The sequence below is a fragment of the Amia ocellicauda genome, unplaced genomic scaffold, assembly GCF_036373705.1.
Source record: "Amia ocellicauda isolate fAmiCal2 unplaced genomic scaffold, fAmiCal2.hap1 HAP1_SCAFFOLD_103, whole genome shotgun sequence".
NCBI lineage: Eukaryota > Metazoa > Chordata > Actinopteri > Amiiformes > Amiidae > Amia > Amia ocellicauda.
The window spans coordinates 177,722-244,730 of NW_027102668.1; the positions used below are offsets into that span (position 1 = coordinate 177,722).

A 67,009-nucleotide genomic window follows, 5' to 3' on the forward strand; every position below is an offset into this window, starting at 1 on the left:
TTTACATTATATGCCACAACTCCTCAATTTGGAACGCAAAAACAAGACATCTGATGTAAAAGTGTAAACTAATTACGAACAGCACTTTTGATTTTTATCTTCAATTCAGGGGCTACTTATTCGAACAGTAAACTGTATTCTCTCTTCAGAGTGACTGGAATGTTTTTGCCTACATTCAACTTAAATATGAAAGTTTCCAAAAACGGCATAGTTTTCTTTAAGGCTATTCAATGCCAAACACAAAATTCTCTCTGCTTTCAGTGCTTGTCCTTCAGCACAATTACACAGGTTCATGATGTTCTCATTTCAATACATTGTTTTCTTATTTAAACTATTTGACTTTGAGCTTACATTGAGAATAAAATCACTTTTGCAAGTAAAACCTGGCCAAGAAAGGAAGCAGCACTACAATAAAACAATACACAGAATACAAAGCAGTTCCTTCAAAAGTGAAAGTGATAAAGAGTGATGTCTGTCAGTAAATTATGTTGAGATACATATTGGTTATTTTGAATTAGGAGTCCAACTTCAATAACTTCTATTAACAAGCCAAAATACAGATCAGAATTACGGGTAATTGAAAATAATATGTAGCGCCTAGGTAAGCTTGGATGTGTTCAGAGAAACACTAAAAACGGACCTTCCTCAAACCCGTCTTGTTGAGGTGGACGTGGTCATACAGGTGATGTGGCTGGATGTCTCAGTGGTGTGCCAGGTGGACGTTGGGGAGGAGGGCACATCTTCGGGATACTTCTGCGTTGATGGCCTGGATGATGTGCAGGGGCACGTCTGTGCGGGGCAGCAGTGTGGAGATGGTGATTTTGGCAGTTTGGAATTCCTCTGTGGCTTTCTTTGCCACCTGTCTCAGGGCTGAGGCCACATCGCCCCTGCGGGCACTCAGGTCGTTAGTGCCGGTGTGGATGAGGATGTGTTTGACCTGGCACAGCCTCCTCTTGGAGAGCAGCTCCAGGGCTCTCTGTGCTGTCGGGCACCAAAGCTTTTTCACTTTTCGCCCAGGGAAGAGGCGCCTCTCATCCAGGAACTTCCCATTGGAGTCGCTCAGAATGACCACCTCTGTGTTGACCTGCCACTCCGGGTTTTGCGTCGGGAGTGGTGGGGGCAGCGGGTGTGTTTTAGGGGAGTGGCGTTTCAGGGGTTTGTGTATTAGTGGCAGGTCTGGTGATAGTGGGGGTGTCAGGAGTGGTGGGGAGTGTGGGTGGATCAGTGGGTGCGTCAGTGGGTGCGTCAGGGGTTGTAGGTGTTGTGGGGTCAGTGCAGTGCAGTCTCTGTGCTCCTCTCTTAGCTTCTCCAGCTGGCTCTGCAGGCTCCTCAGCTGGCTGTGCTGGGGTGTCCTGGTCAGCTCCTCCCTCGCTCTGTGCAGCTCCGTCCTCAGGGTTTGGCTCTGCTCCTCCTGGTCTCTCACTGCTGCTCTCAGCTTATGGATCTCAGCCTTGTGGTGCATCTTTAGTCCCTGAACTCCGCAAACTTCAGCTCCAGCACTGATAGGCATTCCTTTAGTGTTTTAATGTTGCTGGAGAGTTTGGGTAGACAGGGGGGCAGTCTGTGGGAGATGGGGCACTGTCTGGCTCCGTGTGGCTGGGGGCAGACTGCAGGGTGGCTGGCTCTGGCTTGTGTTTCTCTACCTCAGTCTGCTGCTTTGAGGTGTGGAAGCCGAGAGATAATTGGTCCAGGCTGCTCTCGCTGTCCTGCACCATGATGGTCCCGTTGTGGTATACATTAAAAGTGAGCATCACACTGTCTGTGTCTTTCTCTACCAGCACTGAGATCTGCCTGCCTCTGCTAATGCCCCTCTTGTTGTTATTGGGGTATGTCTGGCACAGGGTTTTGTGAAAGGCGGTGTAGAACAGTAGATTGTTCTTGACCCTGTTTTCTCCTTTACCGGTGTAGTCTAGGATGAGGGTCTCAGGAGATGCTCTCATCACAGCTTGTTTGTAGTCCTTCTTAGCCTGTGCAGAGCGAATGTCTTCAGGGTATCGGATTTCAAAAGGCAGCTCTGCAGTCAGACTGCTGTTCGATAGATTTCTATCAGTCTCAGTGGCAGTTGGGCTCTCTCCTACTGTCACTCTATTCAAATCGGAGCTCTGCATTTTCATTGGCTGAGTCAACTACTGAGAATGCTTATTTATTTTATTAATACATATTTTTTTGTTTAATTATTTGTCTCTATAGGTGAAAGGTCTTACCTCCAATTCTTGTCTTCAGCTTTTCTTTTCTGACTTTTCTTCCTGAACTGTCTCTCTGCTTTCTTCTTTTTGTGTTTCTCTTAAAATTATTATTTTTTGAATACTTTTTCTTCTGAATTTCTATTCCATGTCTTCTGTGTATGTTTATAGTGCTATATATTCATTTGTAAATGACAAATTAAATCCGCTTATGTATAAAAACAAATGTTTTTTAGGAGCTCATATTCCTCTCTCTCTCTCTCTCTCTCTCTCTCTTTCTCTCTCTCCCTCTCAATTCAATTCATTTGTATTGTCAAAGCAATTGGACATACATACATATACATACATACATACATACATACATACATCTACACGGAAAATAAATAATAGAATTATGAATCACAATAAGGTGTAATGAAGTACAGAAAATGAAAATGTAAAAAAATGTGATCTTTAATACATACAAATAAAGAAAATAGGTTTACTATTTCCAGATTCCTTTTTTGAAATACAATGACATGCATAACAAACAAGTATTTACATTATATTTACAGCCGGTGCTCGTGTGTCACTGTGTCCCTCAGGCTGTGGTAGGCGCTGACATATTGGGCAGCCAGGGTGGCTGTGTGTCCCTCCCCCAGGAGGACTGGCGTTTTTCTTTTTTCTCAGTTTTGTCACAGGTTGGGTGGGCATCCATTATGTTGTTACAGAATTTGTCCCTTATTTTGGGCTAAAGCTTTCCGTGGAGGGGAACGTGGATCAGTTTGTACCATTTTTGGGAGAATCTGCCTTGTTGGGGCGGAGCTGTGACCAGGTGAACAGCAGATCGGGCATAGGTGGGCATGTGGGCAGAGGAGTTGGAAGGCCGGTCAAGCAAATAAGCTTGCTAAGGTACGCAGCAGCAGCAAGCATCCCCCACATCCAGCCAGCCAGCCAGTCTGGCTGGCAGTGACTGAGTGGTTGTCAGACAGCAAGCAACGGAATGTACGTGCTCTGTGATGTCATAGCAGTCAGCTGAGAGAGGCTCGTGATGTCATCGCTGAGCTGGCTGGCTGGCTGGCTCTGTGTGTGTGTGTGTATGTCTGTGTGTGTGTGTGTGTGTCTGTTTGTCTGTTTTTCAGTCTGTCTGTCTCTCTCTCTCTCTCTCTCTCTCTCTCTCTCTCTCCCTCTCAATTCAATTCATTTGTATTGTCAAAGCAATTGGACATACATACATGCATACATGCTAGAAAGTCATTACTATGTTATCTTAAAGGCTAACTAAGCAGAACATATATCATTATAGAACAGAGTCCATAGGTCTACACATGGTTTTAGGGAACAGGCACGTAGGTCATACCGTTTGACATTGTTTCCAAGGTTCTCATCGTAAATAACAAACAGAAATCAAACTAGCTTCTGGCCTGACCTTCTAGCTTGACTCTATCTTTCCGCCTTATATACTTGGTGAATAATTGAGGAAGTAGCACCAAGTGACCACATTAGGCTGCCTGAGGCTTTCTGGGGAGTGTAGTTGTCTAGGGTCGGTTTTCTTCCCTAGAGTGCAGACCTTGCAGCAGACCTGGCCTGACATGTCTGCCATGTATGACCCTGCCCCTTGGTTTGTCCCACATCCTCCCCCCCAGCTGCGACCCCATAGGTCGAGCGACAGCCGCAAAAAAGCATGCACCCGGGACAGCCCATCAACATTCCCCATGGCCTTCCCTGGCCTGTGCTGCAGGGTGAAATGAAAATGTTGGAGACTCAAAAACCACCTCATCACACGGGCATTCCTGTCTTTCGAACGATGCATCCAAGTGAGGGGGGCATGGTCAGTGATCAGGGTGAAGTGCCTGCCCAACAAATAGTATCGAAGACTGTCCAAAGCCCACTTCACTGCCAAACATTCTTCTTCAACTACCAAATAATTTATTTCATTGGATTCCAACTTTCTGCTAAGGAACAACACCGGGTGTTCGTGATCACCCATTCTTTGGGACAAAACCACTCCGATCCCCACCTCAGAGGCGTCCGTCTGGACTATAAATTCTTTCTGAAAGTCAGGTACCATTAAAACGGGGTTGCGGCAGAGCGCCTCCTGTAGGCTCCGGAAAGCCCGGTTTGCTGTATCACCCCATCTAACCATATTGGGTTCTGTAGCCTTAGTCATATCAGTCAGAGGGGCCGCTAAGGTAGCATAGTTGGGAATAAACCTCCGGTAATACCCAGTTAACCCTAAAAATGCCCTAACCTGCTTTTTATTGACAGGCCTAGGCCAAGAGTTTATGGCTTCAACCTTGGATATTTGGGGTTTCACCATACCCCTCCCTACTGTATAGCCCAAGTATTTGGCCTCTTCCAACCCCAAATTGCATTTGGTTGGATTAGCCATCAGGCCTGCTGCATGTATTGAATCCAATACCGCTTGGAGCTGAGACAAATGTGATTCCCAATCTGGACTGTGAATGACCACATCATCTAAATATGCTGCCGCATACGTCCTGTGTGGTCTAAGTATGTGGTCCATCAACCTTTGAAAGGTGGCAGGAGCACCATGCAGGCCAAAGGGCATCACTGTGTAGTGAAACAGACCATCTGGGGTTGCAAAGGCTGTTTTTTCTTTGGCACCCGGGGTCAAGGGAATCTGCCAGTAGCCCTTGGCTAAGTCAATAGTTGAAATATAGCGAGCATTCCCAATATTCTCTAACAATTCATCTACTCGGGGCATTGGGTATGCATCAAACTTTGAAATTTCATTAACCTTTCTAAAATCATTACAGAATCTCCAGGAGCCATCAGGTTTGGAAACCATGACTATAGGGCTGGACCACTCACTGTGGGATTCTTCAATAACCCCTGCCTCCAGCATTTCCTTAACCTCATTTCTAATAGTGTTCCTGCGAGCTTCTGGTACCCTGTAAGGCCTCATATTTACCTTCTTTCCTGGGAGAGACACAATGTTGTGAGAGACTAAATGGGTACGCCCCGGTATGCCTGAGAAAACTTCCCTATTACGTATTATCAAGTCGTTCACCTCCTTCAACTGGTCAGGTGACAAGGCAGCTGCAATATTCACCTTCGGTGTCCCTAGTGGCTGAGGGGGGTAAGTCAACATCAACACTTCCCTGTCCTTCCAGGCTTTTATTAAGTTGACATGATATATTTGTTCTGGGGGTCGGCGGCCGGGTTGCTGAACCTTATAGTTCACTTCCCGTATTCGCTCTATAATCTCATAAGGTCCCATCCACGTAGCCAGAAATTTACATTCTACAGTGGGAACCAACACCAACACCCTATCACCAGGCTGGAACACCCTCAGTGTAGCCTGACGATTATAGGCGAATTGTTGGTGTTCCTGTGCCTGCCTTAGGTGCTCTCTCACAATGGGAGTGACTGTGGCTATTCTCTCTTGCATAGCATTGATGTGCTCGACTACACTCCGGAAAGGAGTGGACTCGTGTTCCCACGTTTCACGGGCTATGTCTAATATCCCCCTGGGGTGCCTCCCATATAACAGTTCAAAAGGCGAAAAGCCCAGGGAAGCCTGTGGGACTTCCCTAATGGCAGACATCAAGTAGGGCAGCATGAATTCCCAATTTTTCCCATCCTTATCGATTACCTTTCTTAGCATGGACTTCAGGGTCCTATTAAATCTCTCAACCAACCCATCTGTTTGTGGGTGGTAGACTGATGTTCTCAACTGCTTAACCTGCAACAATTTACACAGATCGGTCATAACCTTAGACATAAAGGGTGTGCCCTGATCTGTTAATATCTCCCTCGGTATCCCCACCCTACTACACATCAACATTAGCTCTTTTGCAATACCTTTTGAAGCCATGGTCCGCAGTGGAATGGCTTCTGGGTACCTGGTGGCATAATCCAAAATAACCAGTATATACTGATGCCCTCTGGCTGATTTCGGGAGAGGTCCCACCACATCCATAGCTATCCTAGCAAAGGGGGTCTCTATGATGGGCAAAGGGACCAGTGGGCTTCTGAAGGCTGGTTTAGGAGCATGTAGTTGACATTCAGGACATGAGCTACAATGTTCTGTCACGTCTGCATGTACGCCTGGCCAGTAAAACCTCCTCAGGAGTCTATCCTTGGTTTTGTCCATCCCCAGATGTCCCCCGAGGATATGCCCATGTGCCAGATTGAGAACTGTTCGTCTGAATGGGGTGGGAACTAGCAATTGCTCCACAATGTCCACCCCTATCTTATTTACACGGTACAATAGGTCATTTTTTACCATAAAATAAGGATAAGCTGTTGGCGGGTCTGCAGTAGTCATAGGGGTCCCATTTACTACCTTCACATTTTCTTTAGCATAGTGTAGAGTGAGATCTCGCACCTGTGCGCTGCCAAAATCAGTGGGGAGTCCCTCTAACACTGACACTTCTACATTGTCAGCTTCAGGGGTCTCTATGAATGGATTCTCACCCACCCTGCTAGTGCTGGGTTCCTCACCCTCCATAGGGTCATCTACGTCACTACATTCCACCCTTATGTTTTCAGTTTAATTTTCCCCAACCAAAACCTTCACTGTCGACTCAACTGGAACCAGGTCTACTTTTAGCTCTAGTTGTGGGATCGAGGCAACTTCTGGCTTACAGTTTTCAGTGTGCATTTCCAATTTACTATGTTTTCTATCTAGTTTTCCAAAATTAGGAAAATATCGTCCCAGTATCACATCATATGGCATGTTGGGTACCACACCGACTTCGTAATCTAGTTTCCCGGCCTCTGTCTGTATGTTTACAAGGGCTGTGGGATAGGGGCGTGTGTCACCATGTGTGCATGTGATACTGAGCTCCTGATGTCTATCCAGCTTGTTGGTCGCTACTAATTTTTCTGTGACCAGTGTAACCATACTGCCAGAGTCGAGTTAGAGCAGCCACTTCTTTCTCATCGACTATCACTGTACACATGTGTTTTGGATTAGGTACTCCGCCTATGAAAACATCCGTCCCAACAGGGCAGGCATAAAATACCGGTTTCTCTTTCCCCATATCACACACATTACATTGCATTGGTTCCTCTCTACCTGGGCAGTGGGCCGGAATATGTCCTACTTTGTCACAATTGTAGCAGACAATTGGTTGTGATGGTGACCCCCTATAACCCTTAGTCTCGGCTTTAGGCCCCACCTTTGCCCCCCCCAGTCTTGCTCTTTTCTTCCAATCCAGCGCGTCATGTTTCCCAGAGTACTTTGGAACCATCTTACCCGGTCCGCTGGTTCGTCATGGCCTGGGGAACGAGTTTTTAACCTCCGGTACATGCTCTGCTGCTCCGGCTGTATAGAACCGCTCTACAATGGCCACCAAGGTGTCAGCGGACAGCACCTCATTCTGGCCAACCCAGCGTCGAACGTCCTTGGGCAAACAGCGTTGGTAGTTGTCAAGGACTATGGCCTCCACCACCTCGGCTGATGAATGGACCTCTGGCTGTAGCCATTTCCTGGCCAGATGGATCAGATCAAACATCTGCGTTCGGATTGGTTGTCCTGGTTGGTAGGCCCACTGCTGAAACCGATGTGCCCTCACTGCGGTGGTCACGCCCAATCGGGTCATTATCTCCGCTTTCAATTTATCATAGTCCTGGGCGTCCTTCAGCTCCAGATCAAAGTACGCTTTCTGTGCATCCCCTGCCAGATAAGGTGCCACAAGCCCTGCCCAGGAATCTTTTGGCCATCCCTCTCTCTGCTGTCCTCTCAAAGGTCATAAGGAAGGCCTCAACATCGTGCTGTTTTGTCATTTTCTGCAGAAAGTGATTGGTGCGGGGAGTGGAATGGGTTGCAGCCCCCTGTGGCCCAATCCTGGTTGCAAGTGCTTCAACACTCTCTTTCAGCTCTTTAGTCACCTTTTCCTGCTCTTCTCTAAACATTTTATTTGTATCATGCTGGACCTGCAGTGCTTCCTGATGCATCCGCATAGCATCCTGGTGAGCCACCTGCTGCACCCTGGTCGCTTCCTGTTGGGCTATTACAGCCTGTAGTTTTTTTTTTTTTGGATAAAAAAATTCACTCAGCCAGTCTGGGTTTCATGAGGTGCTGCCCGCATTCTACACCAAATGTGACAAAACGCCTTGGCTGTACACATGTGCGGGTCTTCTCTGTGATCTTCTTAGGAGTAAAAACCAGTCATGACCCAGGGAGGAGGTTGCAAATACAGGGCTGTGCCTGTATGTTTACTTCAAACAAAACAAATCTGAAAACAAAACCTAACTCACACTGGAGTTGTAACTAATCTTACATAATCATTCTATTTTAAACAAAGTCTGGAATAAATAAGTCTTGGCTTTCTCCTTATGAGCTACCTCTGTTTTCCAGATAACTCACCCTATTGTCTCTCACTTCTCTCTCTCTCAGGCCCGCCTTATATACCTGGTGAATAATTGAGGAAGTAACACCAAGTGACCACATTAGGTGCTAGAATGGCTGCCTGAGGGTTTCTGGGGAGTGTAGTTGCCTAGGGTCGGTATTCTACCCTAGAGTACACACCTTGCAGCAGACCTGGCCTGACATATCTGCCATGTATGACCCTGCCCCTTGGTTTGTCACAATACATACATACATACATATACACGGAAAATAAATAATAGAATTATGAATCACAATAAGATGTAATGAAGTACAGAAAAAGAAAATGTAATAAAATGTGATCTTTAATACATACAAATAAAGAAAATAGGTATACCATTTCCAGATTCCTTTTTTGAAATACAATGACATGCATTACAAACGAGTATTTACATTATATTTACAGCCGGTGCTCGTGTGTCACTGTGTCCCTCAGGCTGTGGTTGGCGCTGACATATTGGGCAGAATGTGTCCCTTATTTTGGGCTAAAGCTTTCTGTGGAGGGGAACGTGGATCAGTTTGTACCATTTTTGGGAGGATCTGCCTTGTTGGGGCGGAGCTGTGATCCAGGTGAACAGCAGATCGGGCATAGGTGGGCATGTGGGCAGAGGAGTAGGAAGGCCGGTCAAGCAAATAAGCTTGCTAAGGTACGCAGCAGCAGCAAGCAGCCCCCCCATCCAGCCAGCCAGCCAGTCTGGCTAGCAGTGACTGAGTGGTTGACAGACGGCAAGCAACGGAATGTTCATGCTCTGTGATGTCATAGCAGTCAGCTGAGAGAGGCTTGTGATGTCATCGCTGAGCTGGCTGGCTGGCTGGCTGGCTGGCTGTGTGTGTGTCTGTGTGTGTGTGTGTGTGTGTGTGTGTGTGTGTGTGTGTGTGTGTCTGTTTGTGTTTGTCAGTCTGTCTGTCTGTCTGTCTCTCTCTCTCTCTCTCTCTCTCTCTCTCTCCCTCTCAATTCAATTCATTTGTATTGTCAAAGCAATTGGACATACATACATACATACATACATGCTAGAAAATCATTACTATGTTATCTTAAAGGCTAACTAAGCAGAACATATTTCATTATAGAACAGAGTTCATAGATCTACACATGGTTTTAAGGAACAGGCACGTAGGTCATACCGTTTGACATTGTCTCCAAGGTTCTCATCGTAAATAACAAACAGAAATCAAACTACCTTATGGCCTCCTGACCTTCTAGCTTGACCTTATCTTTCTTAAGTATACAAGAGAGAAAAACAGGTTTGTGAAAATCATTTCTAACTTTCCTTCCATACAATAATACATACATACATACATACGGAAAATAAATAATAGAATTATGAATCTCAATATAATGTAATGAAGTACAGAAAAAGAAAATGTAATAAAATGTGATCTTTAATACATTCAAATAAAGAAAATAGGTTTACTATTTCCAGATTCCTTTTTGAAATACAATGACATGCATTACAAACGAGGCTTAGGTGGGCATTTGGGCATAGGAGTAGGAAGGCCGGTCAGGCAAATTAGCTTGCTAAGATACGCAGCAGCAGCAAGCAGCCCCCCCATCCAGCCAGCCAGCCAGTCTGGCTGGCAGTGACTGAGTGGTTGACAGACGGCAAGCAACGGAATGTACGTGCTCTGTGATGTCATAGCAGTCAGCTGAGAGAGGCTCGTGATGTCATGGCTGAGCTGGCTGGCTGTCTGGCTGGCTGGCTCTGTGTGTGTGTGTGTGTGTGTGTGTGTGTGTGTGTGTGTGCGTGTGTCTGTCTGTCTGTCAATTCATTTCAATTCAATTCAAAGGTGCTTTATTGGCATGATCTATCACAATATTGCCAAAGCAGATACAAATGTTCTATCAATCAAGACAAAACATTGCAATACAAGATTCAGTGGAACAAATATAGTACACATTGAAATAAAATTAAGTAGGATATAAACCATATTTGTTGTTTGTATCAAAATTTGTGTCATGACATCAGAAAAATCACTGTTTTTATTTTGTTTTGCAAATGGAGTGCCACAGGCTGGTGTCTACACACTGTCTCGCAGGCTGTGGCAGGTGGATACATATTGCGCTGCTAAGAAGGCAGTGCGCTCCTCCTCTCCCAGCAGGACGGGGAGTTTGCAGCAATCGGGGATCATGCTGAACTCAGGGATATGCATTTTTAATATTTTAAAGTATGTCTCCCTGATTTTTGTGTATTTAGGGCAGGACAGCAGGAAATGCGCCTGTGTTTCGACCTCCCCTAGGTCACACTGGCTGCACAGCCGCTCTTCTCTGGCAACCCAGAATTTTCTGTAGCGGCCTTTTTCAATGGCGAGGCTGTGGTCACTGAGCCTGTATTTAGTTAGATTTTGTCTCTCTTTTATATTTTGGATTTTTAAGTATTCAGCCAATGTAATGTTTCTATTCAGGGCCCGGTAGCATTCCAATTTGTTTTGTGATTCTAATTCGTGTCTCTAATCTTTTGTGTATTTGCTTTTCAGGTACATGTCAATTTTCCCAATTGTTGTTGTTTTGGTCATTGTGTGTTCGGGCTCTGTGAGCCTCAGAGCCGTGGGGGCGTTTCTGTGTACGTGTAAGATGTTTTTATTAAATTCTAGGTGGAATATTTCCATGGGGCTTTTGTCCCAATTGCTGTTATTGAGGTTCATGAGGGGACCCCACACTTCGCTCCCATATAGCAGGATTGGTTGGATGATGGAGTTTAATATTTTAATCCAAATAGTTATTGGTATTGTTGTTTTCCCAAATTGTGTCTTTATGGCATAAAATGCCCGGCGTGCCTTGTCTTTTAATGCGTTTATAGCCAGGCTGAAGCTCCCTGACGCACTGATGGTCAGGCCAAGGTAGTTGTATCTGGTGCAGTGCTCTAATCCAGTGCTGCCCAGAGTGAAGCGGTACCTGTTTCCCTGAGATGGGGCTTTTTTCTGGAAAACCATAACTCTGGTCTTGTCCAGATTGACTGCCAGGGCCCATTTCTGACAGTACTGCTCTAGCAGCGCCAGGTTCTGCTGAAGCCCCTGCTCTGTGGGCGACAGCAGCACCAGGTCGTCTGCATAGAGCAGGAACTTGATCTCTGTGTCATGGAGAGTTAGGCTGCGGGCGTCAGACTGCTCCAACACTGTGGCCAACTCGATGATGTAGATGTTGAACAGTGTTGGACTCAGACTGCAGCCCTGTCTCACTCCCCGCCCCTGAGTGAAGAACTCTGTTCTTGAGTTGCCAATTTGAACTCCGCATTTGTTTTCAGAATACATTGATTTAATGATGTCATAAACTTTACCCCCTACACCACTCTGTAGAAGTTTATAAAATAATCCCTTGTGCCAGATTGAGTCAAATGCCTTTCTAAAGTCTACAAAACAGGCAAATATTTTTCCTTTATTGTTTTGGGTATATTTATTTATGAGGGTGTGTAGAGTGTAAATATGATCGGTTGTGCTGTGTTTTGGTAGGAAGCCAATCTGACTCTTATTCAGGACACTGTGCTTGGTAAGGAAGGCCAGTATCTGGGCGTTGATGATACTGCAGAACACCTTCCCCAGGTTACTGCTCACACAGCTGCCCCAGTAGTTATTGGGGTCTAATTTGTCTCCACTTTTAAAAATCGGGGTGATCAATCCTTGATTCCCGACCTCAGGGAAACACCCGGCTCTCAGCACCAGGTTAAAGAGTTTGAGCAGAGCCTCCTGCAGCTGCGGGCTGCTGTGCTTCAGCATCTCAGGGCTGATGCTGTCGGGGCCGCTGGCTTTCCTGGGTTTGAGGATTTTGAGTTGATGTTTTAGTTCCTGTATTGTAAATGGGTTATCTAAGGGATTTTGGTTATTCTTAATGATTTCTTCCAATTTATTTAGGTTTTTTAATATTTTAACCTGTTCTGGCTTTGGATTGTTTTCAACATTTTGGTAAAGTTTTTCAAAGTGTGTTTTCCAGATTTCTCCATTTTGAATTGGTATTTCATTTTTTGTTTTTGGGGTATTTATTCTGCCCATATAGTGGTCTTTTTTCTTACTGAGGAGTTGCTTGTAGTGCCGCAGGGCCTGGCAGTAGCTGAGGCGAGCCTCCTGGTTGTCGGGCTCTCTGTGTTTAGTGTTGGAGAGATGTCTCAGGTGTTTCCTAGAAGTTTCACACTCCTGGTCACACCACTGTTCTTTTTTTCTTTTAGACGATTTCATATTTTGGTTTTTAATTGTTTTAATGTTTGATTTTAAAGCCAGTCTCTCAAATATTTCATTCAGTGTTTTGGTGGCTGAGTTTATTCCGTTTTGGTTTATTTGATAGTGTGAGGATTGATATCTGTCTAACATGTTTTCAATCTCATCACTATTCAGGGCTCTTGTGTAGTTCTCTGTGCTGGGCTCTGACCATCTCTAACTGGGTGGCAGGGAGACCAGTTTTGTGGGAAGTTTGGCTCTGACTTGTGGCTGCGCTGATCTTTTTAGGTAAAGTGTTATTTGGCTGTGGTCTGATAGTGGAGATTGTTGTCTGACTATAAACGCATTGTTGGCTTGTGGGTCCAGGTCAGTTATGGCGTAGTCCACCACACTGCTGCCCAGAGCCGAGCAGTATGTGAATCTCCCCAGAGAGTACCCCCTGGTCCTGCCATTGATGATATATAGACCCAGGCTTTTACATAGGCGCACTACCTGCTTCCTGCTCTTGTTTACCACGCTGTCGTGGCTGTGTCAGTGTGGAGGTGTGTGTGTGGCACAGCGGGGAGTCTCCGAACAGGTGTGTGTTCCCCTCTGTATTGATGTAGTCCATCTCTCTGCCAGTCCTGGCATTGAGATCGCCACACAGCAGTACAGAGCCCAGGGTCTGGAAGTGGCAGATTTCGTTTTGAAGCTCATGAAAGCCTTCCTCATTATAGTAGGGGGAGTCTGCGGGTGGCATATAAATTGCACATAGGTATATATCTGTGTTATTTTGTAGGGTGTCTTTTCTGATTTTCATCCACAGGTGTGTGTCTCCTCTCTGTACTGGGCATAGGGCTGCTCGGAGCTCCTCCCTGTACCACACGATAATCCCCCACGAGGCCCTGCCACACCTGACTTTGGGTTTTTTATAGGAGGGCACAATCAGCTCCCTGTATCCATTGTATCCATCCAGTGTATAGACATATCTGCACAGCACCAAGTCTCTACAAGAATGAAAACATCTGAACTATTTACAGTGTTGATCAGTTCAGGGCCTGTGCTCTTCATTCCAAAAGTTGAGGAGCGTAAACCCTGCATATTCCAACTGCTTATTTTAAAGGACATGTTCATATATTTTATTATACTTGTCTCTTCTACATAAGAAAGTTTAATTTGTGGTCTACAACTGATATTATATTACTATTAATAATTATATATGGATATACATAATAATCACTCAAAGATTTTATCTTTGCATCAAAATATCAGAATAATTAAATCACATTTTTTCTTACTCTCCATCTCCACAACCATATATATGTGTGTTGAGGCTCAGTTAACTCAGCAGTGTGGTACAGATGACACTGAGGAGTTGCCTTATCTGGGCCAGCTGGGCAGCATCGGGCCTCCAGGCTCTGGAAGCCGCTGCTGCGTGGCTGTGTGGCTGTGCTGGTCCCCGGCTGTCCGCTCTGCTGTGCTGGACGGGCCCTCTGGGGATGGGGGGGTGGGGAATGGGGCCGCGGGGTCTCAGGGGCTGGGGCTGGGGTGGAGCCGGTGGCTGGGGATGTGGCCGGGGGCTGGGGGGTTTGCTCCTGGTCTCGAGGTGGGGGTGTGTGGGGTTTCGGCCCAGGGTTGTGTCCTTGAGGACCTTTGAGATGATCCTCACACCCGTCTTGTTGAGGTGGACGTGGTCATACAGGTGATGTGGCTGGATGTCTCAGTGGTGTGCCAGGTGGACGTTGGGGAGGAGGGCACATCTTCGGGACACTTCTGCGTTGATGGCCTGGATGATGTGCAGGGGCACGTCTGTGCGGGGCAGCAGTGTGGAGATGGAAATTTTGGCAGTTGGGAATTCCTCTGTGGCTTTCGTTGCTACCTGTCTCAGGGCTGAGGCCACATCGCCCCTGCGGGCACTCAGGTCGTTAGTGCCGGTGTGGATGAGGATGTGTTTGACTTGGCAAAGCCTCCTCTTGGAGAGCAGCTCCAGGGCTCTCTGTGCTGTGGAGCACCAAAGCTTTTTCACTTTTCGCCCAGGGAAGAGGCGCCTCTCAACCAGGAACTTCCCATTGGATTCGCTCAGAATGACCACCTCTGCGTTGACCTGCCACTCCGGGTTTGCGTCGGGAGTGGTGGGGGCAGCGGGTGTGTTTTGGGGGAGTGGCGTTTCAGGGGGTTGTGTATTAGTGGCAGGTCTGGTGATAGTGGGTGTGTCAGGAGTGGTGGGGAGTGTGGGTGGATCAGTGGGTGCGTCAGGGGTTGGAGGTGTTGTGGGGTCAGTGCAGTGCAGTCTCTGTGCTCCAGTGATGTGTAGCTCCTCTCTTAGCTCCTCCAGCTGGCTCTGCAGGCTCCTTAGCTGGCTGTGCTGGGGTGTCCTGGTCAGCTCCTCCCTCGCTCTGCGCAGCTCCGTCCTCAGGGTTTGGCTCTGCTCCTCCAGGTCTCTCACTGCTGCTCTCAGCTCATGGATCTCAGCCTTGTGCTGCATCTTTAGTCTGTGCATCTCATCCCGGAGCTGATCGCACAAGGAGGTCTGGGCCAGGGTGCTCAAGGTCTGCTCCCTGAACTCCGCAAACTCCAGCTCCAGCACTGATAGGCATTCCTTTAGTGTTTTAATGTTGCTGGAGAGTTTTGGGGAGACAGGGGGGCAGTCTGTGGGAGATGGGGCACTGTCTGGCTCCGTGTGGCTGGGGGCAGACTGCAGGGTGGCCGGCTCTGGCTCTTGTTTCTCTACCTCAGTCTGCTGCTTTGAGGTGTGGAAGCCGAGAGCTAATTGGTCCAGGCTGCTCTCGCTGCCCTGCACCATGATGGTCCCGTTGTGGTATACATTAAAAGTGAGCATCACACTGTCTGTGTCTTTCTCTACCAGCACTGAGATCTGCCTGCCTCTGCTAATGCCCCTCTTGTTGTTATTGGGGTATGTCTGGCACAGGGTTTTGTGAAAGGCGGTGTAGAACAGTAGATTGTTCTTGACCCTGTTTTCTCCTTTACCGGTGTAGTCTAGGATGAGGGTCTCAGGAGATGCTCTCATCACAGCTTGTTTGTAGTCCTTCTTAGCCTGTGCAGAGCGAATGTCTTCAGGGTATCGGATTTCAAAAGGCAGCTCTGCAGTCAGACTGCTGTTCGATAGATTTCTATCAGTCTCAGTGGCAGTTGGGCTCTCTCCTACTGTCACTCTATTCAAATCGGAGCTCTGCATTTTCATTGGCTGAGTCAACTACTGAGAATGCTTATTTATTTTATTAATACATATTTTTTTGTTTAATTATTTGTCTCTTACCTCCAATTCTTGTCTTCAGCTTTTCTTTTCTGACTTTTCTTCCTGAACTGTCTCTCTGCTTTCTTCTTTTTGTGTTTCTCTTAAAATTATTATTTTTTGAATACTTTTTCTTCTGAATTTCTATTCCATGTCTTCTGTGTATGTTTATAGTGCTATATATTCATTTGTAAATGACAAATTAAATCCGCTTATGTATAAAAACAAATGTTTTTTAGGAGCTCATATTCCTCTCTCTCTCTCTCTCTCTCTCTCTCAATTCATTTCATTTGTATTGTCAAAGCAATTGGACATACATAAACATACATACATATACACTCACCTAAAGGATTATTAGGAACACCTGTTCAATTTCTCATTAATGCAATTATCTAATCAACCAATCACATGGCAGTTGCTTCAATGCATTTAGGGGTGTGGTCCTGGTCAAGACAATCTCCTGAACTCCAAACTGAATGTCTGAATGGGAATGAAAGGTGATTTAAGCAATTTTGAGCGTGGCATGGTTGTTGGTGCCAGACGGGCCGGTCTGAGTATTTCACAATCTGCTCAGTTACTGGGATTTTCACGCACAACCATTTCTAGGGTTTACAAAGAATGGTGTGAAAAGGGAAAAACATCCAGTATGCGGCAGTCCTGTGGGCGAAAATGCCTTGTTGATGCTAGAGGTCAGAGGAGAATGGGCCGACTGATTCAAGCTGATAGAAGAGCAACTTTGACTGAAATAACCACTCGCTACAACCGAGGTATGCAGCAAAGCATTTGTGAAGCCACAACACGTACAACCTTGAGGCGGATGGGCTACAACAGCAGAAGACCCCACCGGGTACCACTCATCTCCACTACAAATAGGAAAAAGAGGTGAGACATTCAGATGGTAGAGTCAGAATTTGGCGTAAACAGAATGAGAACATGGATCCATCATGTCTTGTTACCACTGTGCAGGCTGGTGGTGGTGGTGTAATGGTGTGGGGGATGTCTTCTTGGCACACTTTAGGCCCCTTAGTGCCAATTGGGCATCGTTTAAATGCTACGGCCTACCTGAGCATTGTTTCTGACCATGTCCATCCCTTTTTGACCACCATGTACCCATCCTCTGATGGCTACTTCCAGCAGGATAATGCACCATGTCACAAAGGTCGAATCATTTCAAATTGGTTTCTTGAACATGACAATGAGTTCACTGTACTAAACTGGCCCCCACAGTCACCAGATCTCAACCCAATAGAGCATCTTTGGGATGTGGTGGAACGGGAGCTTCGTGCCCTGGATGTGCATCCCACAAATCTCCATCAACTGCAAGATGCTATCCTATCAATATGGGCCAACATTTCTAAAGAATGCTTTCAGCACCTTGTTGAATCAATGCCATGTAGAATTAAAGCAGTTCTGAAGGCGAAAGAGGGTCAAACACAGTATTAGTATGGTGTTCCTAATAATCCTTTAGGTGAGTTCATCGTAGCTCTTAATACTCTCTTTCTGTCTGGAGGAGATATAATTGAAGTATTGTACACGTACCCGGCTACTTTCAACACCCATTGCTGCACTGATATTTTTCCCTCCATTTTTCTTTATCCATTTTTTTTTTGCTGGAAGTTCCGTCAATAGCCGTCAGCCTTTAAGAGACATCATGCAGCCAGGCCTCTTGGCTTGCGGCCACACCGTCCTGAACGCGCCCAATCTCATCAGATCTCGGAAGCTAAACGGGGCAAGGGTTCGTCAGTACTTGGATGGGTGACCTCCTGGAGATATCAGGTGCTGCAAGTTATTTCGTCTCCTGGGTAACTTTATCGTAGCTCTAAATACTCTCTTTCTGTCTGGAGGAGATATAATTGAAGAATTGTACACATACCCGGCTACTTTCAACACCCTTTGCTGCACTGATATTTTTCCCTCCATTTTTCTTTTTTCTTTTTTATTTTGCTGGAAGTTCCGTCAATAACCTCCAGCCTTTAAGAGACATCATGCAGCCAGGCCTCTTGGCTTGAGGCCACACCGGCCTGAACGCGCCCGATCTCGTCAGATCTCGGAAGCTAAACGGGGCAGGGCCTGGTCAGTACTTTGATGGGAGACCTCCTGGAAATACCAGGTGCTGCTAGCTTTTTCGTCTCCTGGGTAACTTCATCGTAGCTCTTAATACTCTCTTTCAGTCTGCAGGAGATATAATTGAAGAATTGTACATGTACCCGGCTACTTTCAACACCCTTTGCTGCACTGATATTTTTCCATCCATTTTTCTTTTTTTTTTTTTTGCTGGAAGTTCCGTCAATACCCGCCAACCTTTAAGAGACATCATGCAGCCAGGCCTCTCGGCTTGCGGACACAAAGTCCTGAACACGCCCGATCTCGTCAGATCTCGGAAACTAAACGGGGCAGGGCCTGGTCAGTACTTCGATGGGAGATCTCCTGGAAATACCAGGTGCTGCCAGCTTTTTACGTCTCCTGGGGAACTTCATCGTAGCTCTTAATACTCTCTTTCTGTCTGGAGAAGACATAATTGAAGAATTGTACACGTACCCGGCTACTTTCAACACCCTTTCCTGCACTGATATTTTTCCCTCCATTTTTCTATTTTTTTTTTTTTTTTTTTGCTGGAAATTCCGTCAATACCCGCCAGCCTTTAAGAGACATCATGCAGCCAGGCATCTCGGCTTGCGGCCACACCATCCTGAACGCGCCCGATCTCGTCAGATCTCGGAAGCTAAACGGGGCAGGACCTGGTCAGTACTTGGATGGGAGACCTCCTAGAAATACCAGGTGCTGCAAGCTTTTTACGTCTCCTGGGTAACTTCATCGTAGCTCTTAATACTCTCTTTCTGTCTCCAGGAGATATAATTGAAGAATTGTACACGTACCCGGCTACTTTCAACACCCTTTGCTGCACTGGTATATTTCCCTCTATTGTTCCTTTTTTTTTTGGTGGCAGTTCCGTCAATACCCGCCAGCCTTTAAGAGACATCATGCAGCCAGGCATCTCGGCTTGCGGCCACACCATCCTGAACGCGCCCGATCTCGTCAGATCTCGGAAGCTAAACGGGGCAGGACCTGGTCAGTACATGAATGTGAGACCTCCTGGAAATACCTAGTGCTGCAAGCTTTTACATCTCCTGGGTAACTTTATCGTAGCTCTCAATACTCTCTCTCTGTCTGGAGGAGATATAATTGAAGTATTGTACACGTATCCAGCTACTGTCAACACCCTTTGCTGCACTGATATTTTTCCATCCATTTTTCTTTTTTTTTTTTTTTTTTTTTTTTTTTTGCTGGAAGTTCTGTCAATACCCGCCAACCTTTAAGAGACATCATGCAGCCAGGCCTTTCGGCTTGTGGCCACACCGTCCTGAATGTGCCCGATCTCGTCAGATCTTGGAAGCTAAACGGGGCAGGGCCTGGTCAGTACTTGGATGGGAGACCTCCTAGAAATACCAGGTGCTGCAAGCTTTTACGTCTCCTGGGTAACTTTATCGTAGCTCTCAATACTCTCTCTCTGTCTGGAGGAGATATAATTGAAGTATTGTACACGTACCCAGCTACTGTCAACACCCTTTGCTGCACTGATATTTTTCCATCCATTTTTCTTTTTTTTTTTTTTTTTTTTTTTTTTGCTGGAAGTTCCGTCAATACCCGCCAACCTTTAAGAGACATCATGCAGCCAGGCCTCTTGGCTTGCGGCCACACCGTCCTGAATGCGTCCGATCTCGTCAGATCTCGGAAGCTAAATGGGGCAGGGCCTGGTCAGTACTTGGATGGGAGACCTCCTAGAAATACCAGGTGCTGCAAGCTTTTTACGTCTCCTGGGTAACTTCATCGTAGCTCTTAATACTCTCTTTCTGTCTCCAGGAGATATAATTGAAGAATTGTACACGTACCCGGCTACTTTCAACACCCTTTGCTGCACTGGTATATTTCCCTCTATTGTTCCTTTTTTTTTTGGTGGCAGTTCCGTCAATACCCCCAGCCTTTAAGAGACATCATGCAGCCAGGCATCTCGGCTTGCGGCCACACCATCCTGAACGCGCCCGATCTCGTCAGATCTCGGAAGCTAAACAGGGCAGGACCTGGTCAGTACATGAAAGTGAGACCTCCTGGAAATACCTAGTGCTGCAAGCTTTTACGTCTCCTGGGTAACTTTATCGTAGCTCTCAATACTCTCTCTCTGTCTGGAGGAGATATAATTGAAGTATTGTACACGTATCCAGCTACTGTCAACACCCTTTGCTGCACTGATATTTTTCCATCCATTTTTCTTTTTTCTTTTTTTCTTTTTTTTTTTTGCTGGAAGTTCCGTCAATACCCGCCAACCTTTAAGAGACATCATGCAGCCAGGCCTTTCGGCTTGTGGCCACACCGTCCTGAATTCGCCCGATCTCGTAAGATCTCGGAAGCTAAACGGGGCAGGACCTGGTCAGTACTTGGATGGGAGACCTCCTGGAAATACCTGGTGCTGCAAGATTTTACGTCTCCTGGGTAACTTTATCGTAGCTCTTAGTTCTTTCTTTCTGTCTGGAGGAGATATAATTGAAGAATTGTACACGTACCCAGCTACTGTCAACACCCTTTGCTGCACTGATATTTTTCCATCCATTTTTCTTTTTTTTTTTTTTTTTTTGCTGGAAGTTCTGTCAATACCCGCCAACCTTTAAGAGACATCATGCAGCCAGGCCTTTCGGCTTGTGGCCACACCGTCCTGAATGCGCCCGATCTCGTCAGATCTCGGAAGCTAAACGGGGCAGGGCCTGGTCAGTACTTGGATGGGAGACCTCCTAGAAATACCAGGTGCTTAAAGCTTTTTACGTCTCCTGGGTAACTTCATCGTAGCTCTTAATACTCTCTTTCTGTCTCCAGGAGATATAATTGAAGAATTGTACACGTACCCGGCTACTTTCAACACCCTTTCCTGCACTGATATTTTTCCCTCCAGTTTTCTATTTTTTTTTTTTTTTTTTTGCTGGAAGTTCCGTCAATACCCGCCAGCCTTTAAGAGACATCATGCAGCCAGGCATCTCGGCTTGCGGCCACACCATCCTGAACTCGCCCGATCTCGTCAGATCTTGGAAGCTAAACGGGGCAGGACCTGGTCAGTACATGAATGTGAGACCTCCTGGAAATACCTGGTGCTGCAAGCTTTTACGTCTCCTGGGTAACTTTATCGTAGCTCTTAATACTCTCTATCTGTCTGGAGGAGATATATTTGAAGAATTGTACACGTACCCGGATACTTTCAACACCCTTTCCTGCACTGATATTTTTCCATCCATTTTTCTTTTTTTTTTTTTTTTTTGCTGGAAATTCCGTCTATACACGCCAGCCTTTAAGAGACATCATGCAGCCAGACATCTCGGCTTGCGGCCACACCGTCCTGAACTCGCCCGATCTCGTCAGATCTCGGAAGCTAAACGGGGCAGGACCTGGTCAGTACTTGAATGTGAGACCTCCTGGAAATACCTGGTGCTGCAAGCTTTTACGTCTCCTGGGTAACTTTATCGTAGCTCTTAATACTCTCTATCTGTCTGGAGGAGATATAATTGAAGAATTGTACACGTACCCGGCTACCTTCAACACGCTTTGCTGCACTGATATTTTTCCCTCCATTTTTCTTTTTTCTTTTGTTTCTTGCTGGAAGTTCCATCAATACCCTCCAGCCTTTAAGAGACATCATGCAGCCAGGCCTCTTGGCTTGAGGCCACACCGTCCTGAAGACGCAAGATCTCGTCAGATCTCGGAAGAAAAACTGGGCAGGGCCTGGTCAGTAATTGGATGGTTGACCTCCTGGAAATACCAGGTGCTGAAAGCTTTTTACATCTCCTGGGTAACTTCAGCGTAGCTCTTAATACTCTCATTCAGTCTGGAGGAGATATAATTGAAGAATTGTACATGTACCCGGCTACTTTCAACACCCTGTCCTGCACTAATATTTTTCCCTCCATTTTTCTATTTATTTATTTTTTATTTTTTGCTGGAAGTTCCGTCAATACCCGCCAGCCTTTAAGAGACATCATGCAGACAGGCCTCTTGGCTTGCGGCCACACCGTCCTGAACACGCCCGATCTCATCAGATCTCGGAAGCTAAGCGGGGCAGGGCCTGGTCAGTACTTGGATGGGTGACCTCCTGGAAATACCAGGTGCTGCAAGCTTTTTACGTCTCCTGGGTAACTTCATCATAGCTCTTAATACTCTCTTTCAGTCTGTAGGAGATATTATTGAAGAATTGTACACGTACCCGGCTACTTTCAAAACCCTTTGCTGCACTGATATTTTTCCCTCCATTTTTCTTTTTTCTTTTTTTTTTTGCTGGAAGTTCCGTCAATACCCGCCAGCCTTAAAGAGACATCATGCAGCCGGGCCTCTCGGCTTGTGGCCACACCGTCCTGAATGCGCATGATATCGTCAGATCTCGGAAGCTAAACGGGGCAGGACCTGGTCAGTACTTGAATGTGAGACCTCCTAGAAATACCAGGTGCTGCAAGCTTTTTACGTCTCCTGGGTAACTTTATCGTAGCTCTTAATACTCTCTCTCTGTCTGGTGGAGATATAATTGAAGTATTGTACACGTATCCAGCTACTGTCAACACCCTTTGCTGCACTGATATTTTTCCATCCATTTTTATTTTTTATTTTTTTATTTTTATTTTTTGCTGGAAGTTCCGTCAATACCCGCCAACCTTTAAGAGACATCATGCAGCCAGGCCTTTCGGCTTGTGGCCACACCGTCCTGAACGCGCCCGATCTCGTCAGATCTCGGAAGCTAAACGGGGCAGGGCCTGGTCAGTACTTGGATGGGAGACCTCCTAGAAATACCAGGTGCTGCAAGCTTTTTACGTCTCCTGGGTAACTTCATCGTAGCTCTTAATACTCTCTTTCTGTCTCCAGGAGATATAATTGAAGAATTGTACACGTACCCGGCTACTTTCAACACCCTTTCCTGCACTGATATTTTTCCCTCCATTTTTCTATTTTTTTTTTTTTTTTTTTTGCTGGAAGTTCCGTCAATACCCGCCAACCTTTAAGAGACATCATGCAGCCAGGCCTTTCGGCTTGTGGCCACACCGTCCTGAATGCGCCCGATCGCGTAAGATCTCGGAAGCTGAACGGGGCAGGGTCTGGTCAGTACTTGGATGGGAGACCTCCTAGAAATACCAGTGCTGCAAGCTTTTTACGTCTCCTGGGTAACTTCATCGTAGCTCTTAATACTCTCTTTCTGTCTCCAGGAGATATAATTGAAGAATTGTACACGTACCCGGCTACTTTCAACACCCTTTGCTGCACTGGTATATTTCCCTGTATTTTTCTTTTTTTTTTTGCTGGCAGTTCCGTCAATACCCGCCAGCCTTTAAGAGACATCATGTAGCCAGGCATCTCGGCTTGCGGCCACACCATCCTGAACGCGCCCGATCTCGTCAGATCTCGGAAGCTAAACGGGGCAGGACCTGGTCAGTACATGAATGTGAGACCTCCTGGAAATACCTAGTGCTGCAAGCTTTTACGTCTCCTGGGTAACTTTATCGTAGCTCTTAATACTCTCTCTCTGTCTGGTGGAGATATAATTGAAGTATTGTACACGTATCCAGCTACTGTCAACACCCTTTGCTGCACTGATATTTTTCCATCCATTTTTCTTTTTTCTTTTTTTATTTTTATTTTTTGCTGGAAGTTCCGTCAATACCCGCCAACCTTTAAGAGACATCATGCAGCCAGGCCTTTCGGCTTTTGGCCACACCGTCCTGAACGCGCCCGATCTCGTCAGATCTCGGAAGCTAAACGGGGCAGGGCCTGGTCAGTACTTGGATGGGAGACCTCCTAGAAATACCAGGTGCTGCAAGCTTTTTACGTCTCCTGGGTAACTTCATCGTAGCTCTTAATACTCTCTTTCTGTCTCCAGGAGATATAATTGAAGAATTGTACACGTACCCGGCTACTTTCAACACCCTTTCCTGCACTGATATTTTTCCCTCCATTTTTCTATTTTTTTTTTTTTTTTTTTTGCTGGAAGTTCCGTCAATACCCGCCAACCTTTAAGAGACATCATGCAGCCAGGCCTTTCGGCTTGTGGCCACACCGTCCTGAATGCGCCCGATCGCGTAAGATCTCGGAAGCTGAACGGGGCAGGGTCTGGTCAGTACTTGGATGGGAGACCTCCTAGAAATACCAGGTGCTGCAAGCTTTTTACGTCTCCTGGGTAACTTCATCATAGCTCTTAATACTCTCTTTCAGTCTGTAGGAGATATTATTGAAGAATTGTACACGTACCCGGCTACTTTCAAAACCCTTTGCTGCACTGATATTTTTCCCTCCATTTTTCTTTTTTCTTTTTTTTTTTGCTGGAAGTTCCGTCAATACCCGCCAGCCTTAAAGAGACATCATGCAGCCGGGCCTCTCGGCTTTCGGCCACACCGTCCTGAATGCGCATGATATCGTCAGATCTCGGAAGCTAAACGGGGCAGGACCTGGTCAGTCCTTGAATGTGAGACCTCCTGGAAATACCAGGTGCTGCAAGCTTTTACGTCTCCTGGGTAACTTTATCGTAGCTCTTAATACTCTCTCTCAGTCTGCAGGAGATATAATTGAAGAATTGTACACGTACCCGGCTACTTTCAACCCCCTTTCCTGCACTGATATTTTTCCCTCCAATTTTCTATTTTTTTTTTTTTTTTCTTTTGCTGGAAGTTCCGTCAATACCCGCCAACCTTTAAGAGACATCATGCAGCCAGGCCTTTCGGCTTGTGGCCACACCGTCCTGAATGCGCCCGATCTCGTCAGATCTCGGAAGCTGAACGGGGCAGGGTCTGGTCAGTACTTGGATGGGAGACCTCCTAGAAATACCAGTGCTGCAAGCTTTTTACGTCTCCTGGGTAACTTCTTCGTAGCTCTTAATACTCTCTTTCTGTCTCCAGGAGATATAATTGAAGAATTGTACACGTACCCGGCTACTTTCAACACCCTTTGCTGCACTGGTATATTTCCCTGTATTTTTCTTTTTTTTTTTGCTGGCAGTTCCGTCAATACCCGCCAGCCTTTAAGAGACATCATGTAGCCAGGCATCTCGGCTTGCGGCCACACCATCCTGAACGCGCCCGATCTCGTCAGATCTCGGAAGCTAAACGGGGCAGGACCTGGTCAGTACATGAATGTGAGACCTCCTGGAAATACCTAGTGCTGCAAGCTTTTACGTCTCCTGGGTAACTTTATCGTAGCTCTTAATACTCTCTCTCTGTCTGGTGGAGATATAATTGAAGTATTGTACACGTATCCAGCTACTGTCAACACCCTTTGCTGCACTGATATTTTTCCATCCATTATTCTTTTTTATTTTATTTTTTATTTTTTTTGCTGGAAGTTCCGTCAATACCCGCCAACCTTTAAGAGACATCATGCAGCCAGGCCTTTCGGCTTGTGGCCACACCGTCCTGAATGCGCCCGATCGCGTAAGATCTCGGAAGCTGAACGGGGCAGGGTCTGGTCAGTACTTGGATGGGAGACCTCCTAGAAATACCAGGTGCTGCAAGCTTTTTACGTCTCCTGGGTAACTTCATCGTAGCTCTTAATACTCTCTTTCTGTCTCCAGGAGATATAATTGAAGAATTGTACACGTACCCGGCTACTTTCAACACCCTTTGCTGCACTGGTATATTTCCCTCTATTTTTCTTTTTTTTTTTTGCTGGAAGTTCCGTCAATACCCGCCAGCCTTTAAGAGACATCATGCAGCCAGGCATCTCGGCTTGCGGCCACACCATCCTGAACGCTCCCGATCTCGTCAGATCTCGGAAGCTAAACGGGGCAGGACCTGGTCAGTACATGAATGTGAGACCTCCTGGAAATACCTAGTGCTGCAAGCTTTTACGTGTCCTGGGTAACTTTATCGTAGCTCTTAATACTCTCTCTCTGTCTGGAGGAGATATAATTGAAGTATTGTACACGTATCCAGCTACTGTCAACACCCTTTGCTGCACTGATATTTTTCCATCCATTTTTCTTTTTTCTTTTTTTCTTTTTCTTTTTTGCTGGAAGTTCCGTCAATACCCGCCAACCTTTAAGAGACATCATGCAGCCAGGCCTTTCGGCTTGTGGCCACACCGTCCTGAATGCGCCCGATCTCGTCAGATCTCGGAAGCTAAACGGGGCAGGGCCTGGTCAGTACTTGGATGGGAGACCTCCTAGAAATACCAGGTGCTGCAAGCTTTTTACGTCTCCTGGGTGACTTCATCGTAGCTCTTAATACTCTCTTTCTGTCTCCAGGAGATATAATTGAAGAATTGTACACGTACCCGGCTACTTTCAACACCCTTTGCTGCACTGGTATATTTCCCTCTATTTTTCTTTTTTTTTTTTCCTGGAAGTTCCGTCAATACCCGCCAGCCTTTAAGAGACATCATGCAGCCAGGCATCTCGGCTTGCGGCCACACCATCCTGAACGCGCCCGATCTCGTCAGATCTCGGAAGCTAAACGGGGCAGGACCTGGTCAGTACATGAATGTGAGACCTCCTGGAAATACCTAGTGCTGCAAGCTTTTACGTCTCCTGGGTAACTTTATCGTAGCTCTTAATACTCTCTCTCTGTCTGGAGGAGATATAATTGAAGTATTGTACACGTATCCAGCTACTGTCAACACCCTTTGCTGCACTGATATTTTTCCATCCATTTTTCTTTTTTCTTTTTTTATTTTTATTTTTTGCTGGAAGTTCCGTCAATACCCGCCAACCTTTAAGAGACATCATGCAGCCAGGCCTTTCGGCTTGTGGCCACACCGTCTTGAATGCGCCCGATCTCGTCAGATCTCGGAAACTAAACGGGGCAGGGCCTGGTCAGTACTTGGATGGTAGACCTCCTAGAAATACCAGGTGCTGCAAGCTTTTTACGTCTCCTGGGTAACTTCATCGTAGCTCTTAATACTCTCTTTCTGTCTCCAGGAGATATAATTGAAGAATTGTACACGTACCCGGCTACTTTCAACACCCTTTCCTGCACTGATATTTTTCCCTCCATTTTTCTATTTTTTTTTTTTTTTTTTTTGCTGGAAGTTCCGTCAATACCCGCCAACCTTTAAGAGACATCATGCAGCCAGGCCTTTCGGCTTGTGGCCACACCGTCCTGAATGCGCCCGATCTCGTCAGATCTCGGAAGCTAAACGGGGCAGGGCCTGGTCAGTACTTGGATGGGAGACCTCCTAGAAATACCAGGTGCTGCAAGCTTTTTACGTCTCCTGGGTAACTTCATTGTAGCTCTTAATACTCTCTTTCTGTCTCCAGGAGATATAATTGAAGAATTGTACACGTACCCGGCTACTTTCAACACCCTTTGCTGCACTGGTATATTTCCCTCTATTTTTCTTTTTTTTTTTTGCTGGCAGTTCCGTCAATACCCGCCAGCCTTTAAGAGACATCATGCAGCCAGGCATCTCGGCTTGCGGCCACACCATCCTGAACGCGCCCGATCTCGTCAGATCTCGGAAGCTATACGGGGCAGGACCTGGTCAGTACATGAATGTGAGACCTCCTGGAAGTACCTGGTGCTGCTAGCTTTTACGTCTCCTGGGTAACTTTATCGTAGCTCTTAATACTCTCTATCTGTCTGGAGGAGATATAATTGAAGTATTGTACACGTACCCAGCTACTGTCAACACCCTTTGCTGCACTGATATTTTTCCATCCATTTTTCTTTTTTCTTTTTTTTTTTTTTTTTTTTTTTTTGCTGGAAGTTCCGTCAATACCCGCCAACCTTTAAGAGACATCATGCAGCCAGGCCTCTCGGCTTGCGGCCACACCGTCCTGAACGCGCCCGATCGCGTAAGATCTCGGAAGCTAAACGGGGCAGGACCTGGTCAGTACTTGGATGGGAGACCTCCTGGAAATACCTGGTGCTGCAAGCTTTTACGTGTCCTGGGTAACTTTATCGTAGCTCTTAATTCTCTCTTTCTGTCTGCAGGAGATTTAATTGAAGAATTGTACACGTATCCAGCTACTGTCAACACCCTTTGCTGCACTGATATTTTTCCATCCATTTTTCTTTTTTTTTTTTTTTTTTTTTTTTGCTGGAAGTTCCGTCAATACCCGCCAACCTTTAAGAGACATCATTCAGCCAGGCCTCTCGGCTTGCGGCCACACCGTCCTGAATGCGCCCAATCTCGTCAGATCTCGGAAGCTAAACGGGGCAGGGCCTGGTCAGTACTTGGATGGGAGACCTCCTAGAAATACCAGGTGCTGCAAGCCTTTTACGTCTCCTGGGTAACTTCATCGTAGCTCTTAATACTCTCTTTCTGTCTCCAGGAGATATAATTGAAGAATTGTACACGTACTAGGCTACTTTCAACACCCTTTGCTGCACTGATATTTTTCCCTCCATTTTTCTTTTTATTTTATTTTTTTGCTGGAAGTTCCGTCAATATCCGCCAGCCTTTAAGAGACATCATGCAGCCAGGCCTCTTGGCTTGTAGTCACACCGTCCTGAATGCGCCCGATCATATCAGATTTCGGAAGCTAAACGGGGCAGGGCCTGGTCAGTACATGGATGTGTGACCTCCTGGAAATACCAGGTGCTGCAAGCTTTTTACGTCTCCTGGGTAACTTCATCGTAGCTCTTAATACTCTCTTTCTGTCTCCAGGAGATATAATTGAAGAATTGTACACGTACACGGCTACTTTCAACACCCTTTGCTGCACTGATATTTTTCCCTCCATTTTTCTATTTTTTTTTTTTTTTTTTTTTGCTGGACGTTCCGTCAATACCCGCCAGCCTTTAAGAGACATCATGCAGCCAGGCATCTCGGCTTGCGGCCACACCATCCTGAACGCGCCCGATCTCGTCAGATCTCGGAAGCTAAACGGGGCAGGACCTGGTCAGTACATGAATGTGAGACCTCCTGGAAATACCTAGTGCTGCAAGCTTTTACGTCTCCTGGGTAACTTTATTGTAGCTCTTAATACTCTCTCTCTGTCTGGAGGAGATATAATTGAAGTATTGTACACGTATCCAGCTACTGTCAACACCCTTTGCTGCACTGATATTTTTCCATCCATTTTTCTTTTTTATTTTTTTATTTTTATTTTTTGCTGGAAGTTCCGTCAATACCCGCCATCCTTTAAGAGACATCATGCAGCCAGGCCTTTCGGCTTGTGGCCACACCGTCCTGAATGCGCCCGATCTCGTCAGATCTCGGAAGCTAAACGGGGCAGGGCCTGGTCAGTACTTGGATGGGAGACCTCCTAGAAATACCAGGTGCTGCAAGCTTTTTACGTCTCCTGGGTAACTTCATCGTAGCTCTTAATACTCTCTTTCTGTCTCCAGGAGATATAATTGAAGAATTGTACACGTACTACGCTACTTTCAACACCCTTTGCTGCACTGATATTTTTCCCTCCATTTTTCTTTTTATTTTATTTTTTTGCTGGAAGTTCCGTCAATATCCGCCAGCCTTTAAGAGACATCATGCAGCCAGGCCTCTTGGCTTGTAGTCACACCGTCCTGAATGCGCCCGATCATATCAGATTTCGGAAGCTAAACGGGGCAGGGCCTGGTCAGTACATGGATGTGTGACCTCCTGGAAATACCAGGTGCTGCAAGCTTTTTACGTCTCCTGGGTAACTTCATCGTAGCTCTTAATACTCTCTTTCTGTCTCCAGGAGATATAATTGAAGAATTGTACACGTACCCGGCTACTTTCAACACCCTTTGCTGCACTGATATTTTTCCCTCCATTTTTCTATTTTTTTTTTTTTTTTTTTTTGCTGGAAGTTCCGTCAATACCCGCCAGCCTTTAAGAGACATCATGCAGCCAGGCATCTCGGCTTGCGGCCACACCATCCTGAACGCGCCCGATCTCGTCAGATCTCGGAAGCTAAACGGGGCAGGACCTGGTCAGTACATGAATGTGAGACCTCCTGGAAATACCTAGTGCTGCAAGCTTTTACGTCTCCTGGGTAACTTTATCGTAGCTCTTAATACTCTCTCTCTGTCTGGAGGAGATATAATTGAAGTATTGTACACGTATCCAGCTACTGTCAACACCCTTTGCTGCACTGATATTTTTCCATCCATTTTTCTTTTTTATTTTTTTATTTTTATTTTTTGCTGGAAGTTCCGTCAATACCCGCCAACCTTTAAGAGACATCATGCAGCCAGGCCTTTCGGCTTGTGGCCACACCGTCCTGAATGCGCCCGATCTCGTCAGATCTCGGAAGCTAAACGGGGCAGGACCTGGTCAGTACTTGGATGGGAGACCTCCTGGAAATACCTGGTGCTGCAAGCTTTTACGTCTCCTGGGTAACTTTATCGTAGCTCTTAATTCTCTCTTTCTGTCTGGAGGAGATATAATTGAAGAATTGTACACGTACCCGGCTACTTTCAACACCCTTTGCTGCACTGATATTTTTCCCTCCATTTTTCTATTTTTTTTTTTTTTTTTTTTGCTGGAAGTTCCGTCAATACCCGCCAGCCTTTAAGAGACATCATGCAGCCAGGCATCTCGGCTTGCGGCCACACCATCCTGAACGCGCCCGATCTCGTCAGATCTCGGAAGCTAAACGGGGCAGGACCTGGTCAGTACATGAATGTGAGACCTCCTGGAAATACCTAGTGCTGCAAGCTTTTACGTCTCCTGGGTAACTTTATCGTAGCTCTTAATACTCTCTCTCTGTCTGGAGGAGATATAATTGAAGTATTGTACACGTATCCAGCTACTGTCAACACCCTTTGCTGCACTGATATTTTTCCATCCATTTTTCTTTTTTCTTTTTTTATTTTTATTTTTTGCTGGAAGTTCCGTCAATACCCGCCAACCTTTAAGAGACATCATGCAGCCAGGCCTTTCGGCTTGTGGCCACACCGTCTTGAATGCGCCCGATCTCGTCAGATCTCGGAAGCTAAACGGGGCAGGGCCTGGTCAGTACTTGGATGGTAGACCTCCTAGAAATACCAGGTGCTGCAAGCTTTTTACGTCTCCTGGGTAACTTCATCGTAGCTCTTAATACTCTCTTTCTGTCTCCAGGAGATATAATTGAAGAATTGTACACGTACCCGGCTACTTTCAACACCCTTTCCTGCACTGATATTTTTCCCTCCATTTTTCTATTTTTTTTTTTTTTTTTTTTGCTGGAAGTTCCGTCAATACCCGCCAACCTTTAAGAGACATCATGCAGCCAGGCCTTTCGGCTTGTGGCCACACCGTCCTGAATGCGCCCGATCTCGTCAGATCTCGGAAGCTAAACGGGGCAGGGCCTGGTCAGTACTTGGATGGGAGACCTCCTAGAAATACCAGGTGCTGCAAGCTTTTTACGTCTCCTGGGTAACTTCATTGTAGCTCTTAATACTCTCTTTCTGTCTCCAGGAGATATAATTGAAGAATTGTACACGTACCCGGCTACTTTCAACACCCTTTGCTGCACTGGTATATTTCCCTCTATTTTTCTTTTTTTTTTTTGCTGGCAGTTCCGTCAATACCCGCCAGCCTTTAAGAGACATCATGCAGCCAGGCATCTCGGCTTGCGGCCACACCATCCTGAACGCGCCCGATCTCGTCAGATCTCGGAAGCTATACGGGGCAGGACCTGGTCAGTACATGAATGTGAGACCTCCTGGAAGTACCTGGTGCTGCTAGCTTTTACGTCTCCTGGGTAACTTTATCGTAGCTCTTAATACTCTCTATCTGTCTGGAGGAGATATAATTGAAGTATTGTACACGTACCCAGCTACTGTCAACAACCTTTGCTGCACTGATATTTTTCCATCCATTTTTCTTTTTTTTTTTTTTGCTGGAAGTTCCGTCAATACCCGCCAACCTTTAAGAGACATCATGCAGCCAGGCCTTTCGGATTGTGGCCACACCGTCCTGAATGCGCCCGATCTCGTCAGATCTCGGAAGCTAAACGGGGCAGGGCCTGGTCAGTACTTGGATGGGAGACCTCCTAGAAATACCAGGTGCTGCAAGCTGTTTACGTCTCCTGGGTAACTTCATCGTAGCTCTTAATACTCTCTTTCTGTCTGCAGGAGATATAATTGAAGAATTGTACACGTACCCAGCTACTTTCAACACCCTTTCCTGCACAGATATTTTTCCCTCCATTTTTCTATTTTTTTTTTTTTTTTTTTTGCTGGAAATTCCGTCAATACCCGCCAACCTTTAAGAGTCATCATTCAGCCAGGTCTCTCGGCTTGCGGCCACACCGTCCTGAATGCGCCCAATCTCGTCAGATTTCGGAAGCTAAACGGGGCAGGGCCTGGTCAGTACTTGGATGGGAGACCTCCTAGAAATACCAGGTGCTGCAAGCCTTTTACGTCTCCTGGGTAACTTCATCGTAGCTCTTAATACTCTCTTTCTGTCTCCAGGAGATATAATTGAAGAATTGTACAAGTACCCGGCTACTTTCAACACCCTTTCCTGCACTGATATTTTTCCCTCCATTTTTCTATTTTTTTTTTTTTTTTTTTTGCTGGAAGTTCCGTCAATACCCGCCAACCTTTAAGAGACATCATGCAGCCAGGCCTTTCGGCTTGTGGCCACACCGTCCTGAATGCGCCCGATCTCGTCAGATCTCGGAAGCTAAACGGGGCAGGGCCTGGTCAGTACTTGGATGGGAGACCTCCTAGAAATACCAGGTGCTGCAAGCTTTTTACGTCTCCTGGGTAACTTCATCGTAGCTCTTAATACTCTCTTTCTGTCTCCAGGAGATATAATTGAAGAATTGTACACGTACCCGGCTACTTTCAACACCCTTTGCTGCACTGGTATATTTCCCTCTATTTTTCTTTTTTTTTTTTGCTGGCAGTTCCGTCAATACCCGCCAGCCTTTAAGAGACATCATGCAGCCAGGCATCTCGGCTTGCGGCCACACCATCCTGAACGCGCCCGATCTCGTCAGATCTCGGAAGCTAAACGGGGCAGGACCTGGTCAGTACATGAATGTGAGACCTCCTGGAAGTACCTGGTGCTGCTAGCTTTTACGTCTCCTGGGTAACTTTATCGTAGCTCTTAATACTCTCTATCTGTCTGGAGGAGATATAATTGAAGTATTGTACACGTACCCAGCTACTGTCAACACCCTTTGCTGCACTGATATTTTTCCATCCATTTTTCTTTTTTTTTTTTTTTTTTTTTTTTTTTTTGCTGGAAGTTCCGTCAATACCCGTCAACCTTTAAGAGACATCATGCAGCCAGGCCTTTCGGATTGTGGCCACACCGTCCTGAATGCGCCCGATCTCGTCAGATCTCGGAAGCTAAACGGGGCAGGGCCTGGTCAGTACTTGGATGGGAGACCTCCTAGAAATACCAGGTGCTGCAAGCTGTTTACGTCTCCTGGGTAACTTCATCGTAGCTCTTAATACTCTCTTTCCGTCTGCAGGAGATATAATTGAAGAATTGTACACGTACCCAGCTACTTTCAACACCCTTTCCTGCACAGATATTTTTCCCTCCATTTTTCTATTTTTTTTTTTTTTTTTTTTTGCTGGAAATTCCGTCAATACCCGCCAGCCTTTAAGAGACATCATTCAGCCAGGTCTCTCGGCTTGCGGCCACACCGTCCTGAATGCGCCCAATCTCGTCAGATTTCGGAAGCTAAACGGGGCAGGGCCTGGTCAGTACTTGGATGGGAGACCTCCTAGAAATACCAGGTGCTGCAAGCCTTTTACGTCTCCTGGGTAACTTCATCGTAGCTCTTAATACTCTCTTTCTGTCTCCAGGAGATATAATTGAAGAATTGTACACGTACTAGGCTACTTTCAACACCCTTTGCTGCACTGATATTTTTCCCTCCATTTTTCTTTTTATTTTATTTTTTTGCTGGAAGTTCCGTCAATATCCGCCAGCCTTTAAGAGACATCATGCAGCCAGGCCTCTTGGCTTGTAGTCACACCGTCCTGAATGCGCCCGATCATATCAGATTTCGGAAGCTAAACGGGGCAGGGCCTGGTCAGTACATGGATGTGTGACCTCCTGGAAATACCAGGTGCTGCAAGCTTTTTACGTCTCCTGGGTAACTGCATCGTAGCTCTTAATTCTCTCTTTCTGTCTGGAGGAGATATAATTGAAGAATTGTACACGTACCCGGCTACTTTCAACACCCTTTGCTGCACTGATATTTTTCCCTCTATTTTTCTTTTTTTTTTTTGCTGGAAATTCCGTCAATACCCGCCATCCTTTAAGAGACATCATGCAGCCAGGCATCTCGGCTTGCGGCCACACCATACTGAACGCGCCCGATCTCGTCAGATCTCGGAAGCTAAACGGGGCAGGACATGGTTAGTACATGAATGTGAGACCGACTGGAAATACCTAGTGCTGAAAGCTTTTACGTCTCCTGGGTAACTTTATCGTAGCTCTTAATACTCTCTATCTGTCTGGAGGAGATATAATTGAAGAATTGTACATGTACCCGGCTACTTTCAACACCCTTTGCTGCACTGATATTTTTCCCTCCCTTTTTCTATTTTTTTTTTTTTTTTTTGCTGGAAGTTCCGTCAATACCCGCCAGCCTTTAAGAGACATCATGCAGCCAGGCCTCTTGGCTTGCGGCCACACCGTCCTGAACGCGCCTGATCTCATCAGATCTCGGAAGCTAAATGGGGCAGGGCCTAGACAGTACTTGGATGGGTGACCTCCTGGAAATACCAGGTGCTGCAAGCTTTTTACGTCCCCTGGGTAACTTCATCGTAGCTCTTAATACTCTCTTTCAGTCTGGAGGAGATATAATTAAAGAATTGTACACGTACCCGGCTACTTTCAACACACTTTGCTGCACTGATATGTTTCCCACCATTTTTCTTTTTTCTTTTTTTTTTTTGCTGGAAGTTCCGTCAATACCCGCCAACCTTTAAGAGACATCATGCAGCCAGGCGTCTCGGCTTGTGGCCACACCGTCCTGAATGCGCCCGATCTCGTCAGATCTCGGAAGCTAAACGGGGCAGGGCCTGGTCAGTACTTGGATGGGTGACCTCCTGGAAATACCAGGTGCTGCAAGCTTTTTACTTCTCCTGGGTAACTTTATCGTAGCTCTTAATACTCTCTTTCTGTCTGGAGGAGATATAATTGAAGAATTGTACACGTACCCGGCTACTTTCAACACCCTTTCCTGCACTGATATTTTTCCCTCCATTTTTCTATTTTTTTTTTTTTTTTTATGCTGGAAATTCCGTCAATACCCGCCAGCCTTTAAGAGACATCATGCAGCCAGGCGTCTCGGCTTGTGGCCACACCGTCCTGAACGCGCCCGATCTCGTCAGATCTCAGAAACTAAACGGGGCAGGACCTGGTCAGTACTTGGATGGGAGACCTCCTGGAAGTACCAGGTGCTGCAAGCTTTTTACGTCACCTGGGGAACTTCGTCGTAGCTTTTAATACTCTCTTTCTGTCTGGAGGAGATTTAATTGAAGAATTGTACACGTACCCGGCTACTTTCAACACCCTTTACTGCACAGATATTTTTCCCTCCATTTTTTTTTTTTCTTTTTTTTTTTTGCTGGAAGTTCCGTCAATACCCTCCAGCCTTTAAGAGACATCATGCAGCCAGGCTGCTTGGCTTGCGGCCACACCGTCCTGAACGCGGTCGATCTCATCAGATCTCGGAAGCTAAACGGTGCAGGGCCTCGTCAGTACTTGGATGGGTGACCTCCTGGAAATACCAGGTGCTGCAAGCTTTTTCGTCTCCTGGGTAACTTCATCGTAGCTTTTAATACTCTATTTCTGTCTGGAGGAGATATAATTAAAGAATTGTACACGTACCCGGCTACTTTTAACACCCTTTGCTGCACTGATATTTTTCCCGCCATTTTTCTTTTTCTTTTTTATTTTTTCTGGAAGTTCCATCAATATCCGCCAGCCTTTAAGAGACATCATGCAACCAGGCATCTCGGCTTGCGGACACACAGACCTGAACGCGCCCGATCTCATCAGATCTCGGAAACGAAACGGGGCAGGACCTGGTCAGTACTTGAATGTGAGACCTCCTAGAAAAACCTGGTGCTACAAGCTTTTACGTCTCCTGGGTAACTTCATCGTAGCTCTTTATACTCTTTTTCTGTCTGGAGGAGATATAATTGAAGTATTGTACACGTACCCGGCTACTTTTAACACCCTTTGCTGCACTGATATTTTTCCCTCCATTTTTCTTTTTTCATTTTTTTTTGCTGGAAGTTCTGTCAATATCCTCCAGCCATTTAGAGACATCATGCAGCCAGGCCTCTTGGCTTGCGGCCACACCGTCCTGAACGCGCCCGATCTCGTCAGACCTTGGAAACTAAACGGGCCAGGGCCTGGTTAGTACTTGGATGGGTGACCTCCTGGAAATACCAGGTGATGCAAGCTTTTTACGTATCCTGTGTAACTTCATCGTAGCTCTTAATACTCTCTTTCAGTCTGGAGGAGATATAATTGAAGAATTGTACACGTACCCAGCTACTTTCAACACCCTTTGCTGCACTGATATTTTTCCCTCCGTTTTTCTTTTTTTTTTTTTTTTGCTGGAAGTTCCATCAATACCCTCCAGCCTTTAAGAGACATCATACAGCCAGGCCTCTTGGCTTGCAACCACACCGTCCTGAACGTGCCCCATCTCGTCAGATCTCGGAAGCTAAACGGGGCAGGGCCTGGTCATTACTTGAATGTGGGACCTCCTGGAAATACCTGGTTCTGCAAGCTTTTTACGTCTCCTGGGTAACTATATCGTAGCTCTTAATACTCTCTTTCTGTCTGGAGGAGATATAATTGAAGTATTGTACACGTACCTGGCTACTTTCAACATCCTTTGCTGCACTGATATTTTTCCCTCCGTTTTTCTTTTTTTTTTTTTTTGCTGGAAGTTCCGTCAATACCCGCCAACCATTAAGAGACATCATGCAACCAGGCCTCTCGGCTTGTGTCCACACCGTCCTGAACGCGCTCGATCTCGTCAGATCGCGTAAGCTGAACGGGGCAGGTCCTGGTCAGTACTTGGATGGGTGACCTCCTGGAAATACCAGGTGCTGCAAGCTTTATACGTCTCTTGGGTAACTTCATCGTAGCTCGTAATACTCTCTTTCTGTCTGGAGGAGATATAATTGAAGTATTGTACACGTACCCGGCTACTTTTAACACCCTTTGCTGCACTGATATTTTTCCCTCCATTTTTCTTTTTTCATTTTTTTTTGCTGGAAGTTCTGTCAATATCCTCCAGCCATTTAGAGACATCATGCATCCAGGCCTCTTGGCTTGCGGCCACACCGTCCTGAACGCGCCCGATCTCGTCAGACCTTGGAAACTAAACGGGCCAGGGCCTGGTTAGTACTTGGATGGGTGACCTCCTGGAAATACCAGGTGATGCAAGCTTTTTACGTATCCTGTGTAACTTCATCGTAGCTCTTAATACTCTCTTTCAGTCTGGAGGAGATATAATTGAAGAATTGTACACGTACCCGGCTACTTTCAACACCCTTTGCTGCACTGATATTTTTCCCTCCGTTTTTCTTTTTTTTTTTTTTTTTGCTGGAAGTTCCATCAATACCCTCCAGCCTTTAAGAGACATCATACAGCCAGGCCTCTTGGCTTGCAACCACACCGTCCTGAACGCGCCCCATCTCGTCAGATCTCGGAAGCTAAACGGGGCAGGGCCTGGTCATTACTTGAATGTGGGACCTCCTGGAAATACCTGGTTCTGCAAGCTTTTTACGTCTCCTGGGTAACTATATCGTAGCTCTTAATACTCTCTTTCTGTCTGGAGGAGATATAATTGAAGTATTGTACACGTACCTGGCTACTTTCAACATCCTTTGCTGCACTGATATTTTTCCCTCCGTTTTTCTTTTTTTTTTTTTTGCTGGAAGTTCCGTCAATACCCGCCAACCATTAAGAGACATCATGCAACCAGGCCTCTCGGCTTGTGTCCGCACCGTCCTGAACGCGCTCGATCTCGTCAGATCGCGTAAGCTGAACGGGGCAGGTCCTGGTCAGTACTTGGATGGGTGACCTCCTGGAAATACCAGGTGCTGCAAGCTTTATACGTCTCTTGGGTAACTTCATCGTAGCTCGTAATACTCTCTTTCAGTCTGGAGGAGATATAATTGAAGAATTGTACACATACCCGGCTACTTTCAACACCCTTTGCTGCACTGATATTTTTTCCTCCATTTTTCTTTTTTCTTTTTTTTTTTGCCGGAAGTTCCGTCAATACCCTCCAGCCTTTAAGAGACATCATGCAGCCAGGCTGCTTGGCTTGCGGCCACACCGTCCTGAACGCGGTCGATCTCATCACATCTCGGAAGCTAAACGGTGCAGGGCCTCGTCAGTACTTGGATGGGTGACCTCCTGGAAATACCAGGTGCTGCAAGCTTTTTCGTCTCCTGGGTAACTTCATCGTTGCTTTTAATACTCTATTTCTGTCTGGAGGAGATATAATTGAAGAATTGTACACGTACCCGGCTACTTTCAACACCCTTTGCTGCACTGATATTTTTCCCGCCATTTTTCTTTTTATTTTTTCTTTTTTCTGGAAGTTCCATCAATATCCGCCAGCCTTTAAGAGACATCATGCAACCAGGCATCTCGGCTTGCGGACACACAGACCTGAACGCGCCCGATCTCGTCAGATCTCGGAAACGAAACGGGGCAGGACCTGGTCAGTACTTGGATGGGAGATCTCCTGGAAATACCAGGTGCTGCCAGCTTTTTACGTCTGCTGGGTAACTTTATCGTAGCTCTTAATACTCTCTTTCTGTCTGGAGGAGATATAATTGAAGTATTGTACACGTACCTGGCTACTTTCAACATCCTTTGCTGCACTGATATTTTTCCCTCCGTTTTTCTTTTTTTTTTTTTTGCTGGAAGTTCCGTCAATACCCGCCAACCATTAAGAGACATCATGCAGCCAGGCCTCTCGGCTTGTGTCCACACCGTCCTGAACGCGCTCGATCTCGTCAGATCGCGTAAGCTGAACGGGGCAGGTCCTGGACAGTACTTGGATGGGTGACCTCCTGGAAATACCAGGTGCTGCAAGCTTTATACGTCTCTTGGGTAACTTCATCGTAGCTCGTAATACTCTGTTTCAGTCTGGAGGAGATATAATTGAAGTATTGTACACTTTGTCTTAGGGACAGTCTGGCTAGCAGTGACTGAGTGGTTGACAGACGACAAGCATCGGAATGTACGTGCTCTGTGATGTCATAGCAGTCAGCTGAGAGAGGCTCGTGATGTCATCGCTGAGCTGTCTGTCTGTCTGTCTGTCTGTCTCTCTCTCTCTCTTTCTCTCTCTCTCTCTCTCTCTCTCTTCCTCTCAATTCAATTCATTTGTATTGTCAAAGCAATTGGACATACATACATACATATATATATATATATATATATATATATATACATACATATATACATCTATACATGCTAGAAAGTCATTACAATGTTATCTTAAAGGCTAACTAAGCAGAACATATATCATTATAGAACAGAGTTCATAGGTCAACACATGGTTTTAGGGAACAGGCACGTAGGTCATACCGTTTGACAATGTCTCCAAGGTTCTCATCGTAAATAACAAACAGAAATCAAACTATCTTCTGGGCTGACCTTCTAGCTTGACCGTATCTTTCTTAAGTATACAAGAGAGAAAAACAGGTGTAAGAAAATAATTTCTAATTTTCCTTCTACACATATATACATACATACATACATATGTAGCGTTATGTTGGGTGTATTTTGATAAGAGCATTTGGGCTCTGAGCTGAAGCACTGATCTAAAGAAGACCTCTCCCCCCCCAAAGTTATCAGATTTCCTTAGCTCATCAGCTTGGAACTGGTTTGCATCAAAGTGACAGTTTTGGGGAGGATGGCACCGAGAAGAGGCCAAATAGTTTGGAATTCTGCTATGAGATGTCTGGAGAAAGGGGCCTGTAGGTGATAAAAACTCTTTGAAGTGGATGAGAGCCGAAATCCCGACATAGAGCTACGAACCCAGGCCAACCGGCATTTCCAAAAGATGGCATGGATTGACATCAGTCATAAATAAAGCCTCCCTCCAATAGGACACTTGGGGCTGAAACCGAAATCCAATCTCAAGAACTCAGGGACCAATCACCTACTGATCTGACAGACTATAAGGAACAGCGGACAGTCTTTCTCTCTCTCTCTCTCTCACCTGAACCAGAATCTCGCTGCCACAGCTCAACCTGTAGCTCTGTTGCCAGAACCGGAATCAGAAACCAACCAAGTCTTTGCCGGCAACAGAAGAGTTAAACTGGGAGAAGGAGATTGAGCGAAGAATTATTTTAAAGGACTTTATTAAATAAATAACTTCACAGACCCACCTGATCAGTGGAGTTTTACAGCTGGACAATTGACTAAGTCGACTGAATACGAAAGTGTCAGTCACTTAAATAGCTATTTGAGTCTTAAGAAACTTGACCCTTGGAATAAACAGGGCCCTGCTTTCCTCAAAGACTTTGTCTTCAAGTAACTACGGTGGAACCCTGCTTACAAAGAAGATTTTGTGCACTACCTTGGAGCCTTCAAACCAGTGGAAAATCTGTTTGGAAAAGACTCTACATTCGCGAAACCCCAACTTCCAGGTGCATCGACTGAGTGGAAGTTCTTGGACAAAGCCGAACCGGACTGCCTTTGTTCCAAACCACACGGACCTCGTGCCGTGTGCTGTTATCTGAGCCCGAAGCCAGAGAGGCCTCTCTGCGACGAAGTTCACATAAGTTTAACAGTTTGGAGTTCATGATTCATGACATTTGAGAAATCAATTAGAAATGTTAATCTGTGATTCATAACTCTAGAATGTGTAATATCATTTAGTTTTCTTAAATATAAATGTGTGTTGCATTCAACTGTTTTGTTGATAATTTTAGAAATAAAATCTGACAACGCCGAGAAATATCTTCTCATTCCTGTTTAACTGTTTAGTCTGAAATTGACACAAGTTAATAGACACCAGATTATAGGTGGCCCTGCCTATCCTTAATCATTGAATAATAATCAGTTAAGGGAAATTGTGGTAACAAGTAATGATAGGATCTTTCTCTCCACCTAAACGTTAATGAGACTGATATATATATAACGAGAAGTTACCTGACATAAATACTAACCTGCGTAGTTATTGAATGTCTGACTAACAATACTAATGAGAGACTCACCTTCGTCTTACTAACCGGTATTGTAGTCAATGTGTTTATAACCTTTTTTGTTTAATGATTTGTGTGTTATCATATGCGATCCCATGGTCTTTGATTTGGTCACGGAAGTGATTTGTCTTTGATTTGTTGATCTAGAGTTGAATTTTAATTAGTTTTTCCCTTTTGTATAATTAGTGTAGTGCTACATTTAGTCTTTGTTTTTGAATAAATTTGACAATTTATATCTTTGGAATTGGTGTCTGCATCCAATTATTACAGAAAATGAGTTCTACAAGATTCCAGGATTCGTGATAAGGTGATACTATAAATTCACTTCTTTCATTGAATTTTATAAGTGTACCTTACGCTACACCTTTGACCACCACGTCTTCCTCCTCCCACTGCTTGACCTCTATTGTGACCTGGATCACCTGCCGGCTCCATGTTATCGCTGTGTTGTTGAGGTGGATAGCACTCATTTCACTCGATACTCGTACCACAATGTGAAATCAATCATCAATAACCAGTTGACAGTATTGGAAAAGCAATTACAAGGGCCTGCATACATACAGTAATGTCAAATCTGATGTGGAAGAACAATTCCTTTATCCCTCTGTTCTCCACCAGGGTTGTGCTGATCGCCTCGATTGGCAAGTTTGCAGTGTGAGGAGTGGATCCATGTCGTCGTTCCTAGGCACTTCACAGCTGTGTGGGTGGTCAGGAGCACCTGGTAGGGCCCTGTCCACCTGGGCTGTTGGGAGGACTTTCTCTTGTGTGCTTTGATATACACAGTCATCTTGCTGGAAGGGGTGGTAAACCTGCTGGGATGGTTCAGTCTGGGCGGCTTTCATCTGTGAATGGACAGCTTCGAAAGCACGTGTTAGTCCCATACAAAGAGACAACATAGCATCATCCATCAAGTGGATGTCCATTTCCCTTACAGACAATGGAGGAGTGATGGAGAGTCTCATAAGTCATCCCATAATAATCTCACACGGAGAAAGACCTGTTTTTCTCAATTTGCTGACGATTTCATTGTCATTAGGACTATAGGAAGGGGATCTGGACGTTTGAGTCCTGTTTGTTTGCATATATTAGACAGCTTATTCTTTAATATCCCATTTTGTTTCTCCACTGCTCCAGCTGACTGAGCCTGATGGGGCAGTGAAAATGTTGTTTACCTCGCAGGGCTTTGCATAGTTCCTGCACTATTGTCCCAGTGAAGTGAGTGTTCCTATCACTGGAAATTTCCCTGGAATGCGAAATCTACATATAACATCCCTTAACTGTATTTTTGCTACTTTTACTACTTCAGCCTTCCTACGGGATAGGCTTCAACCCATTTAGAACACCTATATATTATTACAAGTATATATTCATATCCACAACATTTAAGCTTTTGAACACAATCTATTTGCATATTGCAGGATTATGAGCTTGACAAATGTGGCAAGTTCTACAATATTGCTAAGCTGTTACTATAAAACCTGGGGCAAACCAATTTAAAAGACTGATGCACACATCCCCCCTTTGCCCGTGTGGCCAACACCATGCGCCACATGGGCAAACCAGGGAAAGAGTGCCTGTGAGGCAACCAATGCATTAGCAAATGTTTGAGCTCTCTTATGGAAGGTGCAGTGGCCAGTTGCAATTTCCTGGAGCTTTTACAGTGCATCTCAAATTAAATTTCATCCAGCCCCAGGTCATAAAAGTCAAACCCTAGTTACGACATACATAACACATACATTTTGTTGCTTCAAAGAGAATACAAAAGTCAGCAAAACATTCTTTTTTACAAATTCAGTTTGTAAACTGTATTGTACATATATTTGTTGCGTTTTGATTTATAAACATTATACATTGTACAAATCTTAAGTGAAGGGCAATGGACTGATTCTGACTTCATGGCTGTCATTCTATTCATTTGAATAATGTGACATCTCCACTAATAGTACATTATAAATTAAACTATCAATAGAAGAATATGTGCTACTGCGGACGTCATCTGAGCAGTTTCACAATATATTGTAGATTCCTATAATCTGGAAAACCTTTAATTATAGTATTTTAACTTATTTCTCCACTGAGTCAAGCATCACTTCAGCGTAGTGGACCTCAGCATTGGTCTGTTCAAGTTGCTGTGAGGCTGTCTTTAAAGCCGCGCCCTCGGCCTACTGTGTCTCAACAAGAACACCAGCATCTTCTCCATATGGGTCAGACATCGGTTCCTTCAGGACACGATTCATAATATGCATATCTGCCATGTGGAATAAATCAGTCTGAAGACACAATGTGTGGTTCACACAACATCAGAGATCGTCCTTATAAAAGGCATCTCTATCACATTAGTTGACATTCGCACAATCTATAAGGTTTCTAGTAAAGGGACAATTCAAAATAATAATAATCTTGATTCCAATTTATCTCATTTATCAAATTATTTCAGTACAGCACTCAGCTGTCGTCAGCAGCATCATATCTCCTGTGTTTATTGAATCAGCTTTACTTCCTAGTGTAGATACTCTTTTTGTGTGGAGTTGTCAAAGTTTCAAAACAATGTGCTTATCTTTGTCCTTTTATCTAACTTAAATACCTGAGAACATTACAATAACTATTACAGCAGCTCCTTCAACACCATAGTTAATAGTAGTTGGGTAAATGATGGCAGTTATTAATCTTTGTTTCTCAATTCATTTTTTACCAATAAACCATAATTTGAAATTATTTCCATACTCCTATTATTCCTATTTTCATTATTATTAGTTTTATGCGGTTGTCATCTAGTATGTGATGTATTCGTCTGTATCAACATCAATATTATTATCATTATTAATACAAGCAGTGTAAATTACCATTCATTACACTCTTGCTCTGTTTGTAATAAGTTATGAACCCTTACACGTACTTACAGTCTCTGCCTTGTCTCTGACTTCTCTCTCTCTCTCTCTCTCTCTCTCTCTCATCTCAGGCTGCTTGTCTGCTCAGGCGAACAGGGGGAGCAGAGGAGCACATACGGCCCTTGCCCCCTGCCCCCCTCTTCCTAATTGATAGGGTATTTCTGTTTGTGAAAGGACTATTTCCAAACAGTTTTATAACTTGCCATGACTATGTTTCATTAAATTAGTTATGTTACACCTTTAGTTATACCTGTAGTAACTTCATTATTTTCCCTCATATTCCAGTCAATCACCATCAGAGTCTCTCGTGGCAGTACATTTGTCTCACACAGAACAAACTCTCCTTTCTCAACCGCTTTCAATTTTGGATAACATCGCACTGCATCCCAACAGCTGTTCTTTCTCCTATTCCTAATTTCTTACAAGAAAATGCAAGTTATATTTGATCGATTTGTATTATTACTATTTATATACATTTCACTACATTATTGTAGTTAATGAATGTATTTAATCTTTGGAAAATAAGCCTTTTCATTGATCTCAATAATGATGTCCAGGTACTTCAGGAAAGCACATTTTCAAAAAATGTGTCCAGTCAATGATTTCCCCAACTAAGAACCTGCGTGGGCACTAAGACTGTCCTCCTGCGCGGCTCATGTCTTTATTGTGTCACTTCCTCCTATTGAAGTCCAATCTACACCAGTACAGGTTCAGAAGAACTGTTCCCGAATCCAGATTGAACTGATCAATAGTTAATTTCTTACCTACACATTGTATTTAGGGATCTATTACTAGGGATTTAAAAACTCTTCATTGTGGAACTCATAGCTTCCAAATGAGCACATCGTTAATTTCCTGGAGTATCTGGTTATCTATTTATCAATATGTAAGAAACCTTCACCGAATGTTTGTGGTTGCCTCGGATTCCTATTTCTAAATTTGGCTCTAATTCCATTTCTAACATGTTACTTTTAACTTCTGTATTCGTAAGACCTATTTAAATAACTTAATTTTGTATTATTATTTCTGTTTGCAATAGCATTCTGTGTACAGTTAAATGCTGACTTTCTTGTAGGTCTGTTATTACAACATATTTAACTGGCGTTTTTTAGCTATCATTCTGTAACTATTTGTGACTTATGACTCTCTTAGTCATATTCTGGACTATACAGTACATGAAAAAGTCAAAATATGGACATTTACCTTGCGCAAACTGAAAACGTACAAACATACAAAGAGACACATATTAATTTATATCCATAGTAAATTCAGATACCATGGTTTTGGTTGGCATGTCATATTGACCTGCAGTGTCTCAAACTACCCTTATTTATTACTTATCTAGTAATTTTCCTTCAGTATCTTGAGGACTGTCATTTATACTGAAAAACATATATATATATATATTTTTAATTTGTCTTCGGGGCATTCAGATTGAATTATGCCTGTTGTCTTTTCTTTCTTTTCTCTAACAAATGTTTTAAGATAGCTAGCTTTGGTTTCTCATTTCTTAATGCTTTGTATTCCTATTTTGCAGAACCGTTTTTAGGTGCTCAAGTCTATCTGAATCAAAAGTCCCATCTTCTGGAAACCTTAATTTTCTGTCACCTATTGTCCAGTCAAACGCACCGCTTCACTCCATAGTTATCATACATGTACCTTACATGTGTACCTTTAAGTGGCGGGTCGCCCGTCTTACTAGAGCTGTTCCCACACAGTAACACGTTTTCCCATTTTCTATGTATCGTTTTGTACACAACAACCAAGGCGTGCAAGCCCGCAAAATAACAATAAACGACAGGGGAGAAAACATAGCAAAAAACAAGAAAACACAAATAATACTAAATCCTATATAGGAATAACAACAAACATGCTTTTCAATGTTTGCATTTATAGAACTTGTATATAACTTAATGACTTTTCTTCATTTACCATAAACACTATAAACTTCTATGAACTATAAACACGTTATTTTATATTATCACCGGCGTATCAGATATTGAACAATTAATTAGCGCTCCTTTTTTTTTTTTTTTTTTCTAATAGTAGGTCAAACCCACTTAAGCCTGCGGGAACCCAGACAGGAAAACACAGTCCTGTTCCTTCACAAACAAGAAGACACAGTCAAGTCTATGGTAACCCTAAGAAACCATGCTCCTCGGTTATTGGTGTCAATGGATCTCATTATCCTGAAACTTTCATGATCGAAACATGGAATACTGTTTGTCAGTTTCCATAAAACTATGCATTAAGAGTAATGCAACAGTCACTTATCATTTTGAGCAGCTGTATCAATTGATAGTTAGATCTCTGTAATGAAATGAATAGACAGTGATCTCAGATGTAATGTGTGAATTGCATTTTGAAATGGTAATACTTTGATGTAAGTTGTGTCATTTTAGTTCAATGAACAAATGATCTGAGGTTGATGTGTATTGTATCCAAGCAATTGTAAAAAAGTGTTAGAGTTTTGAAAAATGTGCATTTTGATCATCGGGTGTGAGTTTAGTGTCTAGAGTTTTGAAAAATGACATCAAGGTTCTGAAATGAGTGCCAAAGTGATTGTGAAAAAGTGTAATATCAGGGGACAGTGGCTATTAGTGATCTGGCCTTCCGTGGCCTCTGTATTAATGTAACAGGTCAAATTGTATGTGTACACTGATACTTGATAGTATAATATAGTACAAGTAAAAAACATACATAGGTATCATAGAAGTATTTTGCAGAAATGATTATGGATAGTTATCAAAATGGAGAGGAAATGCTAAATCCAGTCTCCCCAGGCTGAGCTTCTATTGCTGCACCTGCTAAGTGGCTGCTGGCCCCACTATATGGATAGAGCCACACCAAGTACAAGAGTCTCCCCATTGCTATTTATATCTCCCTATCCAGTCTTCTGTAGGTGTCAGGGTGGGGTGCCTATTCCCCTGCATGCTTTGAAACCTATAGCACCTGGGACGCACACTTGGGATCCGGTTCCTCTGCCCCTCACATACACATGAGGAATCCCAGGTGCTCAATACGTCATACTGTCTCTTTCATCTCATGTGTAAACTATGGACAAATACATGACTAAACGGGTTTAGTTGCTTTTCCCAGAATGCTTTGCGCCACGATATGCAAATAATGGGGACTATGATTGGCTCCCTGACATTACCCACACTGCGACTGATGCTACCCATTTCACTACCCAACAAAGACCCATAATATGCGTGTGTCTGTCTGTCTGTCTGTCTGTCTGTGTGTGAAAGTGTGTGTGTGTCTGTCTGTCTGTCTGTCATGTAACTTGCACATCTGTGAGGGCACCACTAATGCCGAAAGAGATGTACACATATTGTTTATTTTCCATATATATGTATGTATGTATGTATGCATGTCCAATTGCTTTGACAATACAAATGAATTGAATTGAGAGGGAGAGAGAGAGAGAGAGAGAGACAGACAGACAGACAGACAGAGAGACACACATACACACACACACACACACACACACACACACAGAGCCAGCCAGCCAGCCAGCCAGCTCAGCGATGACATGACGAGCCTCTCTCAGCTTACTGCTATGACAGCACAGAGCACGTACATTCCGTTTAACAAATCGTTAAACAAAAAAGGTTATAAACACATTGACTACAATACCGGTTAGTAAGACGAAGGTGAGTCTCTCGTTAGTATTATTAGTCAGACATTAAATAACTACGCAGGTTAGTTTTTATGTCGGGTAACTTCTCGTTATATATATATCAGTCTCATTTACGTTTAGGTGCCGAGAAAGATCCTATTTGTTACCACAATTTCCCTTAACTGATTATTATTCAATGATTAAGGATAGGCAGGGCCACCAATAATCTAATGTCTATTAACTTGTGTCAATTTCAGACTAAACAGTTAAACAGGAATGAGAAGATATTTCTCGGGGTTGACAGATTTTATTTCTAAAATTATCAACAAAACAGTTTAATGCAACACACATTTATATTTAAGAAAACTAAATGATATTACACATTCTAGAGTTATGAATCACAGATTAACATTTCTAATTGATTTCTCAAATGTCATGAATCACAAACTCCAAACTGTTAAACTTATGTGAACTTCGTCGCAGAGAGGCCTCTCTGCCTTCGGGCTCAGATAACAGCACTCGGCACGAGGTCTGTGTGGTTTGGAACAAAGGCAGTCTGGTTCGGCTTTGTCCAAGAACTTCCACTCAGTCGATGCACCTGTAAGTTGGGGTTTCGGGAATGTAGAGTCTTTTCCAAACAGATTTTCCACTGGTTTGAATGCTCCAAGGTTGTGCACAAAATCTTCTTTGTAAGCAGGGTTCCACCGTAGTTACTTGAAGACAAAGTCTTTGAGGAAAGCAGGGCCCTGTTTATTCCAAGGGTCAAGTTTCTTAAGACTCAAATAGCTATTTAAGTGACTGACACTTTCGTATTCAGTCGACTTAGTCAATTGTCCAGCTGTAAAACTCCACTGATCAGGTGGGTCTGTAAAGTTATTTATTTAATAAAGTCCTTTAAAAGAATTCTTCGTACGGCTCAATCTCCTTCTCCCAGTTTAACTCTTCTGTTGCCGGCAAAGACTTGGTTGGTTTCTGATTCCGGTTCTGGCAACAGAGCTACAGGTTGAGCTGTGGCAGCGAGTTTCTGGTTCAGGTGAGAGAAAGAGAGAGAGAAAGACTGTCCGCTGTTCCTTAAAGTCTGTCAGATCAGTAGGTGATTGGTCCCTGAGTTCTTGAGATTGGATTTCGGTTTCAGCCCCCAGTGTCCTATTGGAGGGGGGCTTGATTTATGACTGATGTCAATCCATGCCATCTTTTGGAAATGCCGGTTGGCCCGGGTTCGTAGCTCTATGTCGGGATTTCGGCTCTCATCCACTTCAAAGAGTTTTTATCACCTACAGGCCCCTTTCTCCAGACATCTCATAGCAGAATTCCAAACTATTTGGCCTCTTCTCGGTGCCATCCTCCCCAAAACTGTCACTTTGATGCAAACCAGTTCCAAGCTGATGAGCTAAGGAAATCTGATAACTTTGGGGGGGGGAGAGGTCTTCTTTAGATCCGTGCTTCAGCTCAGAGCCCAAATGCTCTTATCCAAATACACCCAACATAACGCTACATATGTATGTATGTATGTATATATGTGTAGAAGGAAAATTAGAAATTATTTTCTTACACCTGTTTTTCTCTCTTGTATACTTAAGAAAGATACGGTCAAACTAGAAGATCAGCCCAGAAGATAGTTTGATTTCTGTTTGTTATTTACGATGAGAACCTTGGAGACAATGTCAAACGGTATGACCTACGAGCCTGTTCCCTAAAACCATGTGTTGACCTATGAACTCTGTTCTATAATGATATATGTTATGCTTAGTTAGCCTTTAAGATAACATAGTAATGACTTTCTAGCATGTATGGATGTTTGTATGTATGTATATATATATATATATATGTATGTATGTATGTATGTATGTATGTCCAATTGCTTTGACAATACAAATGAATTGAATTGAGAGGAAGAGAGAGAGAGAGAGAGAGAGAGAGAGAGAGAGAGAGAGACAGACAGACAGACAGACAGCTCAGCGATGACATCACGAGCCTCTCTCAGCTGACTGCTATGACATCACAGAGCACGTACATTCCGTTGCTTGCCGTCTGTCAACCACTCAGTCACTGCTAGCCAGACTGGCTGGCTGGCTGGATGGGGGGGCTGCTTGCTGCTGCTGCGTACCTTAGCAAGCTTATTTGCTTGACCGGCCTTCCTACTCCTCTGCCCACATGCCCACCTATGCCCGATCTGCTGTTCACCTGGATCACAGCTCCGCCCCAACAAGGCAGATCTTCCCAAAAATGGTACAAACTGATCCACGTTCCCCTCCACGGAAAGCTTTAGCCCAAAATAAGGGACACATTCTGTAACAACATAATGGATGCCCACCCAACCTGTGACAAAACTTAGAAAAAAGAAAAACGGTCAGTCCTCCTGGGGGAGGGACACACAGCCACCCTGGCTGCCCAATATGTCAGCGCCTACCACAGCCTGAGGGACACAGTGACACACGAGCACCGGCTGTAAATATAATGTAAATACTCATTTGTAATGCATGTCATTGTATTTCAAAAAAGGAATCTGGAAATAGTAAACCAATTTTCTTTATTTGTATGTATTTAAGATCACATTTTATTACATTTTCTTTTTCTGTACTTGATAACATCTTATTGTGATTCAAAATTCTATTATTTATTTTCCGTATGTATGTATGTATGTATGTATGTATGTATGTATGGAAGGAAAGTTAGAAATTCTTTTCTCACACCTGTTTTTCTCTCTTGTATACTTAAGAAAGATTAGGTCAAGCTAGAAGGTCAGGCCAGAAGGTAGTTTGAATTTTGTTTGTTATTCACGATGAGAACCTTGGAGACAATGTCAAACGGTATGATGGCAGCATCACTTACAATTTTGACAGCCGGAAGTCCCGCCCTCCCTACGTACCATAGACCGGAAGGCCCACCTCACCTTCCGGTTACCCCCACCTTTGAACCGGAACTTCTCTCTCCTTCCCATCACCCCCAGGGTTACCCTTTTACCCTCCCTTGTCAGCCATCTTGGATGATATCGGCCATATTGGATGTCAGCCATTTGTAAGGTCATAGGTCATCTGGTAAGATGGGAGCCATTTTGTTACCATTTGTAAGGTCATAGGTCATTTGGTAAGATGGTAGCCATTTTGCTAGGGTGACATCCATCATGGTGAGGGTCCGAGTGTACCTCACCCTGCTTGTGTGGAGGTGTAATGTTTTATAGCATAAACTGTGTTTTTAAGGTTATATTGTCTTATGATACTGTTTTAGTAAATTAAAAAATACAAGTTTTAAATACACACATATATATTGGACTTGGTCATGATAGGGATGGTGTTTCCAAAAGAACTCTGGAGAACTTTTTGAACAGCTGTAAAAGCAGGTACACCAGGACGTGGATCTTTATACAGCATTCTCTTGAGCATGTTGGGGAGGGCATCCACTGTTTTCACAATATCCTCAACCAGCAATGTCACATTAGGATTACTAGTGTCATACAAATCACCAAACTTGTGAGCTATTAGAGTGAGGATGGCATCTTCAAGCAGAGATTCCTCAAACATACGTATACATAAACCCACGGCAGCAGGAGTTTTCTTTCTCTGGAAAAAATATATATAATGTCTTATTGCAAAACAAATTTGTAAAACATCTTATAAGGCTTGTTATTTATAACCTTCTCAATTAATTGTATCACTTACTCATCTACACTTTCCAACAAGTCACTTAACCATCTCGAAGGTAGAGTGCATGTTTCTAAGCTATGCAAAAGAGATTTCACTTCTTTCTCAGTCTGTCTGGTGATGCATAGCCCACATAGGGCACGTGCAACACATAACACAACATTTAGAAAGTGGGTGACACTTATTTTGTTACATATAAGAGCGACACTACTCCAGACACTCCCTTGCTCGTGATCTAAAGTTAGACAGAGATGCTGTGCTTGGCTGGGGTCACCTATCAGACAGGCCTCACACTTATCAACTAATTCACGGCCAATACAATGTTGTAACACTAGCGCAATAATGCCCTTTATGGTGTGTGTCATCACTAGTGTTACATGATCATCATAGTTTTTACAATTATATCTCGGAACTTCCCTGTCTGAATCAAAACTCTTGTGGGTTCTAGCAAGGCAAGAACAGAAGCATGCAATGTTCAATCTTGTTCGGGGTCTTAAAGAGTTGACAGAGGAATCCATATCACTGGTGTCTGGTACTCCACTATTCTAATGAAGAGAAAAGAAAATAACACTTAAAACTGTAATGTGTGTCGGTCAGTAAAGAAGTACACAACTATACACAGTTGTAGGACCTCTATATTTACCTCTCTTTCCATTGATGGTCCAACTCCATCATCAGTGTCTGAGGTTTTATCCTCCCTGCCATGTTCATGGTCCTTGTCATCATCTTCAGACTCATCACCAGTGTTGACACCTTCGTCTTCATCAGACATTGGGAGAGCATCCCTGGGGCTCGGAGGAGGAGCGCTGACACTATTCTTTTGATAAACATACAAAGAAGAAAACATGCATTTAAATTCACTTTGCATTGAAATTTATATATACACACATACGGCCTAACAGCATGTAAACACCGGCATACGTTTAAAATTAATAATAATATTCTAAACACGTTTTTAAAGTAAAATAAAGTGTTACCTCTTTTGGGTCCCTGTCTTCTGACCATCTTAATTTTGTGTTAGGTGCCCCCGCATCTTCATCAGCAGCGTGGTCGCTAGGGGGTGTCTTCTTAGCTGGTGTAGCCATAGTGCGCTATGGGGGTTTCCACCAGTTACCGCAGACCTGTTCTGTCCCGAACGGGTGACATGTTTTCTGTGTTTACCAGCATGCTCTTTATACTGTAAATGGTGGCCGGCGGCTCTACAGAGGAGGCGTGGTGTGGGTGGGGTTGGGGGCGTGTGTGGGGACACGTGGGTAAATGGGGGGCAGTGGCTCTACAGAGGAGGAGGAGTGTGGGCGGAGTTGGGTGCGTGTATGGGTGCCACGTGGGTACAGTCATTTGTACCCATTAGGCTCGTGTCCATAACAAATATGTGATAACAATTTATCTCTCCAAATGGTCACCTCACCCAGTGTGTACACGTTGTTTTGAACGTGAGACCATGACCATAGCACGCATAGATACAGATGTCTGTTGGAGATCAACTTTATCGGAGTGAAATAGACACCCCAACATACCGCCCCAACTGAATTCTGTAATAAGAACAACATTTTTGGCGGTTTCCTGGTATGTTATGTGGAATACAATTTTGTGTGATTCTTAGAAAAATTATGAAATACCATTTTGCCCCCCCATAAATAAGCCGCTCCAAGCAGTTAATTTTACACATCCAATATAATATATGAAGGGACACACTCTTCATAATGGCATCTGACTGGGGTCCATTTGATGAGGAAGAGCTAGTAAATGCGTTATCATGTATTGATGGTAAGAATGTTTTTTATAGTAATAGAGTTGGGTTTAAAAGTGTTAGTATATCATGCATAGTTCATGGTTTGTATAATTTAAGGTGAGAGAGAACCGAGATATTACAGCACAGAATAACAGAGCCGAGACTGTCGGGCCGAGCACCCCGCAGGGGACCACGGAGAGTGGAACTCGCAACCCCCAATGCCTACGTCCCGAACAGCGCCTTCCAAACCGCAGGAGACACGTGTTCTGAAGGTGGGCCAAAGCAATGTGTTTAATGGCCAGTTTTATTCAGATTTCATGGTATGCCATAGAACAAGTTGTTACATATTATAAATTAATTACATCTTCTAAAACATTATATTGTGTACATTTATGGGACCAATGTTTGTTTTTTGATTTGACAGTTGTTTAACCCACATAACTAAGCACTCCCCCACCCACCCCAAGTCACAGAGCAAACTTTGAATGGAGGTGTGTAACATTCACCGTTTTTACCAATGTTATTAATAATAATAATAATAATAATAATAATATATTTTGTATTTGTTCGAAATGTAGTGAAAAGTCACTGTATAAAGTGTAATTGACATGTTTGTTTTATTATAGCTAAAAATGCGGCACAGCCTGCATTGCCCTGCTTGAGAGGCTTGTCAAGTGGAAAACAGGTGAAGAGATCCGATCGTGCTGATAAAGGGAGGTCCGTTCTACAGCGGGGGAGACAGCCACCAGTCACACAAAGGGGAAACACAGCGCCCAGAAAAGCCCTGAGTAAGACAAACCGGGTGGCACACGACACCACCGATGTGGGGGTGCAATGTGTGAAAGTGAACCGACCGAGCTCCGCTACTGTAAAAAGAGGTAAACGGGGTAAAAGCACGGTTAAAGCCACCACTAGTGGGGATACTGAGATGAAATGTGATCAATCACCCTGTGTTGACATACAGACCCCTGGTGATTGTAGGGCCCTGGTGTTTAGCAAGATATGCAGTCAGCTTGTGGAGGCGTTAAACACCGCTCAGTGCATAATACATGTTTTGACAAATTTGTTAAAACAAATAGGGAATTGCCCCGTTTCTGATGAGAGTTTGATGAATCTGTAATTCACACTGTGAATCAATCAGTCTCTGCAAGATCGAGAAGGGTTGTTACAAAAAACAACCAATTCTGAAAACAACAATTGACAAACAATGAAAAAGGAGAAGCACAAAATCTGTCAGTCTGCTTGTGTAATTAGGGGGGTAATGCGAAATAAAATTAATGCTGCGAAAAGAATGCTGCGTAGGCTTAAATTTAGAACAAATGTGTCACAATTAGCACGGTCACAGACACTGTTGCACACTCTCCAGACGGGAGGCCATCCGGTAAACTTGGAAATTCAGGAATATATAGATCAGGATGTATCTAAGGAACTAGCATCGGTAGCTAATAACAATGATAATCAGATCGGGGGTGGTGATGCTGCAATGTTAGAGATGAATAATGAAAATGATGAACAAATGGCTGAGGGTGGCGTTGGCGAAGACCCTCCTCGGGGGTTTTTGGAGATTATTCGTCGCTATGACCGAGAAATTAATAGGTTTCGGGGTATGGAGTTTTATGAAGAATTCAGGTTTGTGAACCTGGATCTGGTACAATCTTATATGAATGCTGTCCGTATTGTGCATGGAGCTGTGCAAGGATTGCTAAATGAAATATCACACAATGTGGGTCCTAATGATTTTGTACAGCTGAGACCGAGCTCGGGGTCATTACATAATCCTTTCTAATCGAGGAGTCGAAATGTGGGGGAGCTGGACGCTGCAGATTTCTTAGAGAGCATAGCTAATTTACTACAAAGTCACAACAAAATTCTATCACATTTGAGTTTGCGAATAACGGTCACTGTGATTAGAAATATGCAAGGTGGTGGTGGTGCGCGGAGGCGCTTAAAAGGTATTTTATTTTGTAAAATAATAGACATAAACCAAGGTAACAATTTATGTTTTGCTGCCAGTGTGTACCGCCTGTGGAAGGGTAAAGAATGCACAGATTCCGAAATGTTAGATGGTGCCAAACGAATGCATAGCCAGCTAGGGTTTTCAATTCAGAAAAAAAAAATGTTTTTCAGATATTCAGGCATTTGAAAGACTATTGGGGGTCATTATCAAAGTATTGTACCATGAAAACGGATGGGAATATTTTACTACGGGGCCTACACCTATAAATTCTAAGTATCCGTTGCTCTTATCCTGTATCAAGTGTTGCTCATTGCTTCGCTGTCCTCGTCCTGTACCCTCAGTGTTTTCAGAGCCCGTTCTTGATCTTGTAGAAATATATTGCAGAAGAGCAGAACTACAATCACACTTTTTCAATGCTATTGCTTTTTTCTACCTCCCTGGTGAGGTACCAATGCGGGAAGTTTGAGAGAGTATTTCTAAAATGTGTATGATCCAATACACACAGTTATTTAAAAAGCTGACGTCTTGTACATGCTCACCAGAACCAAGCCTAATTAAATAACACATTTAATATAAAATAAGTACATGTGCAGTAGCCACTTGGACAATTACAGATCCCCAGGTCAAAACACAACAGAAAGACATGGAAGATCGTATTTTCAAATCACACCTGTGGCCCCCCTAACTGTAATTTGGTATTAGTGGGTCAAAGGATTTATTTAGTTCAAGTCATAATAAGATTATATTTTGAAAGGAAACACTACAGGATGTAATATTTAAAATGACTGTGAGTACCTTTCATTAACATTGTTTTAAAGGCTGGGACCAATATGGTGGAATATCTCCAACACACGGACATTGAGAGACTCGACCCCTTTGTGCTGCTGCTCAGAGACCAACTCTCAGTTGTCTCTGAGTAGGCTATGGATCAACTTCCTTTCCTAATATGAAGGAGACAATGGATACAAAACCTATAGGCAACTATGAAAAACAGGTGATTATTGTTATTCTTCTCATTATAAACTACTTAATACATCTCTCGCATAAAGTACAACAGGATAGTGGTGATGTCATTCAGGATTGGATTGCCATTGGTCAAAAGCCCTCTGAGAGAAATTGTGTGGCGACACTCCACACTCTTAGAAGATATTGTTCTGCACAGAACCATAAAGGGTTCCTCGAGTAATCGCTCTGGTGGATCCCTTTATGGTTCTATGTAGAACCCCTTCAAAGGGGTTACATGAAGAACCCCCAAACATAGCGTTCTACACAGAACCATTCGTTTTAAAATGTTATATATAGAACCCATTCAAAAGGGGGACACGTGCTATACCTGAATTTGTTTTCCAAATACAATCTTTAAAAAATGTATGAGTTCATATATACAAACACACATACACAACGTAGAAATCGCACTACTAGTGAAGTAACTTCATTTACATTATATGCCACAACTCCTCAATTTGGAACGCAAAAACAAGACATCTGATGTAAAAGTGTAAACTAATTACGAACAGCACTTTTGATTTTTATCTTCAATTCAGGGGCTACTTATTCGCACAGTAAACTGTATTCTCTCTTCAGAGTGACTGGAATGTTTTTGCCTACATTCAACTTAAATATGAAAGTTTCCAAAAACGGCATAGTTTTCTTTAAGGCTATTCAATGCCAAACACAAAATTCTCTCTGCTTTCAGTGCTTGTCCTTCAGCACAATTACACAGGTTCATGATGTTCTCATTTCAATACATTGTTTTCTTATTTAAACTATTTGACTTTGAGCTTACATTGAGAATAAAATCACGTTTGCAAGTAAAACCTGGCCAAGAAAGGAAGCAGCACTACAATAAAACAATACACAGAATACAAAGCAGTTCCTTCAAAAGTGAAAGTGATAAAGAGTGATGTCTGTCAGTAAATTACGTTGAGATCTATTGCATAATCTACAACACCTTATACATCAAACCCAATTTACTAATATTATTGTTATGCATTAATTTGTCACATCTGCCTTTGTTGGTTAGGATAACAGTACAGGATCATCAATATGTACTGAAACGAAACCTGTCCTAGTAAGGTCGTGTCCTAACTGGATTTGACAGAGGAGCGTGTAGCTGCCACCACCTTTGGTTTACCGGACGGTCCGGTCGAATAACCCTGGAAGCTAAAATTAGTGATGTTAAAGGGAGAGTGAAAAGCCAAGAGGAAGTATATAACCAAGTCTTTTTAATAACCAATTTAATACGCTGGGTACACAATGTGCAATTTAGGCAAATAGAATAACAATCACAGTATCACTAAACAATCCATAAAAAGTCAATATCCATTAAACAGTTAAGTTAATTTCTCCCTCAAATACATACGACCAATTATTATAATAAAACCGCAATTGACCTTCATTAAAGAAATACTAAAAAAAAACATACAATAAACACCAATGTAAGTGAAAAGAAACCACAATATAAACATCAGATAAACCATACAATAAACACACCAATATAAGTTACCACAATTACAACAGCAATTTCAACTAAAAAAGGACACAATACAAACTCTTCAATGTAAAGCCAAAATTCACAACAAGCCAAAAAAAAAAAAAAAGACAGAATAAAAGTATGAATGTTGTGTTGATGTGCTGCGTATGATGACATTGTCCCGGTGCTCCCGTTTGGTGCAGCACACACACCTCAACACAACATTCAGTCAGTGCGAGTGGTGCGGCCGAGCAGTGTGGCGAAAAAAAAATACGATCTTCCAACCGCAATTTCAACTACAAAAGAACACAATACAAACTCTTCAATGTAAAGCCAAAATTCACAACAAGCCAAAAAAAAACAAAAAAAAAACGGGTTAATTGCTGTTTTAGATCAATTGATTGGAATATAGCTAATAGGATCAGCAAAATCCAATCAATCAATCACTCACTTGGCCCTGTTACACAGACTGATTAATAGCAGTATGTTTAAGTCTAACCATAAATTCATAAATTAAAGCAAAGACATTGTTACTATTGGCAAGGACTTGTATAAAACCAAGTTTAAACAATGAAAACATGTAATCAAATACACATAATCCCACAAACAAACACATATAGATTTAAAATAGAGTCAGAGAGCTCCCGTCAACTGAACAGCTCCCCAGTGGCTCCAGAGGTTCAGCTCCAGGCTGGATCTAAACATTTAACTGTATATAGAGTGCATATAGAGTGCATAAGGCATCACAAATTATAAATAAATTATATATTCTATTATGAGAATAATGTTAAAGTAATACACAATATACACTAAATAATAAAAATAAAGTAATAATAAAGTAAATAAATAGTAATGGTGTCGTCTAAGACCCAGAAGGACAAGGATTTGTTTGTTAAAAATCATATTATGGACAAATTCTATAAAGTCAAATTAAACGGAAATGAAAGGCTGAAATCCACAGGAGCAGCACTCTGGTGCAGCCCTGACAGCCTGATGTAAAATCCAGGCAGGAGAATGTAAACAGAATAGTGATATATTATAGTCTTATTTTCAGAAAATGTTTGGGGCCAGCATAAAATACCTGAAATAAATTAGACCTTGGATTTAAGATGAGTGAAGTAGTCAAAGGGTACGAATTTGAAGGATACAATAGAAATATAAAATGACAAGCATTGAAGAAGTGAGCTAAATTAACATTGAACCATTTAAAGGAGAAAATAAAAATAAAATACTATTTTACAACCCAGAAATACAAAATAAAATGTTGAAAATTGAATTTGAGCTAATTTCTGAAATGGGAATCTGAGGAAACAGTAAAATATGGTGAAGATATGAATACATAGATGTAGAACCGTCTCGGAAATAAGTGGAGAAATCGTGGAGATAAAGCAAATAGAACTTTAATCGAGCCGCTCGGAAGCCCCACGTCAGGAATAATTCCTTCAGTGAGAACTTAATGTTTACCAACATGAGTGCAGCTTTATAGGAAAATGACGTAACATCTTATGGCCGTTCATCCAATCAGAAGATACAGGTCCGGGTCCGTTTTATGATCTGTCCTCCCGTGAAGAGGTGATGGATCCAAAGCAGATGTCCGTCTTTGATGTGCACTAGGAAGATGCGATCCCACGGTCGTCATTTACCTAGTGTCAATCGCTCGTTAACAGAAACAATTCCTGCCTATCTGGAGAAACGATTAAGTCATAAACAAATTCTCAGCAGACATCTGTAGGCTATTTCGGCACTGGGTGATCTTTCATTTCTGACAGGAGTTTCTAACAAACCAACCTTGTTGACCCTTTACTTGTGCTGCTAAATCTAATCTGCTCAGTCTGTATACAAACTACTTCTAATGCTAGTATTAATATAAAACATTATATAATTATCACAAAACACTTTCTTCAACTTCCTATACAGAGTCTTCAATAGATAACCAGATACTCCAGGAAATTAAAGGGTCGTTTGGTAGCTGTGAGTTCCACAATGAAGAGTTTTTGAAATTCCCAGATATAAGATCCCTAAATACAATGTGTAGGTAAGAAATTAACTATTGATCAGTTCAACCTAGTTTCGGGAACAGTTCTTCTGAACATGTACCGGTGTAGATTGGACTTCAATAGGAGGAAGTTGACACAATAAGGACATATGAGCCGCGCAGGTGGACAGTCTTAGTGCCCACGCAAACTCTTCATTGGGGAAATCATTGACTGGACACATTTTTTGAAACTTTGTTTTCCTGAGGTACCTGGGAATCATTATTGAAATCAATTAAAAGGCTTATTTTCTAAAAGATATTTTGTTAAGTAAATATTTTAGTTAAAATAATGGAGTGAAATGTGTGTATAAATAGTAATAATACATGTCAATAAATATAACTTGAATTTTCTTGTAAGAAATTAGGAAAAGGAGAAAGAACAGCTGTTAGGATACAGAGCAATTTAGTGGGTCTGAGCGATGTTGAGGAAGGTTTGAGGAAGTTGACGACGGGTTTAAGAGTTAATAAGGCTTGGGAAGCTGGAAAAAGGGAGTTTGATATGTGTGAAAGACATGTGCTGCCACTTTCAGCATGAGAGTTGTGATGGTGGTTGAATGGAATATGAGGGAAAATAAGGAAGTTACTGAAGGTATAACTTAATGTAAAATAAATAAATCATTGAATGAGATATAGTTTAAAGTCTAAAGTCATGAAATTGTATGGAAATAGTCCTTTCACTAACAGAAATACCCTATCAATTAGGAAGGGATTCACCCCCCAGGAAGGAGGGGGGGGTCAGTGAAAGTGTCTGTGAGCTCAGCTGGGAAATTGAGAATAGTTACATTACTAATGCTAATAATATTGATGTTGATAGTCTTTGGCAAGATGGGCAAGATGGGCACTGCCTGTGGTATCTGTTCCAACAGAGCTCTCGATTGCTTAATTGAACCTTAATCAGAGCATTTTCAATATTTTTAACTGTAGAGGGTTTAAGTTAAGCATAGAATTGTATGAATAACATATTAAAGAACCAACTCTTTTTTACACAATTTGAAAAGTACAATCTAAGCCGGTTGTTCATTCAATGGAGTCATTGAGTGTCCGGTTGAACAGAAAGCAGCAGGTCGGGGCCTAACTGATGAGCCGCTGCCCTCTGCTCAAACCTGCAGCTCGCCAGGCAGGCGAGCAGATCCAACACGATTCATATTAAAGATGCGACTCGGGTCCGAGACCGGCAGCAGCCAATGAGAGTCGAGCACATCCACGAAAACAAGTTACATTATTTTGAGTTTTTGATTTTGACTTTCATAAGTATTGATTCAAATACCTCAAATAACAATAGTTGTTTTGGGGCATCATGATGCAAAAGACCTAAATTCCGTGAAATCCTGCCTGTCGTTAAATGTGAGCAGCCCACCATTTTAAATATCGTCTGGGATTTAAAGAATCGCGTTAGCGTGGGTCTAGCTTTAATTTCAACACTTGTCAAGACACTTTTGGACTTTTGCACTTTTTTTACACAACATGAAATGAAAGCTTTTACTTTGCAGAACAATCTGAAGCAGAGTGACCATGATTTCACTTCGCTGTAAAATCATGGTTGCTCTGCGTCAGATTGTTGTGCAGAGTAAAAGTGTGGAAGTGGAAACAGTGTAGCTCATTGCCAGAGCCAGGGATCGGACCTGGGGCTTCATACCTTCAGTCTGACGCGCTCCCGACTGAGCTACTCGGGCAACTCCGGAAAGACCCGGAAGAGCGCTATTAACTGTGCGCTGTTTCTGCTGTCACTCATCTCCTGCAACAGGCCCGTAGCCAGCCTAGTGGAAGGGGGGTTCTTTTTTTCAAAAAGTGGACCTTTTTGCAGTTTTTCCCCTCATTTTGTATTCAATTATGAGGTTTAAATACTTCATTTTGGTTACTTTTTATGCACTAATTTGTGCTGGATTAGCTTGTCTGCTGGTATCTTAACGAGGACGCTTTTTGATGCACCGAAAATATTTACTACAATGTTGTCAAATTGCTTACCAAGATCATGTACCACCTTTTTCAGTCCAAACACACGCATGCACGCACGCAGACACACAGACACACGCACACACACACACACACACACACACACGTGAATGGAGCGCCGACACATCACACATATTCAGGGTAAAAATCTTCTGAATCGGTCACTGTAGCTAGCTAGTCCCACTGGATGGATAATGGTCAGAATTTACTGTGTTCTTCCTTGACCCATGCTACACCCCTCCACTGAGTTTCGTGAAAATCGGTCTTGTAGTTTTTGTGTAATCTGACAGACACAGACACACACGAGTAAAAACATTAGCTACCTTCTGCGTGGAGTTGACGACTGTTTGCTAGCACGTAGTTAGCGTTATCTATCTCAACTGTTAGATTAGGTAGTAAATATAACAACCTTACCCTGTTTGGCAGTGTTTTTGAACATATGTTCAATATTCTGCGACAATGACGCTGCTGCCTGCTTTCTCTCCCGTCTCTCCTGCTCTTTTCACCCCATACTCACTATCCAGCTTGATGTCGTTTGCATAACGTCAGTTGCTGCGCACAGGGCCAATTTGGTGCCCTAGGCAAGATTTTAAGTGGTGCCCCCTGCATCGCAGGGTCATTGTGTTCATACACTCACAGACTGCATAGCTTTATGTCTTTGAGATCTTCTTTATTTTAGAAACAAAACCCCCACACAAACAGTATAAAAACAGTATTAAAGAAACAAGTGACATAAAATGAATTATAAATACAGTATTATAAAAGTATTGCACGAAAAAACGATATTACAGACACCTTAGTGCAATATGCATAATGTAGCAATGTTCTACAGCAGGGGTAGTCAATTATGTTGTGTCAGGGTCCACATTTCTTGGTCAAGGTATAGTCAAGGTCCAGACATGGACTAAATCTGTGAATTAGTCATTTACCCCGTTGCTTATATTTAGTACATTCATTTCACAAAGTACAAAAATCAACTGGTTAAATAAATGTATATATTTGTATTAAAACGGTTTCAGACCACTTACATTTTAATTTGTTAAAGATTATTGTAGTCATATAGATAAACATAATAGAAACTTTCAAGCATTTTGTGTCTTATTAGATTAAAGTCTGTAGCATTTCCCTTTGTCCCACTGTGCACTGCACAAAATTAGTGTTGAAAAATGAGGGCGAAGACGATTGAGTAATTCAGGGTGCGGGTTCTGGGGAAGATGTTAACAACTGGAGACAAGTCAAAAAACAGCTCAAAATCTCCATGAAATCAGGCAGATTTGGACTCAAACATATCTTTGCTTCACAACCACACATCAGCAGCGGAAAATCCCATATCAAGCAACATTATATATGCAAACTGGACGCGGTGCCGGTGGGTGTGATGGAAACGTGTCGCTGCTGAAACGCGTCTGCACTGAAATCCGCTGCGTCCGCCGCTGCCGGACGAGTTTCTAGGTGAACACAAGCTATGGCACCGTGACCCCCGGTCGTGTGCGCACTTTTATATTTTAGAGGCGAGGTTGACAATGTCCAATTTTAGCTGCTTATGTATAGAAATCAGCAAAACCCAATAGCTGTGTTTGTGTTGTTTTTGACAGTACAAAGTGCCGCTGTTGCCCAGTGCAGAGAGAGCAGGGAATCTGCGCGCAGTCAACTCACTGACTGACTCCCTAACAGCAGCTCTATACAGGACATCCCATATTAACACTCACATCCTATTGGCTAATAACCAGGAATTGCTGTGACTTGGTTCCACACAATAACAAGCACTGAGTGCAACAAACCTCCGTACAAATGTTCACTCTTTCGGGCGCCCCTAGCATTTGCCTATTCCGATAGGGCCGGCCTTGGCTTCGCATGTAATACTCCTGTAAAGGATCATTTTAATGAAGACAAAAAAACGGACTTTGGCTACAGGCATGTGCAATGCCGTGTTTATGTGAGAGCTGTGACGCGCTGTAGCAGCAACTACATGTTTTCTACATCTCATCTCTAATGTGAGACAATAAATACATGCATGTGCAAATAGTGCTACATGTTCAATGAATCGCCAACATTGGAATCGGCAGGGACATGTATCTATGTATTTAATATTGGTTTAGTTATTTATTCCTGTAGTGTAAAATAAAAACCGCAAGAGTAGAAAAAGCATTTTTGCACGACCACGGTGTATTTCTGCGCTCGATCATTGTAGCAGTGAATGACGTCATACAAGCCCGCTGTGTCAATCACAGCCAGTGGGCGGTGTCCAGTGCGCTTATTGGCCGACATTATACTTCAGCGTTTAGTGTCACCGTCTCACAAACACTGAAACCCCAGAGGAGATGAGATGTAGTAAACATGTAGTTGCTGCTACAGCGCGTCACAGCTCTCACATAAACACGGCATTGCAGGAGATGAGTGACGGCAGAAACAGCGCACAGTTAATAGCGCCCTTCCGCGCCGATGTTCCGTTGCCGGAGTAGCTCAGCTGGAGAGCAGCAGGGTGACGATCCGGAGGATCCGGCTTCGAGGTCTGGCCCGGCAATGTGTGACTTGACATCCAGCCAATGTTTTTTTATTTGCAGGACGATGTCAAGCAGCGACCATGATTGCACTGCGCTGTATAAGTCATGCTCGCACTGTCCCGGGCCTTTGCTTTTGTATGCAGGATAATCCATGCCAGAATTAAAAATGAATACACAGAGAAAATCATCAATGAATCAATACATGTTGAAATAAATAAATGAATACATCAATAAATAAATAGACATAGGTCAATATGCAGCGGCTCGTTTGGAAAACCGAGCTCAACATCCTTCCCCAACAAATAGGCCACGACTTGCCGCAGCCCTGTAGACGGGGCGTCCATTTTCCACATGAATTTACTAGCTAAGAGTTGTATTGTTGTGCAGAAGCTATTTTTGACTTTGTTCTGAATCGCACTGTCTGTTACACGTGGCTCGAAGCCCAATGTTTGCGCTACAATGTTAACGTTCATATTTCACACTTTCTATTTTTGTCTTTTTTTTAGCCCAAGTGTCCAGGCTTTTCGCGCATGTAGACGATGTGCAAAAAGAAGCGCACTTTCCCGCTCCAGCGCCGCGCTGTTATGTCATGCTGTAAATATAGTAGTACTGTGATGAGCCAGTCGGCTCTGTCACTGATTGAATTGGCTCTTATTAACCCTAATTGGACTGAGCATTGCGACCAATCACGGGATGTCATACCGGGAGCAGATGGGGATATAAGCAGTGCTCAGAAGACACAAGAGAGACTCTTTCTACGGCTAGCATTGCTTGTGTTGGTTTGTGTGCAGATAATAGGGGGCTGCTTGTTTTTACATGTGCAGTGTGCAGTGTGCAGTGTGCAGTGTGCAGTGTGCAGTGTGCAGTGTGCAGTGTGCAGTGTGCAGTGTGCAGTGTGCAGTGTGCAGTGTGCAGTGTGCGCCAAATGCTGGGGAGCTGTTCAGTTGACGGGAGCTCTCTGACTCTATTTTAAATCTATATGTGTTTGTTTGTGGGATTATGTGTATTTGATTACATGTTTTCATTGGGCAAGGACTTGTATAAAACCAAGTTTAAACATAGTAACAGTTTCTTTGCTCTAATTTATGAATTTATGGTTAGACTTAAACATACTGCTATTAATCAGTCTGTGTAACAGGGCCAAGTGAGTGATTGATTGATTGGATTGTGCTGATCCTATTAGCTATATTCCAATCAATTGATCTAAAACAACAATTAACCCGTTTTTTGTTTTTTTTTGGCTTTACATTGAAGAGTTTGTATTTTGCTTTTATAGTTGAAATTGCTGTTGTAATTGTGGTAACGTATATTGGTGTGTTTATTGTATGGTTTATCTGATGTTTATATTGTGGTTTCTTTTCACTTACATTGGTGTTTATTGTATGGTTTATTTTAGTATTTCTTTAATGAAGGTCAATTGCGGTTTTATTATATTAATTGGTCGTATGTATTTGAGGGAGAAATTAACTTAACTGTTTAATGGATATTGACTTTTTATGGATTGTTTAGTGATACTGTGATTGTTATTCTATTTGCCTAAATTGCACATTGTGTACCCAGCGTATTAAATTGGTTATTAAAAAGACTTGGTTATATACTTCCTCTTGGCTTTTCACTCTCCCTTTAACATCACTAATTTTAGCTTCCAGGGTTATTCGACCGGACCGTCCGGTAAACCAAAGGTGGTGGCAGCTACACGCTCCTCTGTCAAATCCAGTTAGGACACGACCTTACTAGGACAGGTTTCGTTTCAGTACATATTGATGATCCTGTACTGTTATCCTAACCAACAAAGGCAGATGTGACAAATTAATGCATAACAATAATATTAGTAAATTGGGTTTGATGTATAAGGTGTTGTAGATTATGCAATAGAGGGCGGTGACGTGCACTAGGAGACTATACTATTTTGTGCATATGGCTCTCCTAATATTTTCGGTCAGCTTATTACCCAAAATATCAAATACTCTTCAGGATTGCATTCCACAAATAAAGCCAATCCGTTTTTAGTGTTTCTCTGAACACATCCAAGCTTACCTAGGCGCTACATATTCTTTTCAATTACCCGTAATTCTGATCTGTATTTTGGCTTGTTAATAGAAGATATTGAAGTTGGACTCCTAATTCAAAATAACCAATATGTATCTCAACGTAATTTACTGACAGACATCACTCTTTATCACTTTCACTTTTGAAGGAACTGCTTTGTATTCTGTGTATTGTTTTATTGTAGTGCTGCTTCCTTTCTTGGCCAGGTTTTACTTGCAAAAGTGATTTTATTCTCAATGTAAGCTCAAAGTCAAATAGTTTAAATAAGAAAACAATGTATTGAAATGAGAACATCATGAACCTGTGTAATTGTGCTGAAGGACAAGCACTGAAAGCAGAGAGAATTTTGTGTTTGGCATTGAATAGCCTTAAAGAAAACTATGCCGTTTTTGGAAACTTTCATATTTAAGTTGAATGTAGGCAAAAACATTCCAGTCACTCTGAAGAGAGAATACAGTTTACTGTTCGAATAAGTAGCCCCTGAATTGAAGATAAAAATCAAAAGTGCTGTTCGTAATTAGTTTACACTTTTACATCAGATGTCTTGTTTTTGCGTTCCAAATTGAGGAGTTGTGGCATATAATGTAAATGAAGTTACTTCACTAGTAGTGTGATTTCTACGTTGTGTATGTGTGTTTGTATATATGAACTCATACATTTTTTAAAGATTGTATTTGGAAAACAAATTCAGGTATAGCACGTGTCCCCCTTTTGAATGGGTTCTATATATAACATTTTAAAACGAATGGTTCTGTGTAGAACGCTATGTTTGGGGGTTCTTCATGTAACCCCTTTGAAGGGGTTCTACATAGAACCATAAAGGGATCCACCAGAGCGATTACTCGAGGAACCCTTTATGGTTCTGTGCAGAACAATTTCTTCTAAGAGTGTGGAGTGTCGCCACACAATTTCTCTCAGAGGGCTTTTGACCAGTGGCAATCCAATCCTGAATGACGTCACCACTATCCTGTTGTACTTTATGCGAGAGATGTATTAAGTAGTTTATAATGAGAAGAATAACAATAATCGCCTGTTTTTCATAGTTGCCTATAGGTTTTGTATCCATTGTCTCCTTCATATTAGGAAAGGAAGTTGATCCATAGCCTACTCAGAGACAACTGAGAGTTGGTCTCTGAGCAGCAGCACAAAGGGGTCGAGTCTCT

The 67,009-nt window shown here is 43.4% G+C and overlaps 17 non-coding genes and 45 pseudogenes across 17 annotated transcripts; all 62 read left to right on the plus strand.

Annotated features, from left to right (window-relative positions):
- The first annotated feature begins 17,570 nt into the window (after window positions 1–17,570).
- On the plus strand, window positions 17,571–17,689 carry LOC136720381 (uncharacterized; annotated as a pseudogene).
- Window positions 17,690–17,904: 215 nt separating this feature from the next.
- On the plus strand, window positions 17,905–18,023 carry LOC136720305 (uncharacterized; annotated as a pseudogene).
- A 211-nt stretch (window positions 18,024–18,234) lies between these two features.
- On the plus strand, window positions 18,235–18,353 carry LOC136720383 (uncharacterized; annotated as a pseudogene).
- Window positions 18,354–18,572: 219 nt separating this feature from the next.
- LOC136720413 (5S ribosomal RNA) lies at window positions 18,573–18,691 on the plus strand. Its single transcript, XR_010805466.1, has one exon. It is a non-coding gene; the product is annotated as a 5S ribosomal RNA (ribosomal RNA).
- Window positions 18,692–18,900: 209 nt separating this feature from the next.
- Window positions 18,901–19,019, plus strand: LOC136720334 (uncharacterized; annotated as a pseudogene).
- A 225-nt stretch (window positions 19,020–19,244) lies between these two features.
- LOC136720442 (uncharacterized) lies at window positions 19,245–19,363 on the plus strand (annotated as a pseudogene).
- Window positions 19,364–19,586: 223 nt separating this feature from the next.
- On the plus strand, window positions 19,587–19,705 carry LOC136720432 (5S ribosomal RNA). Its single transcript, XR_010805484.1, has one exon. It is a non-coding gene; the product is annotated as a 5S ribosomal RNA (ribosomal RNA).
- Window positions 19,706–19,913: 208 nt separating this feature from the next.
- On the plus strand, window positions 19,914–20,032 carry LOC136720358 (uncharacterized; annotated as a pseudogene).
- Window positions 20,033–20,256: 224 nt separating this feature from the next.
- On the plus strand, window positions 20,257–20,375 carry LOC136720304 (uncharacterized; annotated as a pseudogene).
- Window positions 20,376–20,591: 216 nt separating this feature from the next.
- LOC136720312 (uncharacterized) lies at window positions 20,592–20,710 on the plus strand (annotated as a pseudogene).
- A 219-nt stretch (window positions 20,711–20,929) lies between these two features.
- LOC136720356 (uncharacterized) lies at window positions 20,930–21,048 on the plus strand (annotated as a pseudogene).
- Window positions 21,049–21,263: 215 nt separating this feature from the next.
- Window positions 21,264–21,382, plus strand: LOC136720306 (uncharacterized; annotated as a pseudogene).
- A 215-nt stretch (window positions 21,383–21,597) lies between these two features.
- LOC136720399 (uncharacterized) lies at window positions 21,598–21,716 on the plus strand (annotated as a pseudogene).
- A 221-nt stretch (window positions 21,717–21,937) lies between these two features.
- On the plus strand, window positions 21,938–22,056 carry LOC136720302 (5S ribosomal RNA). Its single transcript, XR_010805447.1, has one exon. It is a non-coding gene; the product is annotated as a 5S ribosomal RNA (ribosomal RNA).
- Window positions 22,057–22,272: 216 nt separating this feature from the next.
- On the plus strand, window positions 22,273–22,391 carry LOC136720375 (uncharacterized; annotated as a pseudogene).
- A 225-nt stretch (window positions 22,392–22,616) lies between these two features.
- Window positions 22,617–22,735, plus strand: LOC136720403 (5S ribosomal RNA). The gene has a single exon (XR_010805457.1). It is a non-coding gene; the product is annotated as a 5S ribosomal RNA (ribosomal RNA).
- A 220-nt stretch (window positions 22,736–22,955) lies between these two features.
- Window positions 22,956–23,073, plus strand: LOC136720365 (uncharacterized; annotated as a pseudogene).
- Window positions 23,074–23,282: 209 nt separating this feature from the next.
- LOC136720335 (uncharacterized) lies at window positions 23,283–23,401 on the plus strand (annotated as a pseudogene).
- Window positions 23,402–23,625: 224 nt separating this feature from the next.
- On the plus strand, window positions 23,626–23,744 carry LOC136720447 (uncharacterized; annotated as a pseudogene).
- A 220-nt stretch (window positions 23,745–23,964) lies between these two features.
- Window positions 23,965–24,083, plus strand: LOC136720327 (uncharacterized; annotated as a pseudogene).
- A 555-nt stretch (window positions 24,084–24,638) lies between these two features.
- On the plus strand, window positions 24,639–24,756 carry LOC136720351 (uncharacterized; annotated as a pseudogene).
- Window positions 24,757–24,965: 209 nt separating this feature from the next.
- On the plus strand, window positions 24,966–25,084 carry LOC136720336 (uncharacterized; annotated as a pseudogene).
- A 224-nt stretch (window positions 25,085–25,308) lies between these two features.
- LOC136720328 (uncharacterized) lies at window positions 25,309–25,427 on the plus strand (annotated as a pseudogene).
- A 210-nt stretch (window positions 25,428–25,637) lies between these two features.
- Window positions 25,638–25,756, plus strand: LOC136720342 (uncharacterized; annotated as a pseudogene).
- Window positions 25,757–25,980: 224 nt separating this feature from the next.
- LOC136720345 (5S ribosomal RNA) lies at window positions 25,981–26,099 on the plus strand. The gene has a single exon (XR_010805451.1). It is a non-coding gene; the product is annotated as a 5S ribosomal RNA (ribosomal RNA).
- A 210-nt stretch (window positions 26,100–26,309) lies between these two features.
- Window positions 26,310–26,428, plus strand: LOC136720337 (uncharacterized; annotated as a pseudogene).
- Window positions 26,429–26,652: 224 nt separating this feature from the next.
- LOC136720310 (uncharacterized) lies at window positions 26,653–26,771 on the plus strand (annotated as a pseudogene).
- Window positions 26,772–26,991: 220 nt separating this feature from the next.
- LOC136720357 (5S ribosomal RNA) lies at window positions 26,992–27,110 on the plus strand. Its single transcript, XR_010805452.1, has one exon. It is a non-coding gene; the product is annotated as a 5S ribosomal RNA (ribosomal RNA).
- Window positions 27,111–27,320: 210 nt separating this feature from the next.
- On the plus strand, window positions 27,321–27,439 carry LOC136720362 (uncharacterized; annotated as a pseudogene).
- Window positions 27,440–27,668: 229 nt separating this feature from the next.
- Window positions 27,669–27,787, plus strand: LOC136720423 (5S ribosomal RNA). The gene has a single exon (XR_010805475.1). It is a non-coding gene; the product is annotated as a 5S ribosomal RNA (ribosomal RNA).
- A 221-nt stretch (window positions 27,788–28,008) lies between these two features.
- On the plus strand, window positions 28,009–28,127 carry LOC136720426 (5S ribosomal RNA). Its single transcript, XR_010805478.1, has one exon. It is a non-coding gene; the product is annotated as a 5S ribosomal RNA (ribosomal RNA).
- Window positions 28,128–28,343: 216 nt separating this feature from the next.
- On the plus strand, window positions 28,344–28,462 carry LOC136720348 (uncharacterized; annotated as a pseudogene).
- A 221-nt stretch (window positions 28,463–28,683) lies between these two features.
- Window positions 28,684–28,802, plus strand: LOC136720338 (uncharacterized; annotated as a pseudogene).
- A 224-nt stretch (window positions 28,803–29,026) lies between these two features.
- On the plus strand, window positions 29,027–29,145 carry LOC136720369 (5S ribosomal RNA). The gene has a single exon (XR_010805453.1). It is a non-coding gene; the product is annotated as a 5S ribosomal RNA (ribosomal RNA).
- A 216-nt stretch (window positions 29,146–29,361) lies between these two features.
- LOC136720349 (uncharacterized) lies at window positions 29,362–29,480 on the plus strand (annotated as a pseudogene).
- A 221-nt stretch (window positions 29,481–29,701) lies between these two features.
- Window positions 29,702–29,820, plus strand: LOC136720339 (uncharacterized; annotated as a pseudogene).
- Window positions 29,821–30,044: 224 nt separating this feature from the next.
- Window positions 30,045–30,163, plus strand: LOC136720332 (5S ribosomal RNA). The gene has a single exon (XR_010805450.1). It is a non-coding gene; the product is annotated as a 5S ribosomal RNA (ribosomal RNA).
- Window positions 30,164–30,382: 219 nt separating this feature from the next.
- On the plus strand, window positions 30,383–30,501 carry LOC136720340 (uncharacterized; annotated as a pseudogene).
- A 224-nt stretch (window positions 30,502–30,725) lies between these two features.
- Window positions 30,726–30,844, plus strand: LOC136720434 (5S ribosomal RNA). Its single transcript, XR_010805485.1, has one exon. It is a non-coding gene; the product is annotated as a 5S ribosomal RNA (ribosomal RNA).
- Window positions 30,845–31,064: 220 nt separating this feature from the next.
- LOC136720382 (5S ribosomal RNA) lies at window positions 31,065–31,183 on the plus strand. The gene has a single exon (XR_010805454.1). It is a non-coding gene; the product is annotated as a 5S ribosomal RNA (ribosomal RNA).
- Window positions 31,184–31,393: 210 nt separating this feature from the next.
- On the plus strand, window positions 31,394–31,512 carry LOC136720363 (uncharacterized; annotated as a pseudogene).
- A 211-nt stretch (window positions 31,513–31,723) lies between these two features.
- On the plus strand, window positions 31,724–31,842 carry LOC136720424 (5S ribosomal RNA). Its single transcript, XR_010805476.1, has one exon. It is a non-coding gene; the product is annotated as a 5S ribosomal RNA (ribosomal RNA).
- Window positions 31,843–32,062: 220 nt separating this feature from the next.
- On the plus strand, window positions 32,063–32,181 carry LOC136720448 (uncharacterized; annotated as a pseudogene).
- Window positions 32,182–32,401: 220 nt separating this feature from the next.
- On the plus strand, window positions 32,402–32,520 carry LOC136720394 (5S ribosomal RNA). The gene has a single exon (XR_010805455.1). It is a non-coding gene; the product is annotated as a 5S ribosomal RNA (ribosomal RNA).
- A 210-nt stretch (window positions 32,521–32,730) lies between these two features.
- LOC136720331 (uncharacterized) lies at window positions 32,731–32,849 on the plus strand (annotated as a pseudogene).
- A 226-nt stretch (window positions 32,850–33,075) lies between these two features.
- Window positions 33,076–33,194, plus strand: LOC136720425 (5S ribosomal RNA). The gene has a single exon (XR_010805477.1). It is a non-coding gene; the product is annotated as a 5S ribosomal RNA (ribosomal RNA).
- A 221-nt stretch (window positions 33,195–33,415) lies between these two features.
- Window positions 33,416–33,534, plus strand: LOC136720449 (uncharacterized; annotated as a pseudogene).
- Window positions 33,535–33,750: 216 nt separating this feature from the next.
- Window positions 33,751–33,869, plus strand: LOC136720350 (uncharacterized; annotated as a pseudogene).
- A 210-nt stretch (window positions 33,870–34,079) lies between these two features.
- Window positions 34,080–34,198, plus strand: LOC136720392 (uncharacterized; annotated as a pseudogene).
- A 217-nt stretch (window positions 34,199–34,415) lies between these two features.
- Window positions 34,416–34,534, plus strand: LOC136720430 (5S ribosomal RNA). The gene has a single exon (XR_010805482.1). It is a non-coding gene; the product is annotated as a 5S ribosomal RNA (ribosomal RNA).
- Window positions 34,535–34,751: 217 nt separating this feature from the next.
- On the plus strand, window positions 34,752–34,870 carry LOC136720407 (5S ribosomal RNA). The gene has a single exon (XR_010805461.1). It is a non-coding gene; the product is annotated as a 5S ribosomal RNA (ribosomal RNA).
- A 219-nt stretch (window positions 34,871–35,089) lies between these two features.
- LOC136720314 (uncharacterized) lies at window positions 35,090–35,208 on the plus strand (annotated as a pseudogene).
- A 217-nt stretch (window positions 35,209–35,425) lies between these two features.
- LOC136720324 (uncharacterized) lies at window positions 35,426–35,544 on the plus strand (annotated as a pseudogene).
- Window positions 35,545–36,092: 548 nt separating this feature from the next.
- Window positions 36,093–36,211, plus strand: LOC136720307 (uncharacterized; annotated as a pseudogene).
- Window positions 36,212–36,425: 214 nt separating this feature from the next.
- LOC136720397 (uncharacterized) lies at window positions 36,426–36,544 on the plus strand (annotated as a pseudogene).
- A 213-nt stretch (window positions 36,545–36,757) lies between these two features.
- LOC136720364 (uncharacterized) lies at window positions 36,758–36,876 on the plus strand (annotated as a pseudogene).
- A 215-nt stretch (window positions 36,877–37,091) lies between these two features.
- LOC136720309 (uncharacterized) lies at window positions 37,092–37,210 on the plus strand (annotated as a pseudogene).
- Window positions 37,211–37,425: 215 nt separating this feature from the next.
- On the plus strand, window positions 37,426–37,544 carry LOC136720387 (uncharacterized; annotated as a pseudogene).
- A 212-nt stretch (window positions 37,545–37,756) lies between these two features.
- LOC136720374 (uncharacterized) lies at window positions 37,757–37,875 on the plus strand (annotated as a pseudogene).
- A 216-nt stretch (window positions 37,876–38,091) lies between these two features.
- LOC136720368 (uncharacterized) lies at window positions 38,092–38,210 on the plus strand (annotated as a pseudogene).
- Window positions 38,211–38,425: 215 nt separating this feature from the next.
- On the plus strand, window positions 38,426–38,544 carry LOC136720379 (uncharacterized; annotated as a pseudogene).
- Window positions 38,545–38,756: 212 nt separating this feature from the next.
- On the plus strand, window positions 38,757–38,875 carry LOC136720367 (uncharacterized; annotated as a pseudogene).
- Window positions 38,876–67,009: the final 28,134 nt, after the last annotated feature.